We start from the raw sequence: 72,089 nt of genomic DNA, 5'->3' as shown, positions 1-72,089 counted from the left end.
TTTTCTCATCATTTTGGACCATGGGCTATAGCCTATATCGTACGGCATACTATAGCGTGCCGTTTTTCATCATTTTTGATGATTTGACAAAAATGAAAAAAAGGAAAAAAAACGATGGGTTATAGCCCATGTTTTTTGAAATTTTGAAAAAAAAAAGTTAGCCTCGTTTCTCATCATTTTGGACCATGGGCTATAGCCCATATCGTACGGCATACTATAGCGCGCCGTTTTTCATCATTTTTGAGGATTTGAAAAAAATGACGAAATGACAAAAAAGATGGGTTATAGCCCATGTTTTTGAAATTTTGAAAAAAAAAGTTAGCCTCGTTTCTCATCATTTTGGACCATGGGCTATAGCCCATATCGTACGGCATACTATAGCGCGCCGTTTTTCATCATTTTTGACGATTTGAAAAAAATGACGAAATGACAAAAACGATGGGTTATAGCCCATGTTTTTTGAAATTTTGAAAAAAAAGTTTGCCTCGTTTCTCATCATTTTGGACCATGGGCTATAGCCCATATCGTACGGCATACTATAGCGCGCCGTTTTTCATCATTTTTGAGGATTTGAAAAAAATGACGAAATGACAAAAACGATGGGTTATAGCCCATGTTTTTGAAATTTTGAAAAAAAAAGTTAGCCTCGTTTCTCATCATTTTGGACCATGGGCTATAGCCCATATCGTACGGCATACTATAGCGCGCCGTTTTTCATAATTTTTGACGATTTGAAAAAAATGACGAAATGACAAAAACGATGGGTTATAGCCCATGTTTTTTGAAATTTTGAAAAAAAAGTTAGCCTCGTTTCTCATCATTTTGGACCATGGGCTATAGCCCATATCGTACGGCATACTATAGCGCGCAGTTTTTCAACATTTTTGAGGATTTGAAAAAAATGACGAAATGACAAAAACGATGGGTTATAGCCCATGTTTTTGAAATTTTGAAAAAAAAAGTTAGCCTCGTTTCTCATCATTTTGGACCATGGGCTATAGCCCATATCGTACGGCATACTATAGCGCGCCGTTTTTCATCATTTTTGAGGATTTGAAAAAAATGACGAAATGACAAAAACGATGGGTTATAGCCCATGTTTTTTGAAATTTTGAAAAAAAAAGTTAGCCTCGTTTCTCATCATTTTGGACCATGGGCTATAGCCCATATCGTACGGCATACTATAGCGCGCCGTTTTTCATCATTTTTGAGGATTTGAAAAAAATGACGAAATGACAAAAACGATGGGTTATAGCCCATGTTTTTGAAATTTTGAAAAAAAAAGTTAGCCTCGTTTCTCATCATTTTGGACCATGGGCTATAGCCCATATCGTACGGCATACTATAGCGCGCCGTTTTTCATCATTTTTGACGATTTGAAAAAAATGACGAAATGACAAAAACGATGGGTTATAGCCCATGTTTTTTGAAATTTTGAAAAAAAAGTTAGCCTCGTTTCTCATCATTTTGGACCATGGGCTATAGCCCATATCGTACGGCATACTATAGCGCGCCGTTTTTCATCATTTTTGAGGATTTGAAAAAAATGACGAAATGACAAAAACGATGGGTTATAGCCCATGTTTTTGAAATTTTGAAAAAAAAAGTTAGCCTCGTTTCTCATCATTTTGGACCATGGGCTATAGCCCATATCGTACGGCATACTATAGCGCGCCGTTTTTCATCATTTTTGAGGATTTGAAAAAAATGACGAAATGACAAAAACGATGGGTTATAGCCCATGTTTTTGAAATTTTGAAAAAAAAAGTTAGCCTCGTTTCTCATCATTTTGGACCATGGGCTATAGCCCATATCGTACGGCATACTATAGCGCGCCGTTTTTCATCATTTTTGACGATTTGAAAAAAATGACGAAATGACAAAAACGATGGGTTATAGCCCATGTTTTTTGAAATTTTGAAAAAAAAGTTAGCCTCGTTTCTCATCATTTTGGACCATGGGCTATAGCCCATATCGTACGGCATACTATAGCGCGCCGTTTTTCATCATTTTTGAGGATTTGAAAAAAATGACGAAATGACAAAAACGATGGGTTATAGCCCATGTTTTTGAAATTTTGAAAAAAAAAGTTATCCTCGTTTCTCATCATTTTGGACCATGGGCTATAGCCCATATCGTACGGCATACTATAGCGCGCCGTTTTTCATCATTTTTGATGATTTGACAAAAATGAAAAAAAAAACGATGGGTTATAGCCCATGTTTTTTGAAATTTTGAAAAAAAAGTTATCCTCTTTTCTCATCATTTTGGACCATGGGCTATAGCCCATATCGTACGGCATACTATAGCACGCCGTTTTTCATCATTTTTGATGATTTGACAAAAATGAAAAAATGAAAAAAAACGATGGGTTATAGCCCATGTTTTTTGAAATTTTGAAAAAAAAGATATCCTCATTTCTCATCATTTTGGACCATGGGTTATAGCCCATATCGTACGGCATACTATAGCACGCCGTTTTTCATCATTTTTGACGATTTGACAAAAATGAAAAAATAAAAAAAACGATGGGTTATAGCCCATGTTTTTTGAAATTTTGAAGAAAAAGATATCCTCATTTCTCATCATTTTGGACCATGGGCTATAGCCCATATCGTACGGCATACTATAGCGTGCCGTTTTACATCATTTTTGATGATTTGACAAAAATGAAAAAATGAAAAAAACGATGGGTTATAGCCCATGTTTTTTGAAATTTTGAAAAAAAAAAGTTATCCTCGTTTCTTATCATTTTGGACCATGGGCTATAGCCTATATCGTACGGCATACTATAGCGTGCCGTTTTTCATCATTTTTGATGATTTGACAAAAATGAAAAAAACGATGGGTTATAGCCCATGTTTTTTGAAAATTTGAAAAAAAAGTTATCCTCGTTTCTCATCATTTTGGACCATGGGCTATAGCCCATATCGTACGGCATACTATAGCACGCCGTTTTTCATCATTTTTGATGATTTGACAAAAATGAAAAAATGGAAAAAAAACGATGGGTTATAGCCCATGTTTTTTGAAATTTTGAAAAAAAAAGTTATCCTCGTTTCTCATCATTTTGGACCATGGGCTATAGCCCATATCGTACGGCATACTATAGCGCGCCGTTTTTCATCATTTTTGAGGATTTGAAAAAAATGACGAAATGACAAAAACGATGGGTTATAGCCCATGTTTTTGAAATTTTGAAAAAAAAAGTTAGCCTCGTTTCTCATCATTTTGGACCATGGGCTATAGCCCATATCGTACGGCATACTATAGCGCGCCGTTTTTCATCATTTTTGAGGATTTGAAAAAAATGACGAAATGACAAAAACGATGGGTTATAGCCCATGTTTTTGAAATTTTGAAAAAAAAAGTTAGCCTCGTTTCTCATCATTTTGGACCATGGGCTATAGCCCATATCGTACGGCATACTATAGCGCGCCGTTTTTCATCATTTTTGAGGATTTGAAAAAAATGACGAAATGACAAAAACGATGGGTTATAGCCCATGTTTTTTGACATTTTGAAAAAAGAAGTTAGCCTCGTTTCTCATCATTTTGGACCATGGGCTATAGCCCATATCGTACGGCATACTATAGCGCGCCGTTTTTCATCATTTTTGACGATTTGAAAAAAATGACGAAATGACAAAAACGATGGGTTATAGCCCATGTTTTTTGAAATTTTGAAAAAAAAGTTAGCCTCGTTTCTCATCATTTTGGACCATGGGCTATAGCCCATATCGTACGGCATACTATAGCGCGCCGTTTTTCATCATTTTTGAGGATTTGAAAAAAATGACGAAATGACAAAAACGATGGGTTATAGCCCATGTTTTTGAAATTTTGAAAAAAAAAGTTATCCTCGTTTCTCATCATTTTGGACCATGGGCTATAGCCCATATCGTACGGCATACTATAGCGCGCCGTTTTTCATCATTTTTGATGATTTGACAAAAATGAAAAAAAAAACGATGGGTTATAGCCCATGTTTTTTGAAATTTTGAAAAAAAAGTTATCCTCTTTTCTCATCATTTTGGACCATGGGCTATAGCCCATATCGTACGGCATACTATAGCACGCCGTTTTTCATCATTTTTGATGATTTGACAAAAATGAAAAAATGAAAAAAAACGATGGGTTATAGCCCATGTTTTTTGAAATTTTGAAAAAAAAGATATCCTCATTTCTCATCATTTTGGACCATGGGTTATAGCCCATATCGTACGGCATACTATAGCACGCCGTTTTTCATCATTTTTGACGATTTGACAAAAATGAAAAAATAAAAAAAACGATGGGTTATAGCCCATGTTTTTTGAAATTTTGAAGAAAAAGATATCCTCATTTCTCATCATTTTGGACCATGGGCTATAGCCCATATCGTACGGCATACTATAGCGTGCCGTTTTACATCATTTTTGATGATTTGACAAAAATGAAAAAATGAAAAAAACGATGGGTTATAGCCCATGTTTTTTGAAATTTTGAAAAAAAAAAGTTATCCTCGTTTCTTATCATTTTGGACCATGGGCTATAGCCTATATCGTACGGCATACTATAGCGTGCCGTTTTTCATCATTTTTGATGATTTGACAAAAATGAAAAAAACGATGGGTTATAGCCCATGTTTTTTGAAAATTTGAAAAAAAAGTTATCCTCGTTTCTCATCATTTTGGACCATGGGCTATAGCCCATATCGTACGGCATACTATAGCACGCCGTTTTTCATCATTTTTGATGATTTGACAAAAATGAAAAAATGGAAAAAAAACGATGGGTTATAGCCCATGTTTTTTGAAATTTTGAAAAAAAAAGTTATCCTCGTTTCTCATCATTTTGGACCATGGGCTATAGCCCATATCGTACGGCATACTATAGCACGCCGTTTTTCATCATTTTTGACGATTTGACAAAAATGAAAAAATTACAGAAAACGATGGGCTATAACCCATCGTTTTTTTTTTTTTTTTTAACACTCCGCAATTTGCTAATGTTTCTCATCCTCCACAACACTCCACAATTTTTCCTCCGCAACACTCCGCAATTTTTCCGCAACACTCCGCAATTCCTCCGCAACACAAGTAGACGTCTAAAAATAGACGTCTAAAACACGTCTATTTTAGACGTGTTTTAGACGTCTATTTTTAGACGTTTTTCTCATCATTTTGGACCATGGGCTATAGCCTATATCGTACGGCATACTATAGCGTGCCGTTTTTCATCATTTTTGATGATTTGACAAAAATGAAAAAAAGGAAAAAAAACGATGGGTTATAGCCCATGTTTTTTGAAATTTTGAAAAAAAAAAGTTAGCCTCGTTTCTCATCATTTTGGACCATGGGCTATAGCCCATATCGTACGGCATACTATAGCGCGCCGTTTTTCATCATTTTTGAGGATTTGAAAAAAATGACGAAATGACAAAAACGATGGGTTATAGCCCATGTTTTTTAAATTTTGAAAAAAAAAGTTAGCCTCGTTTCTCATCATTTTGGACCATGGGCTATAGCCCATATCGTACGGCATACTATAGCGCGCCGTTTTTCATCATTTTTGACGATTTGAAAAAAATTACGACATGACAAAAACGATGGGTTATAGCCCATGTTTTTTGAAATTTTGAAAAAAAAGTTAGCCTCGTTTCTCATCATTTTGGACCATGGGCTATAGCCCATATCGTACGGCATACTATAGCGCGCCGTTTTTCATCATTTTTGAGGATTTGACAAAAAGGAAAAAAAGGAAAAAAAACGATGGGTTATAGCCCATGTTTTTTGAAATTTTGAAAAAAAAAAGTTAGCCTCGTTTCTCATCATTTTGGACCATGGGCTATAGCCCATATCGTACGGCATACTATAGCGCGCCGTTTTTCATCATTTTTGAGGATTTGAAAAAAATGACGAAATGACAAAAACGATGGGTTATAGCCCATGTTTTTTGAAATGTTGAAAAAAAAAGTTATCCTCGTTTCTCATCATTTTGGACCATGGGCTATTGCCCATATCGTACGGCATACTATAGCGCGCCGTTTTTCATCATTTTTGAGGATTTGAAAAAAATGACGAAATGACAAAAACGATGGGTTATAGCCCATGTTTTTGAAATTTTGAAAAAAAAAGTTAGCCTCGTTTCTCATCATTTTGGACCATGGGCTATAGCCCATATCGTACGGCATACTATAGCGCGCCGTTTTTCATCATTTTTGACGATTTGAAAAAAATGACGAAATGACAAAAACGATGGGTTATAGCCCATGTTTTTTGAAATTTTGAAAAAAAAGTTAGCCTCGTTTCTCATCATTTTGGACCATGGGCTATAGCCCATATCGTACGGCATACTATAGCGCGCCGTTTTTCATCATTTTTGAGGATTTGAAAAAAATGACGAAATGACAAAAACGATGGGTTATAGCCCATGTTTTTGAAATTTTGAAAAAAAAAAGTTAGCCTCGTTTCTCATCATTTTGGACCATGGGCTATAGCCCATATCGTACGGCATACTATAGCGCGCCGTTTTTCATCATTTTTGAGGATTTGAAAAAAATGACGAAATGACAAAAACGATGGGTTATAGCCCATGTTTTTTTAAATTTTGAAAAAAAAAGTTAGCCTCGTTTCTCATCATTTTGGACCATGGGCTATAGCCCATATCGTACGGCATACTATAGCGCGCCGTTTTTCATCATTTTTGAGGATTTGAAAAAAATGACGAAATGACAAAACGATGGGTTATAGCCCATGTTTTTTGAAATGTTGAAAAAAAAAGTTATCCTCGTTTCTCATCATTTTGGACCATGGGCTATTGCCCATATCGTACGGCATACTATAGCGCGCCGTTTTTCATCATTTTTGAGGATTTGAAAAAAATGACGAAATGACAAAAACGATGGGTTATAGCCCATGTTTTTGAAATTTTGAAAAAAAAAGTTAGCCTCGTTTCTCATCATTTTGGACCATGGGCTATAGCCCATATCGTACGGCATACTATAGCGCGCCGTTTTTCATCATTTTTGAGGATTTGAAAAAAAATGACGAAATGACAAAAACGATGGGTTATAGCCCATGTTTTTGAAATTTTGGAAAAAAAAGTTAGCCTCGTTTCTCATCATTTTGGACCATGGGCTATAGCCCATATCGTACGGCATACTATAGCGCGCCGTTTTTCATCATTTTTGAGGATTTGAAAAAAAGGACGAAATGACAAAAACGATGGGTTATAGCCCATGTTTTTGAAATTTTGAAAAAAAAAGTTAGCCTCGTTTCTCATCATTTTGGACCATGGGCTATAGCCCATATCGTACGGCATACTATAGCGCGCCGTTTTTCATCATTTTTGACGATTTGAAAAAAATGACGAAATGACAAAAACGATGGGTTATAGCCCATGTTTTTTGAAATTTTGAAAAAAAAGTTAGCCTCGTTTCTCATCATTTTGGACCATGGGCTATAGCCCATATCGTACGGCATACTATAGCGCGCCGTTTTTCATCATTTTTGAGGATTTGAAAAAAATGACGAAATGACAAAAACGATGGGTTATAGCCCATGTTTTTGAAATTTTGGAGAAAAAAAAAGTTAGCCTCGTTTCTCATCATTTTGGACCATGGGCTATAGCCTATATCGTACGGCATACTATAGCGTGCCGTTTTTCATCATTTTTGATGATTTGACAAAAATGAAAAAAAGGAAAAAAAACGATGGGTTATAGCCCATGTTTTTTGAAATTTTGAAAAAAAAAAGTTAGCCCCGTTTCTCATCATTTTGGACCATGGGCTATAGCCCATATCGTACGGCATACTATAGCGCGCCGTTTTTCATCATTTTTGAGGATTTGAAAAAAATGACGAAATGACAAAAACGATGGGTTATAGCCCATGTTTTTTAAATTTTGAAAAAAAAAGTTAGCCTCGTTTCTCATCATTTTGGACCATGGGCTATAGCCCATATCGTACGGCATACTATAGCGCGCCGTTTTTCATCATTTTTGACGATTTGAAAAAAATTACGAAATGACAAAAACGATGGGTTATAGCCCATGTTTTTTGAAATTTTGAAAAAAAAGTTAGCCTCGTTTCTCATCATTTTGGACCATGGGCTATAGCCCATATCGTACGGCATACTATAGCGCGCCGTTTTTCATCATTTTTGAGGATTTGACAAAAAGGAAAAAAAGGAAAAAAAACGATGGGTTATAGCCCATGTTTTTTGAAATTTTGAAAAAAAAAAGTTAGCCTCGTTTCTCATCATTTTGGACCATGGGCTATAGCCCATATCGTACGGCATACTATAGCGCGCCGTTTTTCATCATTTTTGAGGATTTGAAAAAAATGACGAAATGACAAAAACGATGGGTTATAGCCCATGTTTTTTGAAATGTTGAAAAAAAAAGTTATCCTTGTTTCTCATCATTTTGGACCATGGGCTATTGCCCATATCGTACGGCATACTATAGCGCGCCGTTTTTCATCATTTTTGAGGATTTGAAAAAAATGACGAAATGACAAAAACGATGGGTTATAGCCCATGTTTTTGAAATTTTGAAAAAAAAAGTTAGCCTCGTTTCTCATCATTTTGGACCATGGGCTATAGCCCATATCGTACGGCATACTATAGCGCGCCGTTTTTCATCATTTTTGACGATTTGAAAAAAATGACGAAATGACAAAAACGATGGGTTATAGCCCATGTTTTTTGAAATTTTGAAAAAAAAGTTAGCCTCGTTTCTCATCATTTTGGACCATGGGCTATAGCCCATATCGTACGGCATACTATAGCGCGCCGTTTTTCATCATTTTTGAGGATTTGAAAAAAATGACGAAATGACAAAAACGATGGGTTATAGCCCATGTTTTTGAAATTTTGAAAAAAAAAAGTTAGCCTCGTTTCTCATCATTTTGGACCATGGGCTATAGCCCATATCGTACGGCATACTATAGCGCGCCGTTTTTCATCATTTTTGAGGATTTGAAAAAAATGACGAAATGACAAAAACGATGGGTTATAGCCCATGTTTTTTTAAATTTTGAAAAAAAAAGTTAGCCTCGTTTCTCATCATTTTGGACCATGGGCTATAGCCCATATCGTACGGCATACTATAGCGCGCCGTTTTTCATAATTTTTGAGGATTTGAAAAAAATGACGAAATGACAAAAACGATGGGTTATAGCCCATGTTTTTTGAAATGTTGAAAAAAAAAGTTATCCTCGTTTCTCATCATTTTGGACCATGGGCTATTGCCCATATCGTACGGCATACTATAGCGCGCCGTTTTTCATCATTTTTGAGGATTTGAAAAAAATGACGAAATGACAAAAACGATGGGTTATAGCCCATGTTTTTGAAATTTTGAAAAAAAAAGTTAGCCTCGTTTCTCATCATTTTGGACCATGGGCTATAGCCCATATCGTACGGCATACTATAGCGCGCCGTTTTTCATCATTTTTGAGGATTTGAAAAAAAATGACGAAATGACAAAAACGATGGGTTATAGCCCATGTTTTTGAAATTTTGGAAAAAAAAGTTAGCCTCGTTTCTCATCATTTTGGACCATGGGCTATAGCCCATATCGTACGGCATACTATAGCGCGCCGTTTTTCATCATTTTTGAGGATTTGAAAAAAATGACGAAATGACAAAAACGATGGGTTATAGCCCATGTTTTTGAAATTTTGAAAAAAAAAGTTAGCCTCGTTTCTCATCATTTTGGACCATGGGCTATAGCCCATATCGTACGGCATACTATAGCGCGCCGTTTTTCATCATTTTTGAGGATTTGAAAAAAAGGACGAAATGACAAAAACGATGGGTTATAGCCCATGTTTTTGAAATTTTGAAAAAAAAAGTTAGCCTCGTTTCTCATCATTTTGGACCATGGGCTATAGCCCATATCGTACGGCATACTATAGCGCGCCGTTTTTCATCATTTTTGACGATTTGAAAAAAATGACGAAATGACAAAAACGATGGGTTATAGCCCATGTTTTTTGAAATTTTGAAAAAAAAGTTAGCCTCGTTTCTCATCATTTTGGACCATGGGCTATAGCCCATATCGTACGGCATACTATAGCGCACCGTTTTTCATCATTTTTGAGGATTTGAAAAAAATGACGAAATGACAAAAACGATGGGTTATAGCCCATGTTTTTGAAATTTTGAAAAAAAAAGTTAGCCTCGTTTCTCATCATTTTGGACCATGGGCTATAGCCCATATCGTACGGCATACTATAGCGCGCCGTTTTTCATAATTTTTGACGATTTGAAAAAAATGACGAAATGACAAAAACGATGGGTTATAGCCCATGTTTTTTGAAATTTTGAAAAAAAAGTTAGCCTCGTTTCTCATCATTTTGGACCATGGGCTATAGCCCATATCGTACGGCATACTATAGCGCGCCGTTTTTCATCATTTTTGAGGATTTGAAAAAAATGACGAAATGACAAAAACGATGGGTTATAGCCCATGTTTTTGAAATTTTGGAAAAAAAAGTTAGCCTCGTTTCTCATCATTTTGGACCATGGGCTATAGCCCATATCGTACGGCATACTATAGCGCGCCGTTTTTCATCATTTTTGAGGATTTGAAAAAAAGGACGAAATGACAAAAACGATGGGTTATAGCCCATGTTTTTGAAATTTTGAAAAAAAAAGTTAGCCTCGTTTCTCATCATTTTGGACCATGGGCTATAGCCCATATCGTACGGCATACTATAGCGCGCCGTTTTTCATCATTTTTGACGATTTGAAAAAAATGACGAAATGACAAAAACGATGGGTTATAGCCCATGTTTTTTGAAATTTTGAAAAAAAAGTTAGCCTCGTTTCTCATCATTTTGGACCATGGGCTATAGCCCATATCGTACGGCATACTATAGCGCGCCGTTTTTCATCATTTTTGAGGATTTGAAAAAAATGACGAAATGACAAAAACGATGGGTTATAGCCCATGTTTTTGAAATTTTGGAAAAAAAAGTTAGCCTCGTTTCTCATCATTTTGGACCATGGGCTATAGCCCATATCGTACGGCATACTATAGCGCGCCGTTTTTCATAATTTTTGACGATTTGAAAAAAATGACGAAATGACAAAAACGATGGGTTATAGCCCATGTTTTTTGAAATTTTGAAAAAAAAGTTAGCCTCGTTTCTCATCATTTTGGACCATGGGCTATAGCCCATATCGTACGGCATACTATAGCGCGCCATTTTTCATCATTTTTGAGGATTTGAAAAAAATGACGAAATGACAAAAACGATGGGTTATAGCCCATGTTTTTGAAATTTTGAAAAAAAAAGTTAGCCTCGTTTCTCATCATTTTGGACCATGGGCTATAGCCCATATCGTACGGCATACTATAGCGCGCCGTTTTTCATCATTTTTGAGGATTTGAAAAAAATGACGAAATGACAAAAACGATGGGTTATAGCCCATGTTTTTTGAAATTTTGAAAAAAAAAGTTAGCCTCGTTTCTCATCATTTTGGACCATGGGCTATAGCCCATATCGTACGGCATACTATAGCGCGCCGTTTTTCATCATTTTTGAGGATTTGAAAAAAATGACGAAATGACAAAAACGATGGGTTATAGCCCATGTTTTTTGAAATGTTGAAAAAAAAAGTTATCCTCGTTTCTCATCATTTTGGACCATGGGCTATAGCCCATATCGTACGGCATACTATAGCGCGCCGTTTTTCATCATTTTTGAGGATTTGAAAAAAATGACGAAATGACAAAAACGATGGGTTATAGCCCATGTTTTTGAAATTTTGAAAAAAAAAGTTTGCCTCGTTTCTCATCATTTTGGACCATGGGCTATAGCCCATATCGTACGGCATACTATAGCGCGCCGTTTTTCATCATTTTTGAGGATTTGAAAAAAAATGACGAAATGACAAAAACGATGGGTTATAGCCCATGTTTTTGAAATTTTGGAAAAAAAAGTTAGCCTCGTTTCTCATCATTTTGGACCATGGGCTATAGCCCATATCGTACGGCATACTATAGCGCGCCGTTTTTCATCATTTTTGAGGATTTGAAAAAAATGACAAAATGACAAAAACGATGGGTTATAGCCCTTGTTTTTTGAAATTTTGAAAAAAAAAGTTAGCCTCGTTTCTCATCATTTTGGACCATGGGCTATAGCCCATATCGTACGGCATACTATAGCGCGCCGTTTTTCATTATTTTTCAGGATTTGAAAAAAATGACAAAAACGATGGGTTATAGCCCATGTTTTTTGAAATTTTGAAAAAAAAAGTTAGCCTCGTTTCTCATCATTTTGGACCATGGGCTATAGCCCATATCGTACGGCATACTATAGCGCGCCGTTTTTCATCATTTTTGACGATTTGAAAAAAATGACGAAATGACAAAAACGATGGGTTATAGCCCATGTTTTTTGAAATTTTGAAAAAAAAGTTAGCCTCGTTTCTCATCATTTTGGACCATGGGCTATAGCCCATATCGTACGGCATACTATAGCGCGCCGTTTTTCATCATTTTTGACGATTTGAAAAAAATGACGAAATGACAAAAACGATGGGTTATAGCCCATGTTTTTTTAAATTTTGAAAAAAAGTTAGCCTCGTTTCTCATCATTTTGGACCATGGGCTATAGCCCATATCGTACGGCATACTATAGCGCGCAGTTTTTCATCATTTTTGAGGATTTGAAAAAAATGACGAAATTACAAAAACGATGGGTTATAGCCCATGTTTTTAAAATTTTGGAAAAAAAAGTTAGCCTCGTTTCTCATCATTTTGGACCATGGGCTATAGCCCATATCGTACGGCATACTATAGCGCGCCGTTTTTCATCATTTTTGACGATTTGAAAAAAATGACGAAATGACAAAAACGATGGGTTATAGCCCATGTTTTTTGAAATTTTGAAAAAAAAGTTAGCCTCGTTTCTCATCATTTTGGACCATGGGCTATAGCCCATATCGTACGGCATACTATAGCGCGCCGTTTTTCATCATTTTTGACGATTTGAAAAAAATGACGAAATGACAAAAACGATGGGTTATAGCCCATGTTTTTTTAAATTTTGAAAAAAAAGTTAGCCTCGTTTCTCATCATTTTGGACCATGGGCTATAGCCCATATCGTACGGCATACTATAGCGCGCAGTTTTTCATCATTTTTGAGGATTTGAAAAAAATGACGAAATTACAAAAACGATGGGTTATAGCCCATGTTTTTAAAATTTTGGAAAAAAAAGTTAGCCTCGTTTCTCATCATTTTGGACCATGGGCTATAGCCCATATCGTACGGCATACTATAGCGCGCCGTTTTTCATCATTTTTGACGATTTGAAAAAAATGACGAAATGACAAAAACGATGGGTTATAGCCCATGTTTTTTGAAATTTTGAAAAAAAAGTTAGCCTCGTTTCTCATCATTTTGGACCAAGGGCTATAGCCCATATCGTACGGCATACTATAGCGCGCCGTTTTTCATCATTTTTGAGGATTTGAAAAAAATGACGAAATGACAAAAACTTTGGGTTATAGCCCATGTTTTTTGAAATTTTGAAAAAAAAAGTTAGCCTCGTTTCTCATCATTTTGGACCATGGGCTATAGCCCATATCGTACGGCATACTATAGCGCCCCGTTTTTCATCATTTTTGAGGATTTGAAAAAAAATGACGAAATGACAAAAACGATGGGTTATAGCCCATGTTTTTGAAATTTTGGAAAACAAAGTTAGCCTCGTTTCTCATCATTTTGGACCATGGGCTATAGCCCATATCGTACGGCATACTATAGCGCGCCGTTTTTCATAATTTTTGAGGATTTGAAAAAAATGACAAAATGACAAAAACGATGGGTTATAGCCCATGTTTTTGAAATTTTGAAAAAAAAAGTTAGCCTCGTTTCTCATCATTTTGGACCATGGGCTATAGCCCATATCGTACGGCATACTATAGCGCGCCGTTTTTCATCATTTTTGAGGATTTGAAAAAAATGACAATGACAAAAACGATGGGTTATAGCCCATGTTTTTTGAAATTTTGAAAAAAGAAGTTAGCCTCGTTTCTCATCATTTTGGACCATGGGCTATAGCCCATATCGTACGGCATACTATAGCGCGCCGTTTTTCATCATTTTTGACGATTTGAAAAAAATGACGAAATGACAAAAACGATGGGTTATAGCCCATGTTTTTGAAATTTTGAAAAAGAAAGTTAGCCTCGTTTCTCATCATTTTGGACCATGGGCTATAGCCCATATCGTACGGCATACTATAGCGCGCCGTTTTTCATCATTTTTGAGGATTTGAAAAAAATGACAAAAACGATGGGTTATAGCCCATGTTTTTTGAAATTTTGAAAAAAAAAGTTAGCCTCGTTTCTCATCATTTTGGACCATGGGCTATAGCCCATATCGTACGGCATACTATAGCGCGCCGTTTTTCATCATTTTTGAGGATTTGAAAAAAATGACAAAATGACAAAAACGATGGGTTATAGCCCATGTTTTTTTGAAATTTTGGAAAAAAAAGTTAGCCTCGTTTCTCATCATTTTGGACCATGGGCTATAGCCCATATCGTACGGCATACTATAGCGCGCCGTTTTTCATCATTTTTGACGATTTGAAAAAAATGACGAAATGACAAAAACGATGGGTTATAGCCCATGTTTTTTGAAATTTTGAAAAAAAAGTTAGCCTCGTTTCTCATCATTTTGGACCATGGGCTATAGCCCATATCGTACGGCATACTATAGCGCGCCGTTTTTCATCATTTTTGAGGATTTGACAAAAATGACGAAATGACAAAAACGATGGGTTATAGCCCATGTTTTTGAAATTTTGAGAAAAAAAAAGTTAGCCTCGTTTCTCATCATTTTGGACCATGGGCTATAGCCCATATCGTACGGCATACTATAGCGCGCCGTTTTTCATCATTTTTGAGGATTTGAAAAAAATGACGAAATGACAAAAACGATGGGTTATAGCCCATGTTTTTGAAATTTTGAAAAAAAAAGTTAGCCTCGTTTCTCATCATTTTGGACCATGGGCCCATATCGTACGGCATACTATAGCGCGCCGTTTTTCATCATTTTTGAGGATTTGAAAAAAATGACAAAATGACAAAAACGATGGGTTATAGCCCATGTTTTTTGAAATTTTGAAAAAAAAAGTTAGCCTCGTTTCTCATCATTTTGGACCATGGGCTATAGCCCATATCGTACGGCATACTATAGCGCGCCATTTTTCATCATTTTTGAGGATTTGAAAAAAATGACAAAATGACAAAAACGATGGGTTATAGCCCATGTTTTTTGAAATTTTGAAAAAAAAAGTTATCCTCGTTTCTCATCATTTTGGACCATGGGCTATAGCCCATGTTACATAATCGGGGAGTATGTTTATAGTTATGAGATGATAAAGTAATGATTATATTTATATATATATATATATATCATATGATAACGTGGTTATGTTTGTATGTGTATATATGTGTATATATAATATATCATGAATGGGTTTCATTGTACAGAGTGCTGATCAACACTTTCAGTCACAGGTCTGGTCTGCTGTGGGGCGTGGAGGCGGAGAAGAACCATCAACCTCCTTGCTGTCTGCCCACCTCCTAGTCACCAGGAGCCAATCCGCGCTCAGAGGACTAGACTGTGAAGACTACTTAGCAGCACCTGTGACATGCACTCATTGGCATTGTCTCTCAGTCACCTCATACTGAGCAGTACTTTTATCCGTGTAGGAGCTAGTTAAAACGCTCAAGATCAAATCTGTTTAATAAGCATAGGCCAGGGGCTAAACCTGTGTGTGGTCCCCTGAGCTTTATTTCGGTCATTGGTGGTTCAGAGCTAAAAGATACAACTGATTATAATTATATATATATATAGAGAGATATATAATATATAATATATACTTACGGCGTATGGGTGCGTACTTTTTGTAAATCTTTGTTAGGCAGTAGTTAGCGTAGACAGTTTAGGTAGATTGACTTTGTGTACATTTCATTTCATTCATTGGTTAGATTTAGGTAAGAGTGTTGTGCGATACTTTAGAATAGGGCTAGATAGTTTTGATGGTTTCTTTGAGTTGCCCCATATAGCCTGTCTTTTCGTTTGTATTCCAGTTGTACATCTTTATTGTTTATTATTATGATACCTTATCCTTATAACGTGAATAAATAACAATTATCATGCCAGCCGTGTTGCATCCTCTTCTTATACCCCTAGACCTAAAAAGGGGAATGTAACACCCATGTTTTCTGAAATTTTGGAAAAAAAAAGTTAGCCTCGTTTCTCATCATTTTGGACCATGGGCTATAGCCCATATCGTACGGCATACTATAGCGCGCCGTTTTTCATCATTTTTGAGGATTTGAAAAAAATGACGAAATGAAAAAAACGATGGGTTATAGCCCATGTTTTTTGAAATTTTGAAAAAAAAATTATCCTCGTTTCTCATCATTTTGGACCATGGGCTATAGCCCATATCGTACGGCATACTATAGCGCGCCGTTTTTCATCATTTTTGATGATTTGACAATATTGAAAAAATGTAAAAAACGATGGGTTATATTGAAGCGTGCACCTACACACGCACAGGCGCACATGCGTATGCACACCTGGACCTGTAAATGAACAACACAAAAACTAAGGCACTGGTGTCGGACTTCTGGTTTACCGGAACGGGGTTCAACTCCCTGCAGTGCCCTGCTCAATGTGTTGTATTTACATGGTTCATTGGAAATTGCGGAAATTGTGGAAATTGCGGAAATTGGGGAAATTGGGGAAATTGTGGAAATTGCGGAAATTGCGGAAATTGGAAATTGTGGAAATTGTGGAAATTGCGGAAATTGCGGAAATTGGAAATTGTGGAAATTGTGGAAATTGTGGAAATTGCGGAAATTGCGGAAATTGGCAATTGCGGAAATTGCGGAAATTGGCAATTGCGGAAATTGCGGAAATTGGAAATTGCGGAAATTGCGGAAATTGGCAATTGCGGAAATTGCGGAAATTGGCAATTGCAGAAATTGGAAATTGCGGAAATTGGAAATTGTGGAAATTGCGGCAATTGGAAATTGCGGAAATTGTGGAAATTGCGGAAATTGGCAATTGCGGAAATTGCGGAAATTGGAAATTGTGGAAATTGTGGAAATTGTGGAAATTGGAAATTGCGGAAATTGCGGAAATTGCGGAAATTGTGGAAATTGCGGAAAAAAGGTTTTATTATAAAAAATATTTTTTTCCGCAATTTTCCGTAATTTTTCAAAAAAATGAAAAAACATGGGCTATAACCCATCCTTTTTTTTCTAACACTCCGCAATTTGCTAATGTTTCCCATCCTTTCCGTTAAATACAACACATTGAGCAGGGCACTGCAGGGAGTTGAACCCCGTTCCGGTAAACCAGAAGTCCGACACCAGTGCCTTAGTTTTTGTGTTGTTCATTTACAGGTCCAGGTGTGCATACGCAAGTGCGCCTGTGCGTGTGTAGGTGCACGCTTCAATATAACAGATCGTTTTTTTCATTTTTTCAATATTGTCAAATCATAAAAAATGATGAAAAACGGCGCGCTATAGTATGCCGTACGATATAGGCTATAGCCCATGGTCCAAAATGATGAGAAACGAGGATAATTTTTTTTTCAAAATTTCAAAAAACATGGGCTATAACCCATCGTTTTTTTCATTTCGTCATTTTTTTCAAATCCTCAAAAATGATGAAAAACGGCGCGCTATAGTATGCCGTACGATATGGGCTATAGCCCATGGTCCAAAATGATGAGAAACGAGGCTAACTTTTTTTTTCAAAATTTCAAAAACATGGGCTATAACCCATCGTTTTTGTCATTTCGTCATTTTTTTAAAATCCTCAAAAATTATGAAAAACGGCGCGCTATAGTATGCCGTACGATATGGGCTATAGCCCATGGTCCAAAATGATGAGAAACGAGGCTAACTTTTTTTTTCAAAATTTCAAAAAACATGGGCTATAACCCATCGTTTTTGTCATTTCGTCATTTTTTTCAAATCCTCAAAAATGATGAAAAACGGCGCCCTATAGTATGCCGTACGATATGGGCTATAGCCCATGGTCCAAAATGATGAGAAACGAGGCTAACTTTTTTTTTCAAAATGTCGAAAAACATGGGCTATAACCCATCGTTTTTGTCATTTCGTCATTTTTTTCAAATCGTCAAAAATGATGAAAAACGGCGCGCTATAGTATGCCGTACGATATGGGCTATAGCCCATGGTCCAAAATGATGAGAAACGAGGATAACTTTTTTTTCCAACATTTCAAAAAACATGGGCTATAACCCATCGTTTTTGTCATTTCGTCATTTTTTTCAAATCCTCAAAAATGATGAAAAACGGCGCGCTATAGTATGCCGTACGATATGGGCTATAGCCCATGGTCCAAAATGATGAGAAACGAGGCTAACTTTTTTTTCAAAATTTCAAAAAACATGGGCTATAACCCATCGTTTTTGTCATTTCGTCATTTTTTTCAAATCGTCAAAAATGATGAAAAACGGCGCGCTATAGTATGCCGTACGATATGGGCTATAGCCCATGGTCCAAAATGATGAGAAACGAGGATAACTTTTTTTTTCAAAATTTCAAAAAACATGGGCTATAACCCATCGTTTTTGTCATTTCGTCATTTTTTTCAAATCCTCAAAAATGATGAAAAACGGCGCCCTATAGTATGCCGTACGATATGGGCTATAGCCCATGGTCCAAAATGATGAGAAACGAGGCTAACTTTTTTTTTCAAAATGTCGAAAAACATGGGCTATAACCCATCGTTTTTGTCATTTCGTCATTTTTTTCAAATCCTCAAAAATGATGAAAAACGGCGCGCTATAGTATGCCGTACGATATGGGCTATAGCCCATGGTCCAAAATGATGAGAAACGAGGCTAACTTTTTTTTCAAAATTTCAAAAAACATGGGCTATAACCCATCGTTTTTGTCATTTCGTCATTTTTTTCAAATCGTCAAAAATGATGAAAAACGGCGCGCTATAGTATGCCGTACGATATGGGCTATAGCCCATGGTCCAAAATGATGAGAAACGAGGCTAACTTTTTTTTTTCAAAATTTCAAAAAACATGGGCTATAACCCATCGTTTTTGTCATTTTGTCATTTTTTTCAAATCCTCAAAAATGATGAAAAACGGCGCGCTATAGTATGCCGTACGATATGGGCTATAGCCCATGGTCCAAAATGATGAGAAACGAGGCTAACTTTTTTTTTCAAAATTTCAAAAACATGGGCTATAACCCATCGTTTTTGTCATTTCGTCATTTTTTTCAAATCGTCAAAAATGATGAAAAACGGCGCGCTATAGTATGCCGTACGATATGGGCTATAGCCCATGGTCCAAAATGATGAGAAACGAAGCTAACTTTTTTTTTCAAAATGTCAAAAAACATGGGCTATAACCCATCGTTTTTGTCATTTCGTCATTTTTTTCAAATCCTCAAAAATGATGAAAAACGGCGCGCTATAGTATGCCGTACGATATGGGCTATAGCCCATGGTCCAAAATGATGAGAAACGAGGCTAACTTTTTTTTCAAAATTTCAAAAAACATGGGCTATAACCCATCGTTTTTGTCATTTCGTAATTTTTTTCAAATCGTCAAAAATGATGAAAAACGGCGCGCTATAGTATGCCGTACGATATGGGCTATAGCCCATGGTCCAAAATGATAAGAAACGAGGCTAACTTTTTTTTCAAAATTTCAAAAACATGGGCTATAACCCATCGTTTTTGTCATTTCGTCATTTTTTTCAAATCGTCAAAAATGATGAAAAACGGCGCGCTATAGTATGCCGTACGATATGGGCTATAGCCCATGGTCCAAAATGATGAGAAACGAGGCTAACTTTTTTTTTCAAAATTTCAAAAAAACATGGGCTATAACCCATCGTTTTTGTCATTTCGTCATTTTTTTCAAATCGTCAAAAATGATGAAAAACGGCGCGCTATAGTATGCCGTACGATATGGGCTATAGCCTATGGTCCAAAATGATGAGAAACGAGGCTAACCTTTTTTTTCAAAATTTCAAAAAACATGGGCTATAACCCATCGTTTTTGTCATTTTGTCATTTTTTTCAAATCCTCAAAAATGATGAAAAACGGCACGCTATAGTATGCCGTACGATATGGGCTATAGCCCATGGTCCAAAATGATGAGAAACGAGGCTAACTTTTTTTTCCAAAATTTCAAAAACATGGGCTATAACCCATCGTTTTTGTCATTTCGTCATTTTTTTCAAATCCTCAAAAATTATGAAAAACGGCGCGCTATAGTATGCCGTACAATATGGGCTATAGCCCATGGTCCAAAATGATGAGAAACGAGGCTAACTTTTTTTTTCAAAATTTCAAAAAACATGGGCTATAACCCATCGTTTTTGTCATTTTGTCATTTTTTCAAATCCTCAAAAATGATGAAAAACGGCGCGCTATAGTATGCCGTACGATATGGGCTATAGCCCATGGTCCAAAATGATGAGAAACGAGGCTAACCTTTTTTTTCAAAATTTCAAAAACATGGGCTATAACCCATCGTTTTTGTCATTTCGTCATTTTTTTCAAATCGTCAAAAATGATGAAAAACGGCGCGCTATAGTATGCCGTACGATATGGGCTATAGCCCATGGTCCAAAATGATGAGAAACGAGGCTAACTTTTTTTTCAAAATTTCAAAAAACATGGGCTATAACCCATCGTTTTTGTCATTTCGTCATTTTTTTCAAATCCTCAAAAATGATGAAAAACGGCGCCCTATAGTATGCCGTACGATATGGGCTATAGCCCATGGTCCAAAATGATGAGAAACGAGGCTAACTTTTTTTTTCAAAATGTCGAAAAACATGGGCTATAACCCATCGTTTTTGTCATTTCGTCATTTTTTTCAAATCCTCAAAAATGATGAAAAACGGCGCGCTATAGTATGCCGTACGATATGGGCTATAGCCCATGGTCCAAAATGATGAGAAACGAGGCTAACTTTTTTTTCAAAATTTCAAAAAACATGGGCTATAACCCATCGTTTTTGTCATTTCGTCATTTTTTTCAAATCGTCAAAAATGATGAAAAACGGCGCGCTATAGTATGCCGTACGATATGGGCTATAGCCCATGGTCCAAAATGATGAGAAACGAGGCTAACTTTTTTTTTTCAAAATTTCAAAAAACATGGGCTATAACCCATCGTTTTTGTCATTTTGTCATTTTTTTCAAATCCTCAAAAATGATGAAAAACGGCGCGCTATAGTATGCCGTACGATATGGGCTATAGCCCATGGTCCAAAATGATGAGAAACGAGGCTAACTTTTTTTTTCAAAATTTCAAAAACATGGGCTATAACCCATCGTTTTTGTCATTTCGTCATTTTTTTCAAATCGTCAAAAATGATGAAAAACGGCGCGCTATAGTATGCCGTACGATATGGGCTATAGCCCATGGTCCAAAATGATGAGAAACGAAGCTAACTTTTTTTTTCAAAATGTCAAAAAACATGGGCTATAACCCATCGTTTTTGTCATTTCGTCATTTTTTTCAAATCCTCAAAAATGATGAAAAACGGCGCGCTATAGTATGCCGTACGATATGGGCTATAGCCCATGGTCCAAAATGATGAGAAACGAGGCTAACTTTTTTTTCAAAATTTCAAAAAACATGGGCTATAACCCATCGTTTTTGTCATTTCGTAATTTTTTTCAAATCGTCAAAAATGATGAAAAACGGCGCGCTATAGTATGCCGTACGATATGGGCTATAGCCCATGGTCCAAAATGATAAGAAACGAGGCTAACTTTTTTTTCAAAATTTCAAAAACATGGGCTATAACCCATCGTTTTTGTCATTTCGTCATTTTTTTCAAATCGTCAAAAATGATGAAAAACGGCACGCTATAGTATGCCGTACGATATGGGCTATAGCCCATGGTCCAAAATGATGAGAAACGAGGCTAACTTTTTTTTCCAAAATTTCAAAAACATGGGCTATAACCCATCGTTTTTGTCATTTCGTCATTTTTTTCAAATCCTCAAAAATTATGAAAAACGGCGCGCTATAGTATGCCGTACAATATGGGCTATAGCCCATGGTCCAAAATGATGAGAAACGAGGCTAACTTTTTTTTTCAAAATTTCAAAAAACATGGGCTATAACCCATCGTTTTTGTCATTTTGTCATTTTTTCAAATCCTCAAAAATGATGAAAAACGGCGCGCTATAGTATGCCGTACGATATGGGCTATAGCCCATGGTCCAAAATGATGAGAAACGAGGCTAACCTTTTTTTTCAAAATTTCAAAAACATGGGCTATAACCCATCGTTTTTGTCATTTCGTCATTTTTTTCAAATCGTCAAAAATGATGAAAAACGGCGCGCTATAGTATGCCGTACGATATGGGCTATAGCCCATGGTCCAAAATGATGAGAAACGAGGCTAACTTTTTTTTTCAAAATTTCAAAAACATGGGCTATAACCCATCGTTTTTGTCATTTCGTCATTTTTTTTAAATCGTCAAAAATGATGAAAAACGGCGCGCTATAGTATGCCGTACGATATGGGCTATAGCCCATGGTCCAAAATGATGAGAAACGAGGCTAACTTCTTTTTTCAAAATGTCAAAAAACATGGGCTATAACCCATCGTTTTTGTCATTTCGTCATTTTTTTCAAATGCTCAAAAATGATGAAAAACGGCGCGCTATAGTATGCCGTACGATATGGGCTATAGCCCATGGTCCAAAATGATGAGAAACGAGGCTAACTTTTTTTTCAAAATTTCAAAAAACATGGGCTATAACCCATCGTTTTTGTCATTTCGTCATTTTTTTCAAATCGTCAAAAATGATGAAAAACGGCGCGCTATAGTATGCCGTACGATATGGGCTATAGCCCATGGTCCAAAATGATAAGAAACGAGGCTAACTTTTTTTTTCAAAATTTCAAAAACATGGGCTATAACCCATCGTTTTTGTCATTTCGTCATTTTTTTCAAATCGTCAAAAATGATGAAAAACGGCGCGCTATAGTATGCCGTACGATATGGGCTATAGCCCATGGTCCAAAATGATGAGAAACGAGGCTAACTTTTTTTTTCAAAATTTCAAAAACATGGGCTATAACCCATCGTTTTTGTCATTTCGTCATTTTTTTTAAATCGTCAAAAATGATGAAAAACGGCGCGCTATAGTATGCCGTACGATATGGGCTATAGCCCATGGTCCAAAATGATGAGAAACGAGGCTAACTTCTTTTTTCAAAATGTCAAAAAACATGGGCTATAACCCATCGTTTTTGTCATTTCGTCATTTTTTTCAAATGCTCAAAAATGATGAAAAACGGCGCGCTATAGTATGCCGTACGATATGGGCTATAGCCCATGGTCCAAAATGATGAGAAACGAGGCTAACTTTTTTTTCAAAATTTCAAAAAACATGGGCTATAACCCATCGTTTTTGTCATTTCGTCATTTTTTTCAAATCGTCAAAAATGATGAAAAACGGCGCGCTATAGTATGCCGTACGATATGGGCTATAGCCCATGGTCCAAAATGATAAGAAACGAGGCTAACTTTTTTTTTCAAAATTTCAAAAACATGGGCTATAACCCATCGTTTTTGTCATTTCGTCATTTTTTTCAAATCGTCAAAAATGATGAAAAACGGCGCGCTATAGTATGCCGTACGATATGGGCTATAGCCCATGGTCCAAAATGATGAGAAACGAGGCTAACTTTTTTTTTCAAAATTTCAAAAACATGGGCTATAACCCATCGTTTTTGTCATTTCGTCATTTTTTTCAAATCGTCAAAGATTATGAAAAACGGCGCGCTATAGTATGCCGTACGATATGGGCTATAGCCCATGGTCCAAAATGATGAGAAACGAGGCTAACTTTTTTTTTCAAAATTTCAAAAAAACATGGGCTATAACCCATCGTTTTTGTCATTTCGTCATTTTTTTCAAATCGTCAAAAATGATGAAAAACGGCGCGCTATAGTATGCCGTACGATATGGGCTATAGCCTATGGTCCAAAATGATGAGAAACGAGGCTAACCTTTTTTTTCAAAATTTCAAAAAACATGGGCTATAACCCATCGTTTTTGTCATTTTGTCATTTTTTTCAAATCCTCAAAAATGATGAAAAACGGCGCGCTATAGTATGCCGTACGATATGGGCTATAGCCCATGGTCCAAAATGATGAGAAACGAGGCTAACTTTTTTTTCCAAAATTTCAAAAACATGGGCTATAACCCATCGTTTTTGTCATTTCGTCATTTTTTTCAAATCCTCAAAAATTATGAAAAACGGCGCGCTATAGTATGCCGTACAATATGGGCTATAGCCCATGGTCCAAAATGATGAGAAACGAGGCTAACTCTTTTTTTTCAAAATTTCAAAAAACATGGGCTATAACCCATCGTTTTTGTCATTTCGTCATTTTTTTTAAATCCTCAAAAATGATGAAAAACGGCGCGCTATAGTATGCCGTACGATATGGGCTGTAGCCCATGGTCCAAAATGATGAGAAACGAGGCTAACTTTTTTTTCAAAATTTCAAAAACATGGGCTATAACCCATCGTTTTTGTCATTTCGTCATTTTTTTCAAATCCTCAAAAATGATGAAAAACGGCGCGCTATAGTATGCCGTACGATATGGGCTATAGCCCATGGTCCAAAATGATGAGAAACGAGGCTAACTTTTTTTTTCAAAATTTCAAAAACATGGGCTATAACCCATCGTTTTTGTCATTTTGTCATTTTTTTCAAATCCTCAAAAATGATGAAAAACGGCGCGCTATAGTATGCCGTACGATATGGGCTATAGCCCATGGTCCAAAATGATGAGAAACGAGGCTAACTTTTTTTTCAAAATTTCAAAAACATGGGCTATAACCCATCGTTTTTGTCATTTCGTCATTTTTTTCAAATCGTCAAAAATTATGAAAAACGGCGCGCTATAGTATGCCGTACGATATAGGCTATAGCCCATGGTCCAAAATGATGAGAAACGAGGCTAACTTTTTTTTTCAAAATGTCAAAAAACATGGGCTATAACCCATCTTTTTTGTCATTTCGTCATTTTTTTCAAATCCTCAAAAATGATGAAAAACGGCGCGCTATAGTATGCCGTACGATATGGGCTATAGCCCATGGTCCAAAATGATGAGAAACGAGGCTAACTTTTTTTTCAAAATTTCAAAAAACATGGGCTATAACCCATCGTTTTTGTCATTTCGTCATTTTTTTCAAATCGTCAAAAATGATGAAAAACGGCGCGCTATAGTATGCCGTACGATATGGGCTATAGCCCATGGTCCAAATTGATGCGAAACGAGGCTAACTTTTTTTTTCAAAATTTCAAAAAACATGGGCTATAACCCATCGTTTTTGTCATTTTGTCATTTTTTTCAAATGCTCAAAAATGATGAAAAACGGCGCGCTATAGTATGCCGTACGATATGGGCTATAGCCCATGGTCCAAAATGATGAGAAACGAGGCTAACTTTTTTTTCAAAATTTCAAAAAATATGGGCTATAACCCATCGTTTTTGTCATTTTGTCATTTTTTTCAAATCGTCAAAAATGATGAAAAACGGCGCGCTATAGTATGCCGTACGATATGGGCTATAGCCCATGGTCCAAAATGATGAGAAACGAGGCTAACTTTTTTTTTCAAAAATTCAAAAAACATGGGCTATAACCCATCGTTTTTGTCATTTTGTCATTTTGTTCAAATCCTCAAAAATGATGAAAAACGGCGCGCTATAGTATGCCGTACGATATGGGCTATAGCCCATGGTCCAAAATGATGAGAAACGAGGCTAACTTTTTTTTTCAAAATTTCAAAAACATGGGCTATAACCCATCGTTTTTGTCATTTCATCATTTTTTTCAAATCGTCAAAAATTATGAAAAACGGCGCGCTATAGTATGCCGTACGATATGGGCTATAGCCCATGGTCCAAAATGATGAGAAACGAGGCTAACTTTTTTTTTCAAAATTTCAAAAACATGGGCTATAACCCATCGTTTTTGTCATTTCATCATTTTTTTCAAATCGTCAAAAATTATGAAAAACGGCGCGCTATAGTATGCCGTACGATATGGGCTATAGCCCATGGTCCAAAATGATGAGAAACGAGGCTAACTTTTTTTTTCAAAATGTCAAAAAACATGGGCTATAACCCATCGTTTTTGTCATTTCGTCATTTTTTTCAAAACCTCAAAAATGATGAAAAACGGCGCGCTATAGTATGCCGTACGATATGGGCTATAGCCCATGGTCCAAAATGATGAGAAACGAGGCTAACTTTTTTTTCAAAATTTCAAAAAACATGGGCTATAACCCATCGTTTTTGTCATTTCGTCATTTTTTTCAAATCGTCAAAAATGATGAAAAACGGCGCGCTATAGTATGCCGTACGATATGGGCTATAGCCCATGGTCCAAAATGATGAGAAACGAGGCTAACTTCTTTTTTCAAAATGTCAAAAAACATGGGCTATAACCCATCGTTTTTGTCATTTCGTCATTTTTTTCAAATCCTCAAAAATGATGAAAAACGGCGCGCTATAGTATGCCGTACGATATGGGCTATAGCCCATGGTCCAAAATGATGAGAAACGAGGCTAACTTTTTTTTCAAAATTTCAAAAAACATGGGCTATAACCCATCGTTTTTGTCATTTCGTCATTTTTTTCAAATCGTCAAAAATGATGAAAAACGGCGCGCTATAGTATGCCGTACGATATGGGCTATAGCCCATGGTCCAAAATGATAAGAAACGAGGCTAACTTTCTTTTTCAAAATTTCAAAAACATGGGCTATAACCCATCGTTTTTGTCATTTCGTCATTTTTTTCAAATCGTCAAAAATGATGAAAAACGGCGCGCTATAGTATGCCGAACGATATGGGCTATAGCCCATGGTCCAAAATGATGAGAAACGAGGCTAACTTTTTTTTTCAAAATTTCAAAAACATGGGCTATAACCCATCGTTTTTGTCATTTCGTCATTTTTTTCAAATCCTCAAAAATGATGAAAAACGGCGCGCTATAGTATGCCGTACGATATGGGCTGTAGCCCATGGTCCAAAATGATGAGAAACGAGGCTAACTTTTTTTTAAAAATTTCAAAAAACATGGGCTATAACCCATCGTTTTTGTCATTTCGTCATTTTTTTTAAATCGTCAAAAATGATGAAAAACGGCGCGCTATAGTATGCCGTACGATATGGGCTGTAGCCCATGGTCCAAAATGATGAGAAACGAGGCTAACTTCTTTTTTCAAAATGTCAAAAAACATGGGCTATAACCCATCGTTTTTGTCATTTCGTCATTTTTTTCAAATCCTCAAAAATGATGAAAAACGGCGCGCTATAGTATGCCGTACGATATGGGCTATAGCCCATGGTCCAAAATGATGAGAAACGAGGCTAACTTTTTTTTCAAAATTTCAAAAAACATGGGCTATAACCCATCGTTTTTGTCATTTCGTCATTTTTTTCAAATCGTCAAAAATGATGAAAAACGGCGCGCTATAGTATGCCGTACGATATGGGCTATAGCCCATGGTCCAAAATGATAAGAAACGAGGCTAACTTTCTTTTTCAAAATTTCAAAAACATGGGCTATAACCCATCGTTTTTGTCATTTCGTCATTTTTTTCAAATCGTCAAAAATGATGAAAAACGGCGCGCTATAGTATGCCGAACGATATGGGCTATAGCCCATGGTCCAAAATGATGAGAAACGAGGCTAACTTTTTTTTTCAAAATTTCAAAAACATGGGCTATAACCCATCGTTTTTGTCATTTCGTCATTTTTTTCAAATCCTCAAAAATGATGAAAAACGGCGCGCTATAGTATGCCGTACGATATGGGCTGTAGCCCATGGTCCAAAATGATGAGAAACGAGGCTAACTTTTTTTTAAAAATTTCAAAAAACATGGGCTATAACCCATCGTTTTTGTCATTTCGTCATTTTTTTTAAATCGTCAAAAATGATGAAAAACGGCGCGCTATAGTATGCCGTACGATATGGGCTGTAGCCCATGGTCCAAAATGATGAGAAACGAGGCTAACTTTTTTTTCAAAATTTCAAAAAACATGGGCTATAACCCATCGTTTTTGTCATTTCGTCATTTTTTTTAAATCGTCAAAAATGATGAAAAACGGCGCGCTATAGTATGCCGTACGATATGGGCTATAGCCCATGGTCCAAAATGATGAGAAACGAGGCTAACTTTTTTTTTCAAATTTTCAAAAACATGGGCTATAACCCATCGTTTTTGTCATTTCGTCATTTTTTTTAAATCCTCAAAAATGATGAAAAACGGCGCGCTATAGTATGCCGTACGATATGGGCTATAGCCCATGGTCCAAAATGATGAGAAACGAGGCTAACTTTTTTTTTCAAAATTTCAAAAACATGGGCTATAACCCATCGTTTTTGTCATTTTGTCATGTTTTTCAAATCCTCAAAAATGATGAAAAACGGCGCGCTATAGTATGCCGTACGATATGGGCTATAGCCCATGGTCCAAAATGATGAGAAACGAGGCTAACTTTTTTTTCAAAATTTCAAAAAACATGGGCTATAACCCATCGTTTTTGTCATTTCGTCATTTTTTTCAAATCGTCAAAAATGATGAAAAACGGCGCGCTATAGTATGCCGTACGATATGGGCTATAGCCCATGGTCCAAAATGATGAGAAACGAGGCTAACTTTTTTTTTCAAAATTTCAAAAACATGGGCTATAACCCATCGTTTTTGTCATTTCGTCATTTTTTTCAAATCGTCAAAGATTATGAAAAACGGCGCGCTATAGTATGCCGTACGATATGGGCTATAGCCCATGGTCCAAAATGATGAGAAACGAGGCTAACTTCTTTTTTTCAAAATTTCAAAAAAACATGGGCTATAACCCATCGTTTTTGTCATTTCGTCATTTTTTTCAAATCGTCAAAAATTATGAAAAACGGCGCGCTATAGTATGCCGTACGATATAGGCTATAGCCCATGGTCCAAAATGATGAGAAACGAGGCTAACTTTTTTTTTCAAAATGTCAAAAAACATGGGCTATAACCCATCGTTTTTGTCATTTCGTCATTTTTTTCAAATCCTCAAAAATGATGAAAAACGGCGCGCTATAGTATGCCGTACGATATGGGCTATAGCCCATGGTCCAAAATGATGAGAAACGAGGCTAACTTTTTTTTCAAAATTTCAAAAAACATGGGCTATAACCCATCGTTTTTGTCATTTCGTCATTTTTTTCAAATCGTCAAAAATGATGAAAAACGGCGCGCTATAGTATGCCGTACGATATGGGCTATAGCCCATGGTCCAAAATGATGAGAAACGAGGCTAACTTTTTTTTTCAAAATTTCAAAAAACATGGGCTATAACCCATCGTTTTTGTCATTTTGTCATTTTTTTCAAATGCTCAAAAATGATGAAAAACGGCGCGCTATAGTATGCCGTACGATATGGGCTATAGCCCATGGTCCAAAATGATGAGAAACGAGGCTAACTTTTTTTTCAAAATTTCAAAAAATATGGGCTATAACCCATCGTTTTTGTCATTTTGTCATTTTTTTCAAATCGTCAAAAATGATGAAAAACGGCGCGCTATAGTATGCCGTACGATATGGGCTATAGCCCATGGTCCAAAATGATGAGAAACGAGGCTAACTTTTTTTTTCAAAATTTCAAAAAACATGGGCTATAACCCATCGTTTTTGTCATTTTGTCATTTTTTTCAAATGCTCAAAAATGATGAAAAACGGCGCGCTATAGTATGCCGTACGATATGGGCTATAGCCCATGGTCCAAAATGATGAGAAACGAGGCTAACTTTTTTTTTCAAAATGTCAAAAAACATGGGCTATAACCCATCGTTTTTGTCATTTCGTCATTTTTTTCAAAACCTCAAAAATGATGAAAAACGGCGCGCTATAGTATGCCGTACGATATGGGCTATAGCCCATGGTCCAAAATGATGAGAAACGAGGCTAACTTTTTTTTCAAAATTTCAAAAAACATGGGCTATAACCCATCGTTTTTGTCATTTCGTCATTTTTTTCAAATCGTCAAAAATGATGAAAAACGGCGCGCTATAGTATGCCGTACGATATGGGCTATAGCCCATGGTCCAAAATGATGAGAAACGAGGCTAACTTCTTTTTTCAAAATGTCAAAAAACATGGGCTATAACCCATCGTTTTTGTCATTTCGTCATTTTTTTCAAATCCTCAAAAATGATGAAAAACGGCGCGCTATAGTATGCCGTACGATATGGGCTATAGCCCATGGTCCAAAATGATGAGAAACGAGGCTAACTTTTTTTTCAAAATTTCAAAAAACATGGGCTATAACCCATCGTTTTTGTCATTTCGTCATTTTTTTCAAATCGTCAAAAATGATGAAAAACGGCGCGCTATAGTATGCCGTACGATATGGGCTATAGCCCATGGTCCAAAATGATAAGAAACGAGGCTAACTTTTTTTTTCAAAATTTCAAAAACATGGGCTATAACCCATCGTTTTTGTCATTTCGTCATTTTTTTCAAATCGTCAAAAATGATGAAAAACGGCGCGCTATAGTATGCCGAACGATATGGGCTATAGCCCATGGTCCAAAATGATGAGAAACGAGGCTAACTTTTTTTTCCAAAATTTCAAAAACATGGGCTATAACCCATCGTTTTTGTCATTTCGTCATTTTTTTTAAATCGTCAAAAATTATGAAAAACGGCGCGCTATAGTATGCCGTACGATATAGGCTATAGCCCATGGTCCAAAATGATGAGAAACGAGGCTAACTTTTTTTTTCAAAATGTCAAAAAACATGGGCTATAACCCATCGTTTTTGTCATTTCGTCATTTTTTTCAAATCCTCAAAAATGATGAAAAACGGCGCGCTATAGTATGCCGTACGATATGGGCTATAGCCCATGGTCCAAAATGATGAGAAACGAGGCTAACTTTTTTTTCAAAATTTCAAAAAACATGGGCTATAACCCATCGTTTTTGTCATTTCGTCATTTTTTTCAAATCGTCAAAAATGATGAAAAACGGCGCGCTATAGTATGCCGTACGATATGGGCTATAGCCCATGGTCCAAAATGATGAGAAACGAGGCTAACTTTTTTTTTCAAAATTTCAAAAAACATGGGCTATAACCCATCGTTTTTGTCATTTTGTCATTTTTTTCAAATGCTCAAAAATGATGAAAAACGGCGCGCTATAGTATGCCGTACGATATGGGCTATAGCCCATGGTCCAAAATGATGAGAAACGAGGCTAACTTTTTTTTCAAAATTTCAAAAAATATGGGCTATAACCCATCGTTTTTGTCATTTTGTCATTTTTTTCAAATCGTCAAAAATGATGAAAAACGGCGCGCTATAGTATGCCGTACGATATGGGCTATAGCCCATGGTCCAAAATGATGAGAAACGAGGCTAACTTTTTTTTTCAAAATTTCAAAAAACATGGGCTATAACCCATCGTTTTTGTCATTTTGTCATTTTTTTCAAATGCTCAAAAATGATGAAAAACGGCGCGCTATAGTATGCCGTACGATATGGGCTATAGCCCATGGTCCAAAATGATGAGAAACGAGGCTAACTTTTTTTTTCAAAATGTCAAAAAACATGGGCTATAACCCATCGTTTTTGTCATTTCGTCATTTTTTTCAAAACCTCAAAAATGATGAAAAACGGCGCGCTATAGTATGCCGTACGATATGGGCTATAGCCCATGGTCCAAAATGATGAGAAACGAGGCTAACTTTTTTTTCAAAATTTCAAAAAACATGGGCTATAACCCATCGTTTTTGTCATTTCGTCATTTTTTTCAAATCGTCAAAAATGATGAAAAACGGCGCGCTATAGTATGCCGTACGATATGGGCTATAGCCCATGGTCCAAAATGATGAGAAACGAGGCTAACTTCTTTTTTCAAAATGTCAAAAAACATGGGCTATAACCCATCGTTTTTGTCATTTCGTCATTTTTTTCAAATCCTCAAAAATGATGAAAAACGGCGCGCTATAGTATGCCGTACGATATGGGCTATAGCCCATGGTCCAAAATGATGAGAAACGAGGCTAACTTTTTTTTCAAAATTTCAAAAAACATGGGCTATAACCCATCGTTTTTGTCATTTCGTCATTTTTTTCAAATCGTCAAAAATGATGAAAAACGGCGCGCTATAGTATGCCGTACGATATGGGCTATAGCCCATGGTCCAAAATGATAAGAAACGAGGCTAACTTTTTTTTTCAAAATTTCAAAAACATGGGCTATAACCCATCGTTTTTGTCATTTCGTCATTTTTTTCAAATCGTCAAAAATGATGAAAAACGGCGCGCTATAGTATGCCGAACGATATGGGCTATAGCCCATGGTCCAAAATGATGAGAAACGAGGCTAACTTTTTTTTTCAAAATTTCAAAAACATGGGCTATAACCCATCGTTTTTGTCATTTCGTCATTTTTTTCAAATCCTCAAAAATGATGAAAAACGGCGCGCTATAGTATGCCGTACGATATGGGCTGTAGCCCATGGTCCAAAATGATGAGAAACGAGGCTAACTTTTTTTTAAAATTTTCAAAAAACATGGGCTATAACCCATCGTTTTTGTCATTTCGTCATTTTTTTTAAATCGTCAAAAATGATGAAAAACGGCGCGCTATAGTATGCCGTACGATATGGGCTGTAGCCCATGGTCCAAAATGATGAGAAACGAGGCTAACTTTTTTTTCAAAATTTCAAAAAACATGGGCTATAACCCATCGTTTTTGTCATTTCGTCATTTTTTTTAAATCGTCAAAAATGATGAAAAACGGCGCGCTATAGTATAACGTACGATATGGGCTATAGCCCATGGTCCAAAATGATAAGAAACGAGGCTAACTTTTTTTTTCAAAATTTCAAAAACATGGGCTATAACCCATCGTTTTTGTCATTTCGTCATTTTTTTCAAATCGTCAAAAATGATGAAAAACGGCGCGCTATAGTATGCCGAACGATATGGGCTATAGCCCATGGTCCAAAATGATGAGAAACGAGGCTAACTTTTTTTTTCAAAATTTCAAAAACATGGGCTATAACCCATCGTTTTTGTCATTTCGTCATTTTTTTCAAATCCTCAAAAATGATGAAAAACGGCGCGCTATAGTATGCCGTACGATATGGGCTGTAGCCCATGGTCCAAAATGATGAGAAACGAGGCTAACTTTTTTTTAAAAATTTCAAAAAACATGGGCTATAACCCATCGTTTTTGTCATTTCGTCATTTTTTTTAAATCGTCAAAAATGATGAAAAACGGCGCGCTATAGTATGCCGTACGATATGGGCTGTAGCCCATGGTCCAAAATGATGAGAAACGAGGCTAACTTTTTTTTCAAAATTTCAAAAAACATGGGCTATAACCCATCGTTTTTGTCATTTCGTCATTTTTTTTAAATCGTCAAAAATGATGAAAAACGGCGCGCTATAGTATGCCGTACGATATGGGCTATAGCCCATGGTCCAAAATGATGAGAAACGAGGCTAACTTTTTTTTTCAAATTTTCAAAAACATGGGCTATAACCCATCGTTTTTGTCATTTCGTCATTTTTTTTAAATCCTCAAAAATGATGAAAAACGGCGCGCTATAGTATGCCGTACGATATGGGCTATAGCCCATGGTCCAAAATGATGAGAAACGAGGCTAACTTTTTTTTTCAAAATTTCAAAAACATGGGCTGTAACCCATCGTTTTTGTCATTTTGTCATTTTTTTCAAATCCTCAAAAATGATGAAAAACGGCGCGCTATAGTATGCCGTACGATATGGGCTATAGCCCATGGTCCAAAATGATGAGAAACGAGGCTAACTTTTTTTTCAAAATTTCAAAAAACATGGGCTATAACCCATCGTTTTTGTCATTTCGTCATTTTTTTCAAATCGTCAAAAATGATGAAAAACGGCGCGCTATAGTATGCCGTACGATATGGGCTATAGCCCATGGTCCAAAATGATGAGAAACGAGGCTAACTTTTTTTTTCAAAATTTCAAAAACATGGGCTATAACCCATCGTTTTTGTCATTTCGTCATTTTTTTCAAATCGTCAAAGATTATGAAAAACGGCGCGCTATAGTATGCCGTACGATATGGGCTATAGCCCATGGTCCAAAATGATGAGAAACGAGGCTAACTTCTTTTTTTCAAAATTTCAAAAAAACATGGGCTATAACCCATCGTTTTTGTCATTTCGTCATTTTTTTCAAATCGTCAAAAATTATGAAAAACGGCGCGCTATAGTATGCCGTACGATATAGGCTATAGCCCATGGTCCAAAATGATGAGAAACGAGGCTAACTTTTTTTTTCAAAATGTCAAAAAACATGGGCTATAACCCATCGTTTTTGTCATTTCGTCATTTTTTTCAAATCCTCAAAAATGATGAAAAACGGCGCGCTATAGTATGCCGTACGATATGGGCTATAGCCCATGGTCCAAAATGATGAGAAACGAGGCTAACTTTTTTTTCAAAATTTCAAAAAACATGGGCTATAACCCATCGTTTTTGTCATTTCGTCATTTTTTTCAAATCGTCAAAAATGATGAAAAACGGCGCGCTATAGTATGCCGTACGATATGGGCTATAGCCCATGGTCCAAAATGATGAGAAACGAGGCTAACTTTTTTTTTCAAAATTTCAAAAAACATGGGCTATAACCCATCGTTTTTGTCATTTTGTCATTTTTTTCAAATGCTCAAAAATGATGAAAAACGGCGCGCTATAGTATGCCGTACGATATGGGCTATAGCCCATGGTCCAAAATGATGAGAAACGAGGCTAACTTTTTTTTCAAAATTTCAAAAAATATGGGCTATAACCCATCGTTTTTGTCATTTTGTCATTTTTTTCAAATCGTCAAAAATGATGAAAAACGGCGCGCTATAGTATGCCGTACGATATGGGCTATAGCCCATGGTCCAAAATGATGAGAAACGAGGCTAACTTTTTTTTTCAAAATTTCAAAAAACATGGGCTATAACCCATCGTTTTTGTCATTTTGTCATTTTTTTCAAATGCTCAAAAATGATGAAAAACGGCGCGCTATAGTATGCCGTACGATATGGGCTATAGCCCATGGTCCAAAATGATGAGAAACGAGGCTAACTTTTTTTTCAAAATTTCAAAAAATATGGGCTATAACCCATCGTTTTTGTCATTTCGTCATTTTTTTCAAATCGTCAAAAATGATGAAAAACGGCGCGCTATAGTATGCCGTACGATATGGGCTATAGCCCATGGTCCAAAATGATGAGAAACGAGGCTAACTTTTTTTTTCAAAAATTCAAAAAACATGGGCTATAACCCATCGTTTTTGTCATTTTGTCATTTTGTTCAAATCCTCAAAAATGATGAAAAACGGCGCGCTATAGTATGCCGTACGATATGGGCTATAGCCCATGGTCCAAAATGATGAGAAACGAGGCTAACCTTTTTTTTCAAAATTTCAAAAACATGGGCTATAACCCATCGTTTTTGTCATTTCGTCATTTTTTTCAAATCGTCAAAAATGATGAAAAACGGCGCGCTATAGTATGCCGTACGATATGGGCTATAGCCCATGGTCCAAAATGATGAGAAACGAGGCTAACTTTTTTTTTCAAAATTTCAAAAAACATGGGCTATAACCCATCGTTTTTGTCATTTTGTCATTTTTTTCAAATGCTCAAAAATGATGAAAAACGGCGCGCTATAGTATGCCGTACGATATGGGCTATAGCCCATGGTCCAAAATGATGAGAAACGAGGCTAACTTTTTTTTCAAAATTTCAAAAAATATGGGCTATAACCCATCGTTTTTGTCATTTCGTCATTTTTTTCAAATCGTCAAAAATGATGAAAAACGGCGCGCTATAGTATGCCGTACGATATGGGCTATAGCCCATGGTCCAAAATGATGAGAAACGAGGCTAACTTTTTTTTTCAAAAATTCAAAAAACATGGGCTATAACCCATCGTTTTTGTCATTTTGTCATTTTGTTCAAATCCTCAAAAATGATGAAAAACGGCGCGCTATAGTATGCCGTACGATATGGGCTATAGCCCATGGTCCAAAATGATGAGAAACGAGGCTAACTTTTTTTTTCAAAATGTCAAAAAACATGGGCTATAACCCATCGTTTTTGTCATTTCGTCATTTTTTTCAAATCCTCAAAAATGATGAAAAACGGCGCGCTATAGTATGCCGTACGATATGGGCTATAGCCCATGGTCCAAAATGATGAGAAACGAGGCTAACTTTTTTTTTCAAAATTTCAAAAACATGGGCTATAACCCATCGTTTTTGTCATTTCGTCATTTTTTTCAAATCGTCAAAAATGATGAAAAACGGCGCGCTATAGTATGCCGTACGATATGGGCTATAGCCCATGGTCCAAAATGATGAGAAACGAGGCTAACTTTTTTTTTCAAAATGTCAAAAAACATGGGCTATAACCCATCGTTTTTGTCATTTCGTCATTTTTTTCAAATCCTCAAAAATGATGAAAAACGGCGCGCTATAGTATGCCGTACGATATGGGCTATATCCCATGGTCCAAAATGATGAGAAACGAGGATAACTTTTTTTTTCTAAATTTCAAAAACATGGGCTATAACCCATCGTTTTTGTCATTTCGTCATTTTTTTCAAATCCTCAAAAATGATGAAAAATGGCGCGCTATAGTATGCCGTACGATATGGGCTATAGCCCATGGTCCAAAATGATGAGAAACGAGGCTAACTTTTTTTTTCAACATTTCAAAAAACATGGGCTATAACCCATCGTTTTTGTCATTTCGTCATTTTTTTCAAATCCTCAAAAATGATGAAAAACGGCGCGCTATAGTATGCCGTACGATATGGGCTATAGCCCATGGTCCAAAATGATGAGAAACGAGGCTAACTTTTTATTTCAAAATTTCAAAAAACATGGGCTATAACCCATAGTTTTTGTCATTTCGTCATTTTTTTCAAATCTTCAAAAATGATGAAAAACTGCGCGCTATAGTATGCCGTACGATATGGGCTATAGCCAATGGTCCAAAATGATGAGAAACGAGGATAACTTTTTTTTTCAAAATTTCAAAAAACATGGGCTATAACCCATCGTTTTTGTCAAATTGCGAAATTGCGGAAATTGCGGAAATGGTAATTGCGGAAATTGCGGAAATGGAAATTGCGGATTTTTTTTTCCATTTTTCCATTTTTTTCGAATCCTCAAAAATGATGAAAAACGGCGCGCTATAGTATGCCGTACGATATGGGCTATAGCCCATGGTCCAAAATGATGAGAAACGAGGATAACTTTTTTTTTCAAAATTTCAAAAAACATGGGCTATAACCCATCGTTTTTGTCATTTCGTCATTTTTTTCAAATCCTCAAAAATGATGAAAAACGGCGCGCTATAGTATGCCGTACGATATGGGCTATAGCCCATGGTCCAAAATGATGAGAAACGAGGATAACTCTTTTTTTTCAAAATTTCAAAAAACATGGGCTATAACCCATTGTTTTTGTCAAATTGCAGAATTGCAGAAATTGCGGTAATTGCGGAAATTGCGGAAATTGCGAAAATCCTCCGCAATTTGCTATTTCTTTTTCAAATCCTCAAAAATGATCGGTTATAGCCCATCGTTTTTTGAATTTTTGGAGAAAATGGAATTATAAAGCTGAATTATAAAAAGTGTGAATTTCTAGGTGAAAGTTGTTTTTTTATTGAAAACTGTAGTAAAAAATATAGGCTATATACTGTATGAGATTAATATAAAAAGAAAACAGCAGTATGAATTAGTCAGAATTCAGAAAGAATAAAAGTGACACACATATTGGCTGATATACTTCATAATTCAGCATTAAAGTTTAGATCAGTATTTAAACATGCTCCTAAACACAGTGGTGGAAAGTAACTAAGTACTGTAGGCTACTTAAGTGAAATTATGAGGTATTTGTACTTTACTTGAGTATTTCCAATTGCCAATACTTTTACTTCTACTCCACTACATTTCAGAGGCAAATATTGTACTTTTACACCACTACAATTATTTTAAACTTTTTAGTTACTAGTTACTTTTAGATTTTGATTATTATTACAAAACATTCATTAACCACTTCTGCCCTATATACATTTCGGCCATTTGTATACATTTAAAAACTTAAAATGGGACATTCTGCATATAGAGTACTTTGTACTTTTGGTACTTAAAGTACATTTTGATTTCGCACTTATACTCAAGTAAATTTTGAATTCCGGACTTTTCCTTGTTAACGGAGTAGTTCTACATTGCAGTATTGACACTTTTACTTAAGTAAAAACGTTGAGTACTTTTCCCCCACCACTGCCTGCCTTAAACCCATACAGTTGCTTTCAACTCCCTCTCAGACGGCCTCTGCTGGCCACAGCAGCCTCCTGCTCCACGGTGGTGCGAGGCGGGCAGGTTCTTGTAGACGGCTCTGCTGTAGGGGATGAAACACAGGCCCAGCTGGAGGTGTCGGGCCAGGCGGCAGTAGGCGGCTAGCGCCAGAACCAGTAGAGGGGTGAGCAGCAGAAAGCCCACGACCAAGAGAGCCACGCAACCTCCGTCGTCCAACAAGTCTGAACAGTACATAGACGTTCCATGGGGCTGCACCTGGAAAGCAGGCAATAGAAGACAGAAGTTGGGAGGTGTTATGCGCGAGCAAACACACACACACACACACACACACACACACACACTTTTTTCTCACTTACAAGATCATTTAAAAATCATACACAAAGTCGTAATTTTTGGATAAAGGAATTGGATAATTTCCCCGTTTAAAAAAAAGTAATTAAAGTATACATGACTTGAACACAGACCTACATGTAGGCTACCCTTCTTGATTATACCCACAATGTCTGGCTAGCCACAGGTGTTGTTGCAATTTGTAGGAAATTAGGAATTGCAGAAATATTAGGCCTTATATTTCAAATGTTCAAATGATGTGGCCTACTTTACTTCCATATAATAAAAATAAAAATAAATAAAAAGCTAATTGAAGTTAACATTGAGGTGCCCACAATGTTTACAATGTTTAAAGAGTGCCCACTCTTCCAGTTCCTCAGTATAGTTATGGGTGTCTGCTGTCTGTGGCCCAATGCATAATAATAATAATAAACTGGGGGTCCTTGAAATGAAACATGTTTGATCACTGCTCTAAACGCATGTCTTAAACATAGACAAATCATCCTTCCAGAATGAAAAGCTCACCGTGGAATGACAGAGGAAGCCAGATATGATCATGACTAGTGAAGGGGTCATGATGGTCGCAAACACAATGCTGGCCAGCACCCCGTTGACCAGTGCTATGACCAGGTTCTGTGCAGTGACCAGTACAGAACACGCCCAGCAGTCCAGAGACCCCCTCAGCTCCAGAGGGGGGTCTCCTCCCGCCTCGCTGCCACCTAGCGAGTATGGGGGAGGCACGACGACCCCCGACCCCACTCCGGTAGAGGATCCTGGCTCGGAGAGGGGCTGCTCGCTGACCGTCTTCTCCAACGTTCCGTTCCGTGGCAGACTCATCTTCCTTGTTGTGCTGTGGTGGAGGTTAAGATACGTTTACTGTCATTTTTTTATTGTGACGATATTGATCATTGAATCACTATAATTTGGACCTCTGGGGGTTGTCTACGTCCTAGACATTATTATTATTGTTGTTGTTGTTAGTATTATTAGTTATTGCTGTTATTAGTAGTAGTAGTAGTAATAGCATGTTGTTATTGGTTCTCTCTTTGTTTTTGTACTGTGACCATTGAAATGTAGCTCTGGTCCAGAGCATCTGTGAGAGAACTCACTAAATGCTCTGGTCCAGAGCATCTGTGAGAGAACTCACTAAATGCTCTGGACCAGAGCTAGTTGAAATGGGTGAGAAGTCATGTTGTGAGGGCTGTTATGGCAATAGTTTCATCTTACACTTTTGTGGTGTAAAAAATATAGCAGTTTTCCAGTGTAAAAACAGGAGAACTGCCTCTTACTATGCAGTTAAATATGCAACATCCTGTGTTGAAATAGGATAAGATGAATAACCACAGTATTTAAGTATAGCATGCCATCCATTTCCTCCAAAGATCCCCCCCAAAAGCTTAAGATTGCCGTTACATTAAGTAATGGATTCCCTAAATGCTGTGCTGAAAGGTGTGGAAAGTCAACACAGATAACTTTAGCAACTCTAAGTAGGAGGAAATGGACTCCATTGACCCCACCTCCAAACTCCAGGATAACCACTATAGCCAGAACAATGAGTCGGGAACAGCCAGCCAGTTCTAAAAGCTTCCACAGGGTCAGGACACTTTTCTTTAGATTGAACTTGAACACTGTTTGTGCCACTTAACACATTCAATTTATTTAAATACCTGTTCACTTGATGTTAGTGATGACAGAGTTATGGTCCTCATTTTAGCTGATTCATAATTCTTCATCCTATTACTTTATTGCTTTGAATTATAACATGTTCGTGCAAACTTTAGAGGTTGTAATCTGAAGAGAGCCAAATCCATTGTGTGGTTATTATCGTGCATATGTACTAGTCTATTAAGTATAGCTACCCTGCAGTGACCCTGTGGGTTTGAAATGCTGTTTTTACTGTCACTGTGGCCCGTCAGCATGTACAATATTTGAAGGAAATTCAATTAAAGCACAAAAGCTGCATTCCAGAAAGTGTCTATGTAAAAGCACATTGGCTACTCCTGTATCCAGTGTCCCCTTTGCTATACAGTAGATCAAGTAAGACTTCCCTCTTGATGACATCATCAAAAATCTAAATAGCTACGGTCATTGGAATAACATACATCTATATTATTCCGCAATGACATATACAAGGAATTGGTCATTTTAATTGACACTTAAATAACGTGACCATGGAAAGTTATAAAGATTTAAAGTCCATTAGTTATCAGATTTACTTTTTCTTGTTTCATCACTAATAGATACTAGAGAAATAGGGGAGTAGCGTGTTGACGGTACTCACTTTGTAGTCAGCCTGGTTATACTCTCTCCGTCTTCGCAGAGTCAGACAGTGTCCAGACGTGGTGGAGTTCTGAAAGACCTGAAGGACAGTGAAAAGTCTGAAGAAAAATAAATGAATATTCTTGTTGGTTGAGGTGAGGACTTGGTGAGGATCTTCTTTGTCTGAAAATTCCGTACTTGAAGTCAGTATCCAGGCTTCAAAAGAAAACCCCTACATCTATTGGATGATGTCTGCTGAGATGCTGTCCAGGATATAAGTTCAACATCGATGCCTTTAGACTTCTTCGAAAACATTTAGAAGAGAGGTGTGTGCATGTTTCCTGCTGATCCTCACTCTTTCTTTCCTAACATTCTGTTTCCTCACTCTGACTCTCAGACTGAGTTGTGATTGACTGACTAAGTGGGTAGGAGTTTGCGTTTCGTCTGCTTCGGTGCCTGGGAGAGCGAGCCTGCCAGGCTTGCTGTGATAACCCTCAAACCCAGTGGGAAGTCAGGGGGGGGGTTGGGGGTGGGGGCAACATGCTATAGGGAGAGAGAGAGAGAGAGTGTGTGTTTATTTGGATAGATTAGAGCAGTCAGGGCATGCTGCCCGAAGCACAGCCCCTTTATATAACTACTGAACATTTCTTCACTTTCCAAGATAATAGAGATGAGGAAAAAAGTTAAGATAAAATATTTATTTTTAATAAAAAAAGAAAAAGGGAAAGGAAAAAAGAAGATGATTATAGAAAGGATGATTACAGGAAGACTTGTGCCAACATAGAATAACAATGCCTTATGACTCCAGCATACCTAGACAAAACACAGAACTGTGGAATGAAATAGTTGAAGGCCGGGGCTAGGTCATGCAAGCTAGGGTTGTTTTAGATTTATTCTAGGGGCCAGGATAACACTGGATTGGCCCTTGGCCTTTTGATGAAAAACAGAACGCTGCATTTGCAAACCTAGGAAATGAGGATGGGGGAGCAGCGAGTAATGTGGCGGGAGAGAGACGCCATCAGGGGACTGATAAGAGGCCAGAGGGGCCCAGTTCAAAGGGTGAAATTAGTATTTCGATATCTGTTCTCATTTTTCTTTTACTTTCTTTTTTTTCCCCTCCTTTCTGGGTAAACTTGTTTATTTCTTTTTTGGGCAGATATATTCTCTGGAGAGAATCTTTGAAAAAAAAAAAAAAAAAACGTATACGTGTGATAAAATGTCTCATGCCACTTGTTTCCCCGTGTACAAGAATAGACTGTTGGGAGGGAAGTTTTAGAGGCTTTGAAAGAATGGTGGTGTATATATGCTTTGTGGTGATATTTAATAAGTTTAGCTGTTATTTCACTCCCAATGCCATGGAGATTATTGTTTATAATGTCTGAGTGTATGTTGGGTTCCAGGAGGTTGGTAGAGGAAGAGCGTTCTTCCTGTCCTTGGAACCAGGATATCCGTTGTTGTATCCACGGTCTAAGATGAGGTGTCCCCACTTCCTCCCTTATTTTTTTTTCTTATGTCCTTTAACCCCTTGTCCCAAAGATAGCAAAGAGAGGGAGGGCTAGTCATCATCTCTAAAGACTTGGTTGCCACCTCGGTTGCCAGTACACACCAAAACCGCTTGTTCGGGGCTCAAACATATACATTAATCTATTCATTCGAAAGAACTATGAATGTACTACTATGTACGGTATGTATGTGTCCCAGGCATAGCTCGTTTGTGCCGCTGATTGACCAACCAAATACCATTTTTAACCCATTCTGACCGGGAACCCGTTTTGGTGTTAGCATCATGTTATGCTTTAGCATATTGAAAAATAGCAGATCTACAAGCTCATAGCGCGCCACCGAGCTACGAGCTGCGCTACGAGCTGATCTCAGGTCTAGAATGGGTTAATCAGACCAGTGTGTGTCCAGTGGAAACCTCATATGAATCTGATCTCAGGTCAGAATGGGTTAAACAGTGCACACCTTTAAAGGGCTATGTGTGTCCCTGTGTATGTCTGTCTGTCTGTCCCTATGGGCATTTAGAGTAAATGTTGTTTAGACAGTACGACCTATTGACCCCTGCAGATACTCACGCACACACACACATACGCACGCACAGCACCGCTCAGTTTACACATACTGCAATTTTGTTTTGTATAATTAGACGGACAAGATCAAGGTTACTTTCAAAATGTTGCAGGTTGCTGCTTTTGCAAAAATCGAGTCCAAATCCTACAATACTACATTACAAGAATCATCCTAAATATTATTACTACTGTATGTTTATCATTCAGGTATGTCAATTTAGTCACGAGAATTGTGGTTTTATATATTTTTTTTACATTATTGCATTTACTGTCAAGAATCACCGTGATGGACCCAAAATGAGCAGACTATTTTGATCTCTAGACAAAGTGGAATGACGTATGTGTTAGTAATGGAATTTAAACACTCACTTCACATACAGTAGGCTTAACAATGCTTCTGTTGCATAGTCATGCCCAGGATAGCTTGTCCAGGGTTTTCCTGCCGGCGAGTAAGACAGGAACAAGCATTCATTCAAGCAGTCAACGACCAATACTCATTCTTAAAGAATTTATCAAAACATTTTATCTTCCTTAACAACAATACAATATGTCACAGAAAAATCACGTAGTAATTTTAAGAGAGGTCTGGCTCATGTTCTGTTCTATGAGAGTTTTTTTTTCTCCTTTTCTCTTTTTTTTTTTAAGTGAGTGCAGCATAAATAAAATAAAAAAGCAGTCAAGAGGGAGAAGAGAAATATTACATTGTTCAAATTAAGGCTGGGCAACATATCGGTATTATACCAATATCGTGATATTAGACTAGATATTGTCTGGTATTTGGGATATCACAATATCATGATATGACATAAGTGAAGTCTTTTCCTGGTTTGAATCACTTAAAACCCCATTTTATACAAAAAAATATTAAAAATAGCGAGATCTACACAAGCTCGCATCATGACACGTTTGTTGGTTTGAGCTTGTAGACCACTTGTTTAACTTTTCTTTACTGTTAAAAAAGGAGAAGAAAATGATTACAATACAACATTATCATAACGATATCGATAGAGGAATTTGGTAAAAACAATATTGCGATATTTGATTTTGTCTATAATATTGCCCAGTCCTAGTTCAAATAATACATATGAGAACAAGACACAAAACAAATGTAACCTCGACACCGTTAAAAATCACATCCATAAAAGCCTCTTTTCAAAAGTGTCAAGAGTTACAACTACTGTTAAAGTTCATCATAAAACCACTAATGCCTCACGAGTTTCATACAATGTACAAAACGAAAAGAAAAAAGGTTCTGCGTTTGATCCGTTTGATACAGTACAAAGACATCATTCCATTTATTTGACCAGTAAACAGAAGTGACATGGTTCTAAGCACCAACCTGTTGGTTTGAGTTATTAGTCATCGACTTATCTTCGTACATCATTCTATGCAGTTTAATGAGGGGATGGTGACGCAAGGAGGGGTCTAGCACCATGAAAATTAAACCTCCCCCTGATTGCACGCCCCCTATCCAAACATTGTGACAATTGTCAAATTTTAAAATATCTCTCAGACCCTTATCAGGTGAAAGTTCTATCAATATGCAATAAATATATTTAAGAAAACAACCATATACAGTATGAATAGTCACAATTTACAATTCTTACTTTACTCTGTAGTCAAAAAGAAAGCAAACAGCAACAAAAAGGAGGTATAAATGTGGGAAGATATTCCCACTGTAATAATTAAATGTGAAAAAAAGATATCTCATGTATTACAGCAACCACACCAAAGATAACTTTGCTGGACTTATGTAAAACACAGTTCACATAATACAAACTAGATTTTCAGTTAAGAAACTCTTCTAGTAAACCTGAAAACAAATTGTGGTGTGCACAGACCTAAAGGACCATACCGGTGGTCTGCCATTGAGTACAACTCACACAGTGTACTTGACATTAATGCTGACCATTTTTACCATAGTTTGAATGATTTTCGAAGAAGCCATTGGGATATCCCATTAATTTCAGTGCATCATGAAATCCATTTGCAGAGAACTAAAACTTGCTCGAGACTGAGAGGAAGCTATTTGAGAAGTGATTAAACACAGTGAACTTTATTGCACTTTTATCGATTTATTTACTTTTCAATGCAGTTTAACCACTTGAACCCTAGCCACCCTGTTCTGGGCATGTCATGATAGGCAAACATTTACATTCGTTACAAATAGAACATTATTCTGATCCGACGCATTGTGAGCTTGTACAGTATATTGGCTATTTTCGGCCAAAGAGATTTGGTGCAGGGGGAGGGACAAAATGAGGGGACCCAAATACAGATCCCTGGGGAACCCCGGTCAATGAAGTATATGGTTCAAGTGGTTAAAGGTGGACTGATTTGAAGAGTATCGTTAAAAATTGTCCCTGGAGAAAAGATTAATTTAGGAACAAAACGACTATAAATAATGCTATGGTTTATGGGCAAGGATGTGAAGATGTGGCATGCAATGGCAACGGTATGGTCCTTTAGCAAGAGCTAGGGCAAAACATCAGAAAAAGGGCACACCATAAGGGAAAGGCTTATTGAAAACCTATTTTTAATGTTTAATTTGTATGGATCTGAAAATAACGCTTATTTCAGACCCAAACTAGCCCCACCCATGAAACCAAATGATTAGACTGCAGACCATTATTATGACATATTATGTAATCAATTTGAATGCATGTTTAAGCTTCAAAAGGTTTGTTGTGAAAAACATATTTCAAACTTTCCTTAAATGGAATACTGTACGGTAAAATGTATTAGTATCGTCATGTAATTATAGAATGAAAAAAAATTGAAAACATATTTTTTCAATTCAAAACTAAAACAAAAGTAAAAAAAATTGACATAAATAAATCACAGGCCAAAAAGCTCTGGAATGCGTGACGGTGACATCAACTATTATTTGTCCCTTAAGGCTACAATAATTAAGCATATGTCTGATGATTAGATTTCCACCCTTGCGGATTTTGCTCTAGACGATTGCATGTCCCACATGTCATTTCTGCTCACTTGGACACGCAAAACAAAAAGGGTTAGGGGTGATTATCCGCCTCGACACCCCTGTGTCAGCACGCCAGTGTATTCAGTATATGAAGTCACAATTTACACATTATGTACGTTCTCTGTAATCCAGAGAGAAGGACATGGATCAAAAAGAGGTATGACGTCGGGAAAATAATTATTCCCAATCGCAAGACAAAACAAAAAATATATAATGGGGTCATACTTTTGAGATCATTGTACCAAGACAATTTCGGATTAAAAAAAAAAAAAAAGGAAAAAAAAAAATCACCACATTTCTACAAGATTTCCAACTAAGAATGAAACCATATTAGTCCTCTAGTAAACCCGTATCTTAGAGAAAGTGAAAAAATTCTTCAATCGCTATTTTTTTTAATACTTACATAAAACATTTGTGAGTGTGTGTGTTCAATCAGCTAATTACCTCTTTTCTAAATACAGTTCACAAGGCCAATGTGGTGTACTTCTAGGCTGGTAAAACTTTTGAAATATCTAAGTCAGAATAAATAAGATTGGAGTAGCACCTCAAAGAGTAGGTTATACAGACAAGGGCGTACCTGAATACGAAACAAAATAGGAACCAGTATGATGATGCCATCGTGACAGTCAGCTACTTTGCAGCAATTCCCCTGCTGGTACCATACAATCACAGCAAATTCATGGACACATAGAACAACTAGATTGGTATAAAAAAAAGTTGGACTGGATTTGCATAAAAGTACCTGAATTAATACACAAAACTGGCTACTTGATGCTTTTGAATCACAGCAGTGCCCGTTGAACATATGACCTGATTTCCAGTGCTTGGAATGCTCACATTAGATTATTATTTTTTTCACATGTCTAACATGCTTTTCATGAGTAGTACCAGTCTAGTCATTCTATTTCAAGACAAGTCCAATCAGCGGCTTGTATGGGGAAGACGGTGCGCAACAAATTGAATCAGCTGAGTGTCCATACCTTATTGTGTGATGTAAACAATGTTGAGTAAACATGATTGGCTGTTCTGAAAGCAGTTGCAGTAATAGATTGCCTTCGAGACATCGTTTGTGCTGCTGTTGAGAAAGAGTTTTGGTTATGGCTGACGCTTTCTTCAATCCAATATGGAGACTTTCACTTTAAAACTGGCGTTGGAGCCTGAGGGAAAGAGACAGACAGAAACCGGGTACTTAAAACGATGTTCATGTGTGTGTGTGTGTGTGTGTGTGTGTGTGTGTGTGTGTGTGTGTGTGTGTGTGTCTGCAAAATTAGAGTGAACTTTCTATTTCATTTTTGAGTGTAATGTTGGTCATGTGTGTGTCTAGATGTTACAGGTACAGATACAGAACAACTAGCATGGGAACCTTTCTTGAAAAGGCACTACAGTACTGTGCCACTATACTAGGAGAGTGCAAGAGCAGGGTGTGAGACTGACCAAGGTGAAACTGTCATAGGTCCTCATCAGCTCCTCCATGCGATACTGTTCCAGCACCACCACTCCTGCCAGGGTAGGGTTCTTGCGATGGGCGCAGTCCTCACAGTGCACCACATAGGTCTTTTTGCTGCTGTTTTCACTGGTCACGAACAGCAGGTTAAACACCTCTAACTGCACAAAAACACAGTTTTCATACGGTTGATATTTAATCTGCAATTAATCCATGCCAGTGTGTGTGTGTGTGTGTGTGTGTGTACACTATGACATCCTTACATTGTATATGTACAGTAGATTTGTTGTAGTGAAAACAGTATTCTGTGGGACTTACATCACATTCATTGCAGTAGTAGGCTGGCTCATCCTTCACTCTGCTCTGGTGGGAGATCTTCTTCCCTGCAGCCAGCAACTGGTCTCTTAGAATCTGGATATGTTTGAGGGACTGCAGGAGACAGTGCCTGAGGGAAGAGGGATGGGGAAGAAGATTGTACAATACAGAATACACATACTGTACTGTACATACACACAACCACACACATACTCACACACACTGCACACACACACACACCGCTTACTTGATCAGTTTGAAGGTATCTTGGTCGGTGATCTTGATGGTGCGGGCCACATTCCAGGAGACGTGGATCATGGGAACGATTGACTTGACCTTCCTGACTACATTCCACTCAAAGCGCTCCATAGCTAGCTGATACTGGTAGGCTGCCAGGACAAAGATGACACACAGTAGTAAGGCCTCCCATAGACAACATAATAAGCAACATTAAGGCTAGGGCAGCGATTCCAGTTTTGTTTGTAATTTGTGAGGAAAAAAGGCCAAAGCCTGCGTAGAAAGCTTAATCTTCCTATCCTTCTTTTGTTCAGTACTGCTTGGCATATTTAGTAACTTACAGTTGAGTGGCCCGACGTTCCAAGCTATGTTATTGCACCAGCCCACGGCCTGGACCCAGTGCACTGTCCCAGCATTAATCCACACCAGGTCCCCTGGTCTCTGGATGAAACGGTACACGGGAATATTGGAACTGTACAGGTCCTCCAGAACTGGCCACCAGGACCCGATTAGGTAGTCCACTCCGTGCCTGAGGGAAAACAATTGATGGAACAATTAATGGCATGCAGATCATTTATGAAGTCTGGAGTGAAAGCAGTGTTGCACTTATGAACTCTGATCGACTGCTCACTCACTTCTCACAGAAGGTGTTGATGGCTCCCCAGTAGTGCTCATGGACTGCAAACCATTCACAGTCGCCTGGGCCAATGTTAATGTTGACCGAGCAGAAATTGTTATTCTCTTGATGACCTGAAATGGAAATGCAGCCAGTTTAAATATAGAAAGCATTGTCTGCATATTGTCTGCAAAAAAAAATATGTATATAATGGTATGACACGGGACACCGCTCCACACGTCCCAGAGGCGCCATTCCAAAACCTATCCGGGTTGTGCAAGGACGCGCTGTCATTGGCCAGTTGCTGTGATTGACAGCCTAAACCTGGGTACAGGCTTTAGTTCCGACATACTATTGGTCCGACTGTCATTAGACCGACAACCTACCTTAAACCCTAACCACATGCACGGGAGCAGCGCATGTTCGACCGTTGTTTCCGCATGTCGGACCTTTGGTGTGTCGGATCCCCTAAACCTAACCCTAACCTCAGTAAAACTAAACCTAACCCTAACCTCAGTAAAACTATACGGAAACCTAACCTTACCTCAGTAAACCTATGCCTGCCCGGGGGCATGGTTATAAGCACAACCCGGCATGGATTTCGAATGTCGCGTCTTAGGCTCTTCTCCATTCTGGCTCCCAGACTATGGAATGAACTCCCCATTGCAGACTCAATCTGCAGACTCACTCCCAATCTTCCGCCGTAGACAGAAGACTCACCTATTCAGACTCCACCTTAGCCTGTAGCTGCAGCACTAGCTGTAGCAGGCTTGCAGGCTTGCAGGCTTCTGTAATGGCAATGGCTAAAATTTTAATTTAGATACTTGTTAGCATGTTACGTAGACAGATGCCAGGTCATTATTGATCTGGCATCCTATAGTGTTTATAGTTTCAATGTACGGATATTTTACTGTCAGACTGGTTCTTGGTGTACTCATAACCTAGATGAATATTGTTCTTGCTTAACTGTACGTCGTTCTGGATAAAGAGCGTCTGCTAAATGCCTAAATTGTAAATTGTACTGTGAAATCCTGAGTGTTAATTCAACTCGGAGAGTGTCAAATTGACCTGTAAAGAGGTTCCAGAGTTAACCCATTTAGACCTGAGCTTTAAACCACTTTTTTTTTTATTAAACAAAGAAACAGGCTGAGAAGGATAAACAGAGTAGCTTTTAACCATTATTTTAATCTTTAGCTGTTGAAAAATGTGCATATCTACAAGCTCATAAGTCACGCTACGAGCTTGTCTGCCATCTTTGAAAAATCATGTGTGCAAATCATTGACTATAGTATATACTCTTTCACAGCGGAACGTTTTTAACTAAAATATTTGCTTCTGTTGGGGGGGGGGGGGGGGGGGTGTCTGGAACAATATATTTTCAGATGGGGGTCCCCAGCCAAATACAGATAATTTTGTGGGTCCTTGATCTGAACATGTTTGAGCACCATTGCCATAGAAACATAGGTCTTTCAGAAACCTTTTTTTTTTTTTCAGGATTTAGAAGCCCTTTTATTTTATTTTTTCAGGTCTCAGTGGGTTTAAAGCACTCTCCAGATCTTACAGTGTGACGCTGGACAGAAGCTGACCTGGCGTGCGGCTTCCGGGGACCTTCATGTAGAGCTGGACGGTGTTCATACCCAGGATGGTCTGGCCAACGTGACTGAGCATGTTGTTGCTGGACGCCACACGCATGAAGGCTGGCAGCTTCAACAGCTCCTGTAGCTGGGGCTTCCACCTGTCCACACACGCACACACACACACACACACGCACGCACGCACACCGAGCGCAAAGGTTTCGCTGTTCAGAATTAACAGTCAAGTGCATGGAATAGAATGAAAAAGCTGCAGTTCCCATTAATGACCCAGCAGGTGGTGCCAATTGCTCTCCTGCAGCTGCAGAAAAACAGTGAACGGAAACTTTTGTTTTCAATCACTAGTTTCACGTCTTCTTTCACATGTGTAAATTATGGTCCCATTCATTTTAAAGTTGATGATAAAGCAGGGTATGCTTCCCGGGCTTGTGATTGCATTGTGGGTGCGTTCGGATATGTGCACCTGGAGTGCAGCGCACTAGTTTGTATTGCACAGTGTGCTCAGTGCGCTATATCCCAACGCTCCCCAATAGCACACCGTTTCCAGTTGCACTCACACACACGCTTCACTATCATGATCTCACCTTTTAGCATCAGAGAGGTCGATGTTTGTCCCAAACTTTATGATCTTGCTCCCTAGTTTCTGTTCCAGGCTTGAGAAAAGAGAATAGAGTTTTGAGTTAATATTATTACAGACATCAGATCCAGTCACTGATATTGTAACTGTGAACATAACAACTAGGGCTGGGCAGCGGGCAATTAACTAAAAATATATTGAAACCGATATTCAGAACAGACTTCAGAACACTTATAGCACTTTTTTTTAATGATCTTTTCTTTTAATAATCATTCAATATCTTTCTATTACGCAATAGTATGGCCCAGCTCTAATAACAACTACAGGAAAGGAACTAACCTGGGTGAGCTAGGGGGATGGTCGGAATGGTCCGAGAGAGGAGTTGGGTTTCCTTTGCCGGCGGTGGAGGGGTTGCTGCCTTTACCGTCTGCTACTTTAGGACTGGTTTTACTGGTGCTTGTGGTTGGACTGTCTGATGGTTCTGAGGATGTGACTTGTTCTCCCTCCTCTTCGTTCTCACTCTCTTTCTCCTCCTAAACACACATTGATGTGAGCTTAGCTGAGAGTGGCAGCCAAGGCACAACAGTAGTAGAAATCAGGCCATAAAGAATAATCATGTGTGTTCTGTTAACCCATTCTGACCTGAGATCAGATTCATACGAGGTTTCCACTGGACAACACACTGGTCTGATTAACCCATTCTGACCTGAGATCAGATTCTAAAAATGTCAGTCGTTCTTCGAATTTTTCAAAAATAGCAGACCTACAAGCTCGTATCGCGCCACTCGGTGGCGCGATATGAGCTTGTAGATCTGCTATTTTTCAATAGCTAAAGCATAACATGATGCTAACACCAAAATGGGTGCCCGGTCAGAATGGGTTAACACTGTGTGACTCCTTGGCTTCCCCCAAATCTTAACCACGCCAAATCAACAAACATTTGGGCCAAAACAATCTAGTGTTTTTTAATTTACTTTTGAATAAAATAAATGAACACAAATCTTCTCTTATGGGGGCCCCTGGCACATAACCTTTTCAGGTGGGGGTCGGCGGCCAAATATCAACTTGACATGAACTACTGGTTTAAAAGGCATTCGTAGAATCGGCCTCAGGTCTTAATGGGTTAACATACTACTGTATTATATATTGTACTCTTACCTTTAATACAGCCCATTGGCCTTATAATTAGTTGAATGTATTCCCATAGACATAGTATACTTTGCCGACCTGAGGCAGCTTGATGTATAAGTACACTCCCTGGACATGACGCTAGTATGTCTCAGGTACCCAATCCAATCCTTGGTGCTGAGTGCCAATCCCAGTCTTTCAGAGATCGAACCCCGACCTTGGAGTCTCAGCAGTGGACATTCTAACCACAAGGCCACTGAGCTGCCATTCCCATGGGCTACACTAAAATAATATCAACAGTGGCTTGTGAGCCTTTAAATCAGCCCAAATCAATCCCAAAATAGCGACGCTAGTGTGTTAGGAAGTGAAATGCATACCTCCAGGCTCTCCTGGAAGCTGGAGGCCTGATACTGGGCATATTTGGCGATGGTAGTGTGCGACCGACTGCTCTCGCAGGGCCACGTCTGTGTCTTGCCACCATGGTCCCAGTTTTCATCAGCAGGCTGCTGCACCTGGGTCCTCACTTCCACTGCATGCTCTGCATTGGCCTCCACCAGAGACTTGGTAGAGAACAGGCCTAGGTCTGACAGGGGAGCGTTTCACAATGACAGATGATAAGTGTTAGTAAAGGAAAAAATATATATATATTGACCAAATAGGACAAGGGTTCCCCAACCTTTCAGGCCGTGACCCCACAAAATAATCATATTTGAACAGTAAAATGTAGTTTGTTTGACTCGGTTCCACAGATAAATATTCAGATTTTTTTTCACAATTTTTGCCTCTTTCTTAGGTAATACCATTTGGTCAATGTTTGACAACTACGTTAGTTCTGACATAGTATTGGCTTATTATAATATTATTATAATAATATTAATATTATTATATACAGTACCGTAATACTATATGTTGGTTTGTTTACTGTTGATTGAGAAAACAATGTTTCCCATTAAGCTAAGGGGACCACCCTGGGCATCCCAGTCCAACATGGTAAAAAAAAAAAAAAAATCACAATTCAACAATGCAAGACAAAAAAATCAAGATGATATTTGATGCAGGCATTCATCGTGTTTATCTTTAATGATCTACCGTTGTTATAAATACATACTGTAGTTTGCTATACATACTGTAGTTTACTACTGATGATCATATAAATTAAGTGATAAATAATATCATGTCTTACTGCCTCTTTGTCTCCTGGCTTTAACCTGGATATGCCTACAGTAAATGGTTTGCGCCACAATGTGTTTCCAACTTGTAGGTCAGCTATTTGTGGCATGCGACACCGTGGTGTGACTAAGTACTGTATGAATCAGGCTTCTCAAAGACACACTAGAACCAAACTGTAGGAGTCACTATTGCAGCAACAAATATCGTCCTTCCCTTCCTGGCCAGTTGTGGTCACTGGAGTGACCGGCCAAGCCGGAGGCACCGTGGAAGAATCAAACTCCGCTCTCTCCACGGTGGTGGGCAGGAATTTTGCCCCTGCGCCAACCGGATGCCCCAGTTTTGGCATGCTAGAATGCCATAATCTGGCGGCATTTTAAGCAAACAACTTGCAAAGGAATGTTTTGGGGACCTCAGAGACCTATATTCACTTGTTGAAAGGGAGTATATGTGACCTATAACCGAAATGAACTGTTCTTGTTTTGACTTTGTTTAGTTGGATAACCAGGAAACCCCAAAGTGGAGCAAAAATGGGGCAAAAATGGCAAACATGTTTGGTATTATTAAGTGGAGACAGCTTTACGGTTCAAATGAGTGATTTTGATGAGTGAATATGAAGGAAATTGGACAGCTGGTATGGTATGAGTTGGTACTGTACACACATACCGGCTGGAAAACAACACTTTCACTTATTACTGAACAAAGTTAAGGGCCAGGACGATGGGAGTGACATCCATGAACTCTGTGAAAAATGTGTTTAGTTAATACTGTATTGTAAAGGTATTTACTATTTAAACTTACTAAGACGAAGCGAGCCAGCAAGTCCTCTGATGACAGTGACAGCGTTCTTGGGGTCTGTGCAGAACTGCAGCAGGACTGGGGAGAAGGCATCTCTCTTGCTTTCCAGCTAAAGAAACAGAACATGTGTTGACTAGGATCATACAATATACAGTAGTCACTGTAGTACAGTGGTTCTCAACCTATGGGTCAGGACCCCACATGATCGGGGGGTGGGGTGACAGTAAAGTGACAATTTAAGTACAATTAAATGCCTTTTAAATACAAAATATACTATAAAACTGGTCAAACATTAGCCGAATTGTCTTACTACTAAGAAAGAAACACAAATTGTGATGTAGCCTCTGTACAAAATCAGCTATTTTCACAATATTTATGTGCGGCACCGAGTCAAACTAAATCTACATGCAAATGAGTGCCTCAACTCCTACTCCAAGTGCTTGTCGGGGTTAAGGGTTCAAATGTGATTCTTTTTGAGGGTCGTGGCCCAGAAAAGGTTGAGAACCCCTGCAGTAGTAGACGGGAACAAACGCACGTCAGGTTGATTTATGAGGCGCTGGAAAAATTACTTACTGTACAGTCGAAACGTCGGTCAAATTAAAAGTAATCACTTGCAACCAGTGGTGTAAAGTAACTAGTACTAGTAAAGTACAGTACTGTACTTATTACTTAAGTACGTACAACTGAGGTATTTTTACTTTACTGGAGTCTATCCAGTTTTCAGTACTTTTTAGTTACTTAGTTACAGTACTTGTTGCTTTGTAGATTTTCATTATTACTACAAAACATGAATTACCACCATTAACCACTTCAACCCTATACATTTCGGCCAGTTGGAAATCTTGCTTGTAGATCTGCTATTTAAAAATAGATTGAATGAATACTAATACTGTTGAATACCAATACTTTTGGTGTTTCTATACTGCAGTATTGATACTTAAATAAATCCTACTCCATACATAAAAAGAATGCTTTTGCAACATACTGTACGTGTACGTGCAGGTGTGATTTAACTCATGGCCAGAAAGTAGCATGTCACCCATTTTCAACAATCATTTCATTTAATTGCTCCTCAATAATGTGTATAAGACCCATTACAGGTTGAAAATGGGTGCTCCTATATAACAGAACATTAATGTCTGTGTGGACTCACATAAATGCTTGGGGTGGGTGGGTTGAGCTTTTCTCGAGGGATGGGTGTCTCAGTGTTGAAGCTAGGCTTAACAGAGAAGGCAGGGAGCACATAAGATTCCTTGAACTTTCCCTTCACGTTTTCCCCCCTAGATGAGAGAGAAGACAGTGGGAGAAAAATATGTATCAGGGTGGATAAAGTCAAATTCTGTTTTGATTAGTCTGAAGAGAAACTATGGTGGTCTTGGTCACCACTACTCACTTGCAAGCTCTGATCAGTTCACTAGCCGTGTGGTCGATGTTGATCTTGGAAAGAGGGATTATTCTTTCCTGTACCCCGGCCGCGATACACGTGTCTCTGTCCAATTTAATCAGATGGATCTTGAGCTCCTTCAACCCCATGGACAGGGCCTTCAGCCTGAGGGGGTCAACTGCTGGGACGGAACCGGGAGCCTTGCTTGAGCTGGTTGTACTGGTTGCAGTGTTCAGAGTTGATCTTGAGGTCAAGGTATCATTGTTTGTAGCTGTTGATGTCATCGTAGTCTCTAACTCAATGACCTCGTCCTCTTGCGCATTGTGTCTCTGGATGTCCTGCTGCATGCTGTGATTCTCCTGAGCAGTCCGATCCTTCACACCCTCATTGAGTTGTATGGATGAGCAACCAGAGGACGACGACAATGATGACGACTTAAGTGTCGTTTTTTGTTCACTCTTTTCAGCCAGCGGTTTTATTTCATCGGTTCTGTTCTTTTGATAAGAGATGACACAGCAGTCTTCTCTCCAGCTCTTGACCTCTGCTTTCCTTTTCCCATTTTCTGTTTGTTTCCTCTTCTCATCTGTGCTGTCGTGCACCCTTGCTTCACTCGTTCCAGTTTCTGGCTTGGTGCTCACCGTGTGTGTGGTGGTGAGAAGTAGTTCAGCGCTCGGTGCGTCGTCCAACAGAGATTCTGACTCTGTTCCCCGAACAGAGTCCTCCAAGATATCCACATCTCTGGCCTCTCTTTTCTCATTCTTATCAGCCTCAAGCTCTTTGTGTTTCTGCTTCAAATATTCTACTCCGGGCTGCTGCTGACCGTGATCTGAGGGAGTGTGGGGTCTCGAAAGTGTGTCCGAGGAGGTCCGAGTGGGTGACTGATCGGTGGGTGTGTAGGACTTTGTGTGATGCATTTCGTGCTCCTGTGAGGAACCCCGATTCTCCTGGCTGTGGATCTCTGGCGCCAGTGCCAGAGACGAGGAATATTTCACCACACCCACGCCTCCAGCAGGGGGGCGCCCAAATGGACCACCACGGCAGGTGAATTTCTGGCCGCCCAGAAACGTAGCCAGGCTCTCAAAGACGTCATCCAGTCCCGTCTGCTGATGGTGAAGTCGACGCAGGAGATCCAAGCCAGACGCATCTGTGCCGTCGTCCTCTTCGTCTTCCTCATCCTTGTCTTCCTCATCAGCTTGTTTAGGGCTGAACGGCAGACCGCAGACAGTCACTGTGTCATTATGGCCTTCATGAGGTGCCGGTGGTGGAATGGATAATATCTGCCCGTCTGACGTTTTGCTTTCTTTGGCCTCCTCCTCTTTCGTATGGTCGTCTCCATGAGAAGGGGAGAATCCATGGGTGGGACTGGGCTGGAGGACAGGCCTCCTCATCAACCCCTTATCTAGCTCATCCTCTTCATCATCTTCACCCAGAGATGATACCGGAGAGCCTTGCCAGCTGAGCACCGGGGGACTGGCTGCCATATTGTCTCCCAGATCCATTATATTCGCCATCACGAGCGCAGGCTGCAGATCCGGGGCCATGAGGGCTCCTCTTCGTATCTCGGCGTCATCCCGCATATGCTCCTCCGAGCGAAGACTCGCAGAGTTCTTACACAAAAATGAAGGGTGTGCATGTTTGGGCTTTGCTTGAGGTCTCCCTCCTGATGGCGGAGGGTGGTTGATGTTTGTCTTAGTGTGTGGAGAATGCACTGGCAGACGTGGCCCTTTATGAGAGGGTGATCTGGGTCCCCTTTCTAATATTTTATGATTGTACAGGTCTGGTGAAGAGCAGCCGGGACGAGGGGCTTCTCTGGAGGACGGGACAGTCTCAGGGGTATCCGTCTCTAGACGATGCCATTGAAATGCTTTCCCTGCTCTGTCAGCAGGCCCAGTATGTATGTGTTTGGGTGGGTTGGGTGCTGTATGTGGGGAGTAGATTTGCCTCTTTGGAGTCAGATGTGGGGAATGAATCTCACTGTACTCCATTCCGTGTTCTCCTGCAGGAGAACATGGAGATGGGGAAGTCGCCATTCTCCTTTCTGTCTTTTCTCTGGTTTTAGCACTCAAACGTGCTTTTTCTTCCTTCCTTCTCTCCTTTTTCTTCCTTCTGTCCCGCTTGTACCTTTCTTCTCCTCCCCGTCTCCGCAGGGTTTTCTTCATGCCATCCCTCACTTTCTCTTCCTTTCTTTTCCCACCTTTTCTTTCGTCACCCATTCTGTCCATCTTGTGCATTTTGTCCCTTTTATGTCTTCTACCCTGTTTGGCCTTGTGTTTGCTCTCAGGCTTTTTGTGTTCTTCAAAATCCCTCTCAGGTTTGTTGACCCTTAGCCTGTGGTGAAGGGGCCACTCCACACCAAGGGGCTCGGAGGCTTTGATCAGTTTGACCCCTGACATTATGGCCCAGGAGTCTGGACTAGGGGAATATGCCAGACGAGAGCTAGATGGAAGGATAGACACAGACATATGGGTAGGACTGCCTGATGGTTCTTTTCTTCCATTGGCCATGGTCGTAGAGGGACTGGATGGGGCACGGGGGCTGCTGGCAGAAGACCCGCCTTCTCTGGGGCTGTAATGGGGGTCACTATAGGGATGAACTGGAGCAGCAGTCTCAGAAGAGGCTGGATTCCTTGACTTGCCCCTAACAGACATGCGCTGATTATCCTGCAGAGTGTGGACAATTATAATGATTAAAAGTCATCCTTCAACCACACAAAGCAATACCAAGATCAAAGTCTAAACTAGATCATGTCTAAGCATTTCACTTTTTTGCGCCAATTAAGTACATTTTTCACCGCAATCGCATTACCACTTTACGGTAGCACAGTTATTGCTTTGCCATTATTATTATATATTGTGTATCTTACAATATCATTATACACCAATACTAATTAAAGCTTTCAATCTAAGCTAATTCAAGCTTACAATCAAAGTCCGCTGTTACAATACACTAATGGAACTGACTTAATAACTACCGATACATATTTTTATACAGTACTTGGTCATGTAGCGTATTGTGCGATTTGAACAAACCCTCCACTAATGCAGTGGTTCCCAGACGTTTTAGCCCGTGACCCAAAAGAGAAACAAACTAGTGAAAATAGCAGATTTACAAGCTCACAACGCGAAAAAATTAATAAAAGTAAAAAATATTTGAATTTGTATTCAATCCACGAAAGACAATATAGTTTTTAAATGTTTTTAAATTATAATAATCAAAAACTAAATGTAGGAAACAAAAAAAGTCTGAGACCCAAAAATGGGTCCCCCGCTAATGGAGCTACCCCCAACAAATTGTCCGCTACAATGAACAATGACCATAATAACACCATAAATAAATATCAGATATAATCATTATGGAAAGTTTATGCACGTACTGTGTGTACTGTGTTTTTTCCCCCATCTCTTTTTCAATAATCTCCAAAATAATTTGGCGACCCCTCTTAGGTTGAGAACCTAAGACTTATAGTAGTGCGTCTGTCTGCTCCTCCTTACTGTGCTTTGCATGTAGTCGTAGCCCCGGGTGGTGTCCGTGCCCTGGGCCTGCTGCGGCGGAGGGCTGTGCTGTAGTACTCTGTGGTGGTGGTGGTGGTGGTGGTGGGAGGCGGTGTGCCGTGGGTGCTGATGGTTCTGGTGGCTGTAAGGCACACGGGTCGTGTGGTCTGCTGGTGAGGAGGTTCTCCGCTCCACCTTCCCTCTGCTAGCGTGGTGCGGCGGCCTGCCGCCGCCGCAGCCGCTCTGCGGGCTCGACGGGCTGGCCGGGCGGTGGTGATGATGATGATGAGGAGGTCGGGAGGAGGAGGGGGAAGACGAGCGCTCGTGGCCTGACGGTTTGCTGCTATAGAAACCTTCCTGCAATCGTCGAGATCAATACGTGAAAATGACGTTGAGCGGATAACATGACCTCATTTTAACCTGTGTACTGAAAAAAAAACAAAAAAGAAAACAACACATAATTTGTTTTGCGATTTTGGTTTTTGTTTAGTTTTGTTATATTTTTCTTGTCTCCTGTTGCCCTTTCCCAAAAGGAAGAGAGGCAGGGGAAAGGTATTTTGTTTGTGTTTTGTATTGTTGCTCCCTGTCCCCTTTCCCCAAAAGGACCAGAATGGAAACAAGCCTGCTGGCTTCCGTGTGTCTGTAACATTCTGAATTCATTTTCAATAAATGAATAAAATCAAATCAATAAATGAGCAATCATGTCGGTGGTTTGTGTGGTTTCAAGTTATATGTTGTATGGTAACCTGTCGCTGTGTTGGTGACGGCCTGCTGTCAGAGTGATGGAAAGTATCTGGATGATCATTTAGTGGTCTCCAGTCATCTTGTTTGGAGTCGTAATGAGATGGTGATTGCACATGGCCAGATAAAGCTGAATGCTTTGATCTGGAATGAGTTGACTGGGGAAAGTAGTAAAATCACATTAGACTGTGTTGGTCTTTACCATCAGATGGCGCTGTTGTATCAAACCAATTCAAATCAAACCAAAGAAAAACATTTTGTACAATGCACTTTACATTAAGTGAACATGCAGTGCTGCACAGATGAAACGTAAGTAATAAAGAAAGAATAAAACTGAAAAACGAACACATTGTTCCATAATATTCTACATGGGATTGGTCCATCAACATGCCTGTATTTTCTTCCATCTGACACATTTCCAACATGTGTTTCATCAGACAGGTTTTATACATTATCTTCGCTGTTCTCAAATTCCATTGTAAGAATGTACTTAAAAGTTTAGCTTTCATCCAATTGATCTACTGTAGGTTATTATTCAGATTTCTGATTAAATGTTTCCTCCTTTATTATTCACTCAACATAGTGTTGTATTGACATGAAAAATATGCCAATGCTTAACAGGAGGGTGTGGAAGGCAACGATTCAGGAGTCCTGAGTCCGTGTTGGCTAGTACGCACTCTCGCATCTCATTTTCAATCACCCGCATACAGGGGGAGGCATAACATGATGCCATACCAATAAGGGGATCTATAACTATATGCTCAAATGTCCATGTGGCCTAGCCTACACTGGAAAAACTACAAGACAACTTAAAACAACAATCTGTGATCTATGATTCTACGACATGCAATTATGGACATTAGAAGCCCAGCGATACGAGGCAGCGACAGTATATTTTAACCCATTCTGACCCGAGATCAGATTCATACGAGGTTTCCACCGGACACACACTAGGTCTGATTAACCCATTCTGACCCGAGATCAGATTCTAAAAATGTCGGTCGTTCTTCGATTTTTCAAAAATAGCAGACCTACAAGCTCGTAGCGCGCCACTCGGTGGCGCGCTACGAGCTTGTAGATCTGCTATTTTTCAATAGCTAAAGCATAACATGATGCCGACACCAACATGGGTTCCCGTTCAGAATGGGTTAAACAAGCATCCCATAATGTGTTTTCTCTCAAATATTTAGACAGAACAGGTCAAACCTAGCCTGGGTTCCACCCTGAATCCCTGCATTCCGTGAATTTGTTTTATCAAAACAAATTCACAGAAACGCAGCGATTTCGGGGCTGGAACCCAGGCTAGGTCAAACCTCACCATGGTGGAGTTTATATACCCAGTAGGTTCTTTGGGATTTATGCTTTGGACACATTGGTCCTTTTTTATTTTGACTTATTTTGAGTAGAGGCTATGCTGGGTCAAACTACAACTTGTCTGATACTGTTGATTATATGCAATGCCCTGTGTTATTTGTTTGGTCTGCTCTGACATTATTCAGCTTGTGGGTCATATAACCTTCCATTACTGTGGTATGTTCATTGCCTCCTTCATTATTACCACCTGTAGTAGGCTAGTAGAGGTGCCTCCTAATATCATAGGTACTTTATTCTTCTTGTTATTGCTTGACATGTATGATGGTTTATACATAATGCTATAGTCATGTAATCACAAGTTGTTCTGATCAGCTCATGTACTGTAGCTACCATGCAAGGTGTGTGACAAGTCTATGCCTCTCATAAGTGCAATGCATCGTGTGTATGATACTTTTAACAGTTCAGGACAGGGGGTCATATCACCATGCTGGTTTGTGGGGGGGTATTTTTGTCAAAATTCCATTTCCAATATATATTAGCAGAAACGCATAAAGGGTTAGCCCTGAATGACCATACATGCATACTGCATGGCCACAACAGGTCTGGTCTGTAACTCTCAGAGTTAAGGGGGTCCTTTCAAATAAAACATTTGACGGCCACTAGTACTAGTTGGACTCCTGCTATGCCATAGTGTTGTGGTAAATAAGTACCAATAAAGTAATAAAACCTGGCAAAACATTTGCCACGGACAAGACCAAGTCTTTGCCACATTTGTCCGTGTACGGATGACCACTGGTTCACGAGCCACTACCAACATAATGACTAAACCAAGTTGTATTGTACACTAGCCAATGTTACCTGTTCAGGCCCAGAGGTCCTGCTCCTCTTGGCAGGACATTCTTGGCGATAAATGGGCCGATGTGGGCTGTGCTGCTGGTGTTGGTCTCGTTGCTGGTGGGGGGCCAAGCGTTTCCACGGTCCCGGCCTGTGGTGTGTTATTCTGTCTGGGAGAGCCCTGCGGTAGTCTGAGGGGGCCCATCTCTCCGGTGGGTGCAGCAGCTCGCTGTGGTTGTGGTGGTGTTGTTGAGTACCCCCGTACTAAATCAGAACCACAGACGGGAAGTTTGTGTCAAAATGGTTAAAGTAGTAGTAGACTTCGAATCGCCAGGATGAGAATGGCATCCCGTGGACATGAATGGGATTGCAGTGCAGACTACTGAGTCTTACCGTAGAATTGCTCACATAGCCGTCCCATTTTTTGTAGGGTTCTCTTGGTCCTGATGGATACCCACTGTGGCTGCCAGCCCGGTTCTGGAATGAGTGTGAGGAGTGGTGCTGCCAAGTCTGGCCCTCATAAGGCTGGTCCCTGCAGTCCCAGAGACGTGGTGGCAGTCTCTGTCCCTTTTCTGTACCCTTTCCCTGTGCATAATTGGTGATTCTCTCCCCCCTAAAGCACAACATATTACACAACTTATCCAGCGATCCGCTCGTTTTTAATTTGGTTGGTAGAGTAATGCCAGTATGGAATTTGAGAATGGAAATACGGCACGCACACAAGCACACACACACACACACACACACACACACACACACACACACACACACACACACACATGCACGCACGCACGCACGCACAAGCACACACAAATAAACAAGATGAATGCTCTTATCAACGGTACTACAATATCTGGATGTGTGGCGGCCTGACCATCTAGTTTAAAACATAATGAACAAGATGCCTTATGTTTTGTGGTTTTACTCACCTACTAAAGATGTGGCTCTGGAGTGGGTGAGGTGATTGACTGATTTCTACTTGACATCTATAATACAAGGGAAATCAAATCATAGTATTATTAAGAGAATACATGAGAACACATGACGCAACTTATCAGTTTATCTTTCTTGTTAATGGCATTCATAGTATGGAGATTTGTATTGGAATGTTGTACCGTTCAACACAACTCTAACAGTGCAACTAAACTACCTCGGTAACACATTGAGTGTGTCAAGATGAGAAATCAGAGATGAGAATGACATTTTACAAACCAAATATGATAAAGCAGAAAGGGGGCTTTATGTCATCAATATTCAATACATATATCCAAATAGACAGTGAGAACACGCGTGGAGGTGCTGTTATTATGCGTGTTACTAGCCTGTTGGTGTGGCCCCAGGGGCGAGTGGTCACGGACGTCCATGGTCCTCTGTTAGGTCCTCCAGCTGGGTACGAGTCCCAGGTGTTGCGGCCAGCGTACAGCTCTGCAGAGTGATACATCCAGCCTGGAATGACACAGATGAGGATGATAATAATAATAAATCATTACACAACTCATAAACAATGAACTACACTAAATATTTCTTTGAATCAACTGCATTCTAACGCTGACCTATGAAAATGACAATATTTGACTGAACAAATGATCCATCTTGTTGCTATTGTGCTTTTTTTCGTGCGTCACAACAATGAATATGGTGAAGAGAAAGAGAGTAAATCTTATTCGCAATAGGTTGGTTTTTACTGATAGCAAATAGCAAGTTCCTACATCCTCCAGAAAGGAACGGTGCAACAATTAATTTCCTTACACATTAGCCTCGATGCATGCATGTGCAGAATAGGCTATTTAAGCGAAGTACATTTTGAAAGATGGCAAACCGCCATAATGTGCCCATATGGGTTTAGGCACCGTGAGGGATGTAGGCCACTTGAATAAACAAAAATCAATCAAACAGTCAGATACTTTTACCAGTTGCATGCCCAGCACCTCCCCCGGACCCCCACCTCTCTTTAGCTTTTCTTTGTCTCTCTCTCACTGTCCATTCTCCTTCTTTCACAACCACAAAGACACCCACACCGTCTCTCTCTCTCTCGCACGCTTTCTCTCTCTTCCTCTCTTTTTTCTATTTCTTTCTCTCTTTTGACATTTTCTCACTTTCTTTTTCTCCTTCCCTCTCCCATCTCTCTCTCTGCCCCTCTCTCTCTCTCTCTCTCTCTCTCTCTCTCTCTCTCATAATGGTACAGTGAACTGCCCGGTAATTTATATGAATAAATTGTATTAAAACTTTTGTTTTTAATTATGCATTAAGCAACTAAAAACATTTTCAGTCACTAAGGGACAGCTTGATGCTGATGCATGACTCTATGCTAAAGTCTATGCAACTTGCACAGCTGTGCTAGAATTCCACCAATTAGATTGCAATCAACTCAAAGGGCCAGTAGAAGAACTGGAGGAGTCTCATGCTGGCCAACAGAAAATCACATTATGGGACAGTGATTCAGAGAGTACACAGTAGGCATTGGAGTCTAGGCTGTATTGTCTAGGATAGTTGATGTGAGAGCAGCACTGCTGCATGCCAGGATTAGAATTTCACTACAGTACTGAAAGATTATACCGGTATGAATGTCAATGATTGCCAGGAATTAGGTTATATTATTTGAAATATATTTTATTTTACAAATTGACAGTGTCAGGTCCTTAAAGGGATGTCATGGGGTACCCAGCAAAATCACAATACTTTTAACCAATGTATCCATTTGAAGGCATTTGTAGAAGTCACCCTAGAACAAGTCCTACCTGGTGGTCTGTGATTATTTGGTTGCTGCACAGAGCACCCCAGCATGTTCCCCTGCACCCCCCCCCCCCCACACACACACACACACACCCCTTCTTGTAACCAAGGAAACCTCCTCCATCAGTTCTAGAAGAACTACTGTATGTGTCCATCCCTCATGAACCCCTGGTAGAGATGCCATAATGTACTAATCTCCTATTACAATTACCACACATCCTGTGCGTGTGTGTGTGTGTGTGTGTGTGTGTGTGTGTGTGTGTGTGTGTGTGTGTGTGTGTGTGTATCTTACCTTGCTTACGAGTGCTGAGACAATTGGGGAGATGGGCTCTCTGGTTCCAGTTGAACAAGGGCAACAGTCACGTACCTTCACACCACCCTCTGTCTGGAAAACATCATCACACACACTAATGCACGCACACACACACACACACACTAATGCGCGCACACACACACACACACACACACACACACACACACACACACACACGAGTGAGGACATGCGCCAGTTGGTCCACAGATGTAGGTTCACAACTTGTCCTTGTCCATGTCTCTTCTCTCCCCCCCCCCCCCCCCCCAGTCCCCACCAAAAACACCCAAACCTCACACATGCTTTTTCACACATTCACATTTTCCCCCTCAATATAAAAGGGAATGAAATGTTACTGTAGGTATAGCATGCGATATTTCACTAAGACAGCAAAATAAATAAAATAAAAAGTGTGTGCACGTGCAAGTCGTGCATGCATGAGTTAGTGAGTGACAGACAGACAGACTGTGCGTAAACCTGTCTTTTTCCCTTTCCCTGGCCATTTCTCCTTCACATGGTCTCATTCTGATCAGATTTTATTGACCAATTCAAACTCCTTTTCTCTGTGGAAACCTTATATGCTAGCCTCTTCCTCTCTCTTTCAGAGTGCACGTACGTACATGCTACAGTAGCCTGCTCTCTTTCAGCGTGCGCGTACACATGGCTCTGTCTCTGCCTCGCCCTCCCTCTTCGCTCTGCACGCTGTGTCCTCGTATCCTTGGCAACCAATGATATCATTTACTCCAGAGCTAGTGAGCGAGCGAGGCCTCAAACAACGAGGGGCGGTGGTTGCACACGGTTGCGCGATCGCGCGCATGCGCTACATCCTATCTAGTGCAACCCCTGTAAAGGTAATTTCAAACAATCCTTTCACATTTTTTTTTTTATCCATCTGGTCTCCCTCTTCTCTTGTTCGGCGCCCCACTGTTTGAGCGTGCATTGCTCTGCGCGCACGCAGGTGTGTGCGTGTGTGTGTACACATGTGTGCGTGTGTGGTGGTGGGGAAGGGGGGGGGGGGGGGTTGGAATTGCAGTGAGCAGAATCTGCCGAGAGGCATTTCTCTACTGTACATGACCAATGCTTGCACACACAAAGACTACATTTACTTTCCTTCTTTTTTTCCCTTCCTTCTCCATACAGTATACTGTATATAATAGCAGTCTGAGGCCTTCTGGCACACTTTGCTTGCAGATGTGAATCACTTGTCGAGCAAAGTGAGAAAATAGCTTAGACATATTAATGCACAGAGTAAAATCTCTCCACTGTTGATTGAGTGTGTGTGTGTGTGTGTGTGTGTGTGTGTGTGTGTGTCAGGAGGTCTACTGAATATGTGCCAGGAAGGAAGGACAGAAATGGTATACCATAAAAGGGAGAATGGGTTGCACCAGACAGAACCTGTCTCTGGTGACTCCCATAACATGGCTGGCCAACACCAGGAACTGACAGAACAACAACAGATGGGAGAAGAGAGAGAGAGAGAGAGAGAGAGAGAGAGAGAGAGAGAGAGAGAGAGAGAGAGAGAGAGAGACACAGACAGACAGACAGACAGACAGACAGACAGACAGACAGACAGACAGACAGACAGACAGACAGACAGACAGACAGACATAGACGGACAGACAGCTAGAGATGGATGGACAGACAGACAGACAGACAGACAAATTGACAAAGAAAAGCCGGTTTGCTCTTTACACACACGTGTGCGCGTGCACGCACACTACAGATGATGTTTGGACATCATGTACGCAAGTGTAGTTAATGTTGAATTACAACAAAATGAAGCAGGAATAATTCTAACGATCGCAGAGGAGGAGAAGAACATATGAGCCGGATATCAATCACATATTCTAAAAATAACTCTCCTCCCTGCAGCTCTGCTCCTTTCCGCTTCCATCCCCCTTCTCCGTCTCATAATGGAGGCTTCTCCCCGAGTATGCTCCATAAAGCACAGTCCTCAGAGGGGGGCCGGAACGTACCAACGCAAGGTCAAGAAATAAAATGGGGGTGGCCTTTTTTCTTTCTTTTTTTTACAGCAATACATTAATATACAGTAATATACCAATACAATTAGACCCGGTGTGCGTGCACGTATGAGTGCGCATGTGCAAATGGCCATGTCAGACTGCCTCAGGCTGCACATTGAGTCTTAACCTAGAATGGCATGGTCGACTGCCTGCCTGGAACCGTCTTCTTCTCTCTAGCCGGCTGAGAACAATCTTCCCAGGTGTCTATATGTACGATTGTACGCGCACGTGACGGTGGCAATATTGCACTGTACAGCTGTCCTAAGTGGGACGACCTTCCCTCAAGTGTCTTTCTTACCAAAGACACAGTGAGACATTCTTGTGTACAAGGAAACCTAGGCATATTCATTACGACTGTAGCTTTTGAGCTCAAACACAACAAAACCCTTCAATTTCCAGTTAGCAGTCTGTCCTAAAGATGCACAAGGAAAGAACCAGGTTGATCTTGAGATATGGTACAAGTATGCAGCTTGGTCAGCAGCTTTCCCATATGTCATTCTATGCAACTGTGCCTACTGACACTGGGTCACTTGGGTACAGTTGGTACTCTCAAGCCTTGACACTGTTCTACAGAGCAGTGCAAATATTTGGGCAGACATCTTCAGCCGAGTCTAAACTATGTATACATTGACAACCTGTCAATCATGTTCAAATGACGTGTGTGGTATTTACACACACACACACACATGCGTAGTGTGTGTGCTTAATGCATGCATGTAAGTGCAGCACAGTCTGCAGACATAGTGTACCCTGCGGTATTTTCAGGTGAGACAGATGGCCCAGAACAATGACAGCGATGCCTTAAAACACAGACACAGACACAGACACACACACGTGCACACACACAAAGACACACACACGCACGCACACACACACACTTCAATTCAATTAAACCTTGAGGAAATTGCCCGTCAGTTCCCTATGAAGCTGCACACCTGCAGTCTTCTACTCACCTCCCGGTTCCCTGGGTTGTCTTTCGTCCACACGGTCGGTCCACCCTTCTCCTCCACACTGGTCCCTTCTCCTCCCTGTCTCCTCTCCTCTCCACCTCGTCTCTCAACCCGATCCCTGCCTCTCTCCGTCTCCTTTCTTCCCCTCTCCTCTCCCCCTCTTCCTGGTTGCTGCTCTCGCTCCACTCTCTGATGCTCGGCCGCTCACGTTTAGACCGATCCATGTGCAGAGAGAGGGGGGCGGGGCGTCACGCTGCCACTCACATTGCACCGGCCAATAGGGGAAGAGGGTCTCGCTAAGTTAGGAGAGAGGGGGAGGAGGAGAATAATGGCAAAGGGTATATGGCAGAGTTTGTCTTTCTCTCTAGTGCTGTGTGTGTGTGTGTGTGTGTGTGTGTGTGTGTGTGTGTGTGTGTGTGTGTGTGTTGGTATGAGGCCAATACAATATTGTAGTAAATATTGAAACTTCACCTTAACGGGTGAGTCATGAGTTTAATATGAAACAGTTGCTTGTTCTGCATCGGGAACAAGAGAGACATGTCTGTTTGTATAATATTAGGTTAAATATGTTTGTTAAGAGAGAGAGAGAGAGAGAGAAAGAAAACAAGAAAATCTGGATTACATCTTTGCTCGAGTGAGTCTGCCTTTTGTCCAGAATGTCACCTCCCTCCTTGTCAGTGCCTGGTTGTGCTCCACAGCCACAGGCATTTTATCATACAGCGTAACATTGTTGAGCATGAAGCAGACAACAGCAGGGCTGTTTGACACACAATGATAAGCTGAGACATGTGGTTTCACTGGGGCACCGAATGGTGTGCAGAACCCAAGGTGAAATCATTGGGTTTAATTCTCTAACCCCCCCCCAACACAGACACGCACACGCACACACAACTTCCACATAAAAATCAAATAACACACTGGGTACTTTGTGATTGGATCAGAATCTTCCACTCTATATAAACACACCATATAGTAGCCTCTAGCTAAATAATCAGTCTATCAGTCTTGTTGATGTGATTGGGAAGTGTTGTAAGTAGTAGACTAGAGGACATGGCTTTGTGACAGACAGGCTGTATGTATGTATGTATGGCAGGGTGAGGGTCCTCAGACCACCCACCGTCAGGTGACGAGATATCCAGGGGAGGTGGGGCTTACAGCATGTCAATGGGTTTATGAGGGAGGGTCTTTGCCTTTGCAACTCGCAATGTGTGCCCCACCACCACTCCCCCTCACCCCCCCCCCCCCCCCCCCCCCCAAGTTTCACCTCATCCGCCATCCCCAACCAATAAACAACAATGTTAATAGCCCAAATGCAGCATCATAGGGGAAGAGTGAGAGAGAGAGAGGCCATGATACAAACCTGCAGGAGTCAATGAGAGAGAGTGGGAGAGGACCAGAGAATTAGTCTGCTTGTAGTGTCTGGAATCTGACTTTGCTTAGCAACAACGGGCAGCCCCTATTCAGCCCAAACCCCATTGGCCACTGCATAGCCCCATGTGGCTACATGGACCAATCCACAGACTTTGGTGCAGAAGTACATTTGAGTGGATACAGCTTCGTGTCTAGAGCTTGAATTATTTGATGAATCATGCCCCCTTGTGGTTGGTTTAAGGATTGGTGAAAAATTTCCCATTTTCCTTGCATCCAAGGCTATATTTGTGATAGGTTACTGCTAGTAATTTAAGTGAAGACATGTCAGGCGCAAGGCCTCAGAGCAGGTTGAAAATCAAATTTTCAACTTGGTCTGATGAAGGTCAAAACATGTCTTTTTCACAATTAAAAATGTTAAACTGAGTCCTGTCTTGCACGTTTATTTTGGAGAGCCGCTTTTGTTCCACCCTAAATTTGTTGTGGATTCTTGCCCCCCTTTTTTAACTAGGCCTACTGTTAGCTGAGCACTGGCTGAGCACCCAGAGGAAGTGCACCTGCTCCAGCTCTCAAGTGTCATGCTTAACATCCTTGATAAATCACTTTTGCCAAGGCCAACTATACACTTAAAACTCCCTGGACTTTGGTAAAAGAACACCAAACTTGTGCAAAACAAACAGTTATAGTGGTCGTGGGGAGGGGGGGGATTCCAGCTAACATAGAGGTAAAATGGGGCAGTGTTGGGATGGTCAGTGTGAAGTGCTCTCCCGGGCTAATTCCTCACTGTCGGGTGAAAACAAGCAGCTTTTAGTCTCATGTGGCAGGGTAGGCCAGTGGTTCCTAATTGAGGTCACATGGTGTGTGTGAGAGGTGGGCCTATATCAGTATACTATTTTACCCACACAATAACTACCATAGAGCCCTGAGGGACTCCACTCAACTGGGGTCAACTAAAGGGTTAAACAGCCATAGCCTCTGGTAACCTTTTTGACATGAAGTGCCATGTTGTCATTTTCTGGATAGTGTCATATCAACATTAAGTTAAACTATGACACCAGATGAAAATTAAACATGAATTAAACATTTCAAACTATAGGCCTACAATACATAACCTTATTCCCCCACCCCTTTTCTTAATATTTCCATTCACATCAGCACGTAATGATCATTAAACTTTATAGAGGAGTTTGAATGTAGAATTATGTGCAGGATCAGGATTAATATAACACACAAAAACCTCTCTCACACTGTCACACTTTATGCCAGTGATTACCCTCCCCAATCTAAATTTTGGCACAACCTTAACTGACACAACACGACACACCCGTAACACTGACTACTTTGCAATGCATACAGGCAAAACTACAATTCTGTCACTGTGGAGCTCAGCTGACCACAGTTCACAACTTCACGTCCAATATAGCCTAATTTAATCGTTAATTCACTTGACTCATTATGTGTAGGCCCGATATTATAATATGTAATAAAAGCGAGATTAGTAAATGGCTAAAGTAGAGTTCGCATGTTTTAAAAACCTGGCATAACATTACAACGCAGTATGCGGACTAATACACGTCACCCATACATGTGTTTAGTAAATAAATCGTTGCATTAAAACAAAAGCAACATATGTTTGTTTACCTCTTCTGCAGCGTGGCACTTCAGGAAACTGTGGAAACTCGCGTCTTCTCTTCATACATTTTTCTATCCAGGGGAAGACCTGTACTAAAGAAAACAAGCCCACACTGCTCCCATGCGGCCAATATTGATACTGCTACAGAGGCAAGTCTCATGTGTCAGGCCCAGAGGTCAGGGCGGCCTATTATTGACTTTATGCAAACCGCTGCCATCTTGCCAGCAAGGTGCTAACTGGTGCAATTTCCCATTGGCAGCCCATTCATGATTCATCCAAATAGAAAAGTCCTATCTGATTGTATTAAACAACGTCAAACTCACGAACATTTACCTTTCTGGGGTGGGGGGTGGGGGTGGGTGGGGCGGTTGTTTTTGCTGTTTTTTGCTTTCTTTTTTGAGTTTGTCTTGTCTTGTTTAAAAAAAAGAAAATCATGATTATGTAATTCATTGTTTTAAATGATGATGTCTGCATTATCATTAAATAAAAAGAAAAACTCACCAACATTGCAGCAGTACGAAAAGCTTGAGTTATCCTCTTTCTATCTGCAAAGTGTTTGTTTCATAAAAATCCACTGTAGACATTTTATGAGCTACTTCCTTGCAGGTGATTCTTTTTCGAGTTTGGTGCTCGTTGAATATCATGCATACCTGTTTTGAATTTGCACATAATGCAGGAGGTTACTTGCTTATACTGACAACAGCACTTCCAAACTCTGACTGAAAAATAATTCATCTGCAAGGAATTTCTTGACAGGAAGTTGCTCATACAGTAACATGTACTGTAGGTGGACTGTATGGTGGACTTTTATGAAACAAACACTTTGCAGATAGAAAGAGGATAATTCAAGCTTTTTGCACAGCTTGCAATGTTGGTGAGTTTGACGTCCAAACTCAATCAGACAGAACTTTTCTGTTTGGATGAATGGGCTGCCAATGGGAAATTGCACCTATAGTTAGCACCTTGCTGGCAAGATGGCAGCGGTGTGCATAAGGTCAATAGCCAATAGGTTATCACTGTAGCTTTAAAGGTAACAGACCTCTCATCTCTCAATACAATTCCAGTTTTAGCTTTCTTAAACAATAATAGAAAATAATGAAACGTACTGCTAGGATTCACACTGTATCTCATTTAAAATGCTCTCTGTTCCTCTTTGCATGAAACAACCTCTTGACAGACAGATATATGCAGAAAAAGACTACCTTTGCTCATATAATAATCAGTCAGGCATACATGTTCTCTGATTTGCACATTCCTGTAACACACACATGCACACAACGTAGCAGTCTTTGCCACAACACCTTACATGGTGTAAATGGCAATGTGGCTTGCTTTATC

The 72,089-nt window shown here is 39.5% G+C and overlaps 2 protein-coding genes across 7 annotated transcripts; both read right to left on the bottom strand.

Annotated features, from left to right (window-relative positions):
• Positions 1-37,797: 37,797 nt before the first annotated feature.
• Positions 37,798-41,501, bottom strand: tmem88a (transmembrane protein 88 a). 2 transcript variants are annotated; one of them, XM_080779899.1, is made up of 3 exons: positions 41,063-41,501; positions 39,307-39,631; positions 37,798-38,706 (listed from the first exon to the last, which is right to left on the bottom strand). In XM_080779899.1, the coding sequence occupies exons 2-3, from the start codon at positions 39,616-39,618 to the stop codon at positions 38,425-38,427; spliced, it is 594 nt and encodes a 197-aa protein (XP_080636025.1). In that variant the 5' UTR covers positions 39,619-39,631; positions 41,063-41,501; the 3' UTR covers positions 37,798-38,424. The 2 variants fall into 2 exon arrangements, with proteins under 2 accessions (XP_080636025.1, XP_080636024.1); XM_080779898.1 differs by lacking the exon at positions 41,063-41,501 and having other exon boundaries at positions 39,307-39,632.
• A 2,101-nt stretch (positions 41,502-43,602) lies between these two features.
• Positions 43,603-70,772, bottom strand: kdm6bb (lysine (K)-specific demethylase 6B, b). Of its 5 annotated transcripts, XM_080779679.1 has the most exons (22): positions 70,760-70,772; positions 67,754-68,046; positions 64,759-64,901; positions 63,056-63,179; positions 62,663-62,719; positions 62,127-62,346; positions 61,758-61,997; positions 59,591-59,743; positions 58,845-59,201; positions 55,363-58,013; positions 55,123-55,249; positions 53,973-54,078; positions 52,382-52,587; positions 51,216-51,409; positions 50,884-50,952; positions 50,294-50,442; positions 48,727-48,841; positions 48,433-48,620; positions 48,102-48,243; positions 47,858-47,984; positions 47,530-47,700; positions 43,603-47,252 (listed from the first exon to the last, which is right to left on the bottom strand). In XM_080779679.1, exons 4-22 carry the CDS (start codon positions 63,172-63,174, stop codon positions 47,229-47,231), a joined length of 5,415 nt encoding a protein of 1,804 aa, XP_080635805.1. In that variant the 5' UTR covers positions 63,175-63,179; positions 64,759-64,901; positions 67,754-68,046; positions 70,760-70,772; the 3' UTR covers positions 43,603-47,228. The 5 variants fall into 5 exon arrangements, 3 of the variants coding, with proteins under 3 accessions (XP_080635805.1, XP_080635806.1, XP_080635807.1); XM_080779680.1 differs by lacking the exon at positions 59,591-59,743; XR_013965120.1 differs by lacking the exons at positions 43,603-47,252; positions 47,530-47,700; positions 47,858-47,984; positions 48,102-48,243 and adding an exon at positions 49,428-49,495 and having other exon boundaries at positions 48,601-48,620.
• Positions 70,773-72,089: the final 1,317 nt, after the last annotated feature.

Source organism: Protomyctophum bolini, assembly GCF_963924005.1.
Source record: "Protomyctophum bolini genome assembly, chromosome: 13".
NCBI lineage: Eukaryota > Metazoa > Chordata > Actinopteri > Myctophiformes > Myctophidae > Protomyctophum > Protomyctophum bolini.
Note: the sequence above shows the minus strand (reverse complement) of the source record. Positions and strands in the feature narration are given on the sequence as shown.

Excerpts from the sequence above, each read along its gene's own strand:
- tmem88a (XM_080779899.1), bottom strand. The coding sequence starts at position 39,618 with ATGAGTCTGCCACGGAACGGAACGTTGGAGAAGACGGTCAGCGAGCAG. Across the intron at positions 38,707-39,306 it reads GCTTCCTCTGTCATTCCACG|GTGCAGCCCCATGGAACGTC; the intron begins GTGAGCTTTTCA and ends CCTGCTTTCCAG.
- kdm6bb (XM_080779679.1), bottom strand. The coding sequence starts at position 63,174 with ATGTATCACTCTGCAGAGCTGTACGCTGGCCGCAACACCTGGGACTCG. Across the intron at positions 58,014-58,844 it reads ACGACTACATGCAAAGCACA|GATAATCAGCGCATGTCTGT; the intron begins GTAAGGAGGAGC and ends CACACTCTGCAG. Across the intron at positions 55,250-55,362 it reads GAACTGATCAGAGCTTGCAA|GGGGGAAAACGTGAAGGGAA; the intron begins GTGAGTAGTGGT and ends TCTCTCATCTAG.